At 44.0% G+C, this 60,948-nt stretch overlaps 1 protein-coding gene across 1 annotated transcript; it reads right to left on the minus strand.

Moving 5' to 3' along the window:
- Positions 1–17,640: 17,640 nt before the first annotated feature.
- On the minus strand, positions 17,641–60,652 carry ABCB7 (ATP binding cassette subfamily B member 7). Its single transcript, XM_074147437.1, has 16 exons — positions 60,398–60,652; positions 53,892–53,969; positions 52,250–52,336; positions 46,670–46,789; positions 37,238–37,370; positions 36,540–36,808; positions 35,597–35,685; positions 35,426–35,513; positions 34,127–34,301; positions 32,578–32,735; positions 31,862–32,025; positions 31,560–31,689; positions 30,880–31,051; positions 27,603–27,706; positions 25,079–25,186; positions 17,641–22,297 (listed from the first exon to the last, which is right to left on the minus strand). The coding sequence occupies exons 1-16, from the start codon at positions 60,650–60,652 to the stop codon at positions 22,079–22,081; spliced, it is 2,349 nt and encodes a 782-aa protein (XP_074003538.1). The 3' UTR covers positions 17,641–22,078.
- Between the last annotated feature and the right edge of the window lie 296 nt (positions 60,653–60,948).

The raw sequence follows: 60,948 nt of genomic DNA on the forward strand, positions 1-60,948 counted from the left end.
AATAAATAAATAAAATTAAATAAATAAATAAATAATAAAGCATTGGTGCATAGCAGATTTATTCACTGAACAGGTTGATTTATTTAACAGACTTGACATACATCAAAACCTACTATGGGCTTACATAATTGTTATCCATTTAGCAGGTCTGCTTCTTTTGTCAAGTATTTGTTTTTTTTTTAAAAAGTGATCCACTAAAGACTGCTGCCTTATGCACGGCTCACATACCTTAACAAACAGAGTCTTGCACGGGGTATTAGCTGAAGTGACTTTAAATTGCATCCTACCTGCTTGAGCGCTGCCGTTATTTTATTATTATTATTATTATTATTATTTATTTTTTTTGTTAGTTTCTGTATTCTTCCCTCACCTAAACTAAAATAAAACCCCACCGAAGCCAGAGCGTGTGTACGGGCAGAGAGAGGATTCACTTTCCGGCAGACTCTTTGCTGTGGGCACAGTGGTTACCGCATTACCACGCCGCTCCGGCGAGAACAGCAGGTACCTCCAGCGCCGAGAAGGCACGGCTGAGTACCAGGATGTTGATGGTTGCACAGAGGTTTCGGGGAGGGGGGGGGAAAAAAAAGGAAAAAAAAGCAAAAAAAAAAAAAAAGCAAAAAAAAAAAAAAGCAAAAAAAAAAAAAAAAAAAAGAAAAACCTCAGGGAAGATTTCCCAACCACGCAGCCCTTTTTTTTTTTTGTTTTCCGGCGAGGGGCTCACCCAAGCTCCCCAGGCTGGCATCGCTCCCCCCCCCCGCGACACCCATCCGCCCCGTTCCCCACATACGCACCCATCCGAGCGGGAAGCATCGCCCGGAGATACGGCCCAACCTGGGCTTCCATCGCCGGTCCCGTTTACGCCTTGTTTGGGTTCATCTATCATCAACCCTACGGCTCGCCAGCGAACCGACGGGGTCGGTTGCGGAGAGGAAGATTCGGTGGGGTGTCCCCCACCCCACACACAGCCACAGACACCCCGTCTCCCCGCTTCGGCATCACCCAGGCAGGGCACATCTTACACTTAGTAAGCAAAACACATTGCCACCATCGCCGCCGCCGTGGCAGGGGCGCACCGGCGGTGCGGGAACCGGGGAGAGACCGGAATAAAAAAAAAAAAAAAAAAAAAAAAAAAAAATTAAAAAAATAAAATAAATAAATAAATAAAAAAACCCGCACGAACCCAATTCTCCGCCGCTCGCTAGACAGATGGTTAATTATATTCACAGCCGCATTTTTCGCTGGGATAGAGTTTCAGACAATGAGCCAGTTTTATTTGATTAGCCAGTTTGCCAGTTTAATACGCGGAATGACAGTTACTTCCAGGGCTGGGGGATTTTTTTATATTTTTTCTTTTAAAAAAAAAAAAACCATCCCCTCCCCCCCCCCCCCTTTATTTTTTTTTTGTTGTTGTTCTGGCCGAGGCTGAAGTAAGTGCACCCCCCCCCTCCCCGGTAAATAGACCCCGCCGGGGCCCGAGGGGAGGCGGAGGCGGCACCGGGGGGGGAGGAACGGAGGGAGGGACGCGCTCCCCCCGGGGCCCGGTGGGGCGGCGGCACCTGCCCGGGGTGGGGGGGGGCACAAACGGGGAAGGGGGGGGGGGAGGCGCCAACTTGCCGCCCCCCCCCCATATCACACACACACACACACACACACACACACACACACGCCCGCGCCGCTCCTTCCGCCACCGCGCAACTTCCCCGCAGGCCTCCGCACCGCCATCAGCATCCCCCCACCACCCCCCCCCAACCTCCCCTCACCCCGGCCTCCTCCCCGCGGTGTGAGGAGGGAGGGAAGGGGGGGGGGGCTTGGTGATGGTGGATGTGAAGCAGCGGCGGCGCCGCCACCACCACCACCACCACCACCACCACCACCGCCGCGGCGGGACTCACCTCAGCGCCGGGAGGGCGGCGGTGGAGGCTGCGGGGCCGGCGGGTTTTTCCCCCCCCCCCACCCCCCCGCCCGCCTCAGCGGTGGCGGCGGCGGCGGCTGCGGCGCTCAGCGCTGCTCCATGCGCCCGGGGCCCCGGCGCGCGCAGGTGGACGCGCCCGCCCCGCGCGCGCCGGCCCCCGCCCCCCGCGCGCCGGCCCCCGCCCCCCGCGCGCCGGCCCCCGCGCCCCTCCCCCCCACCCCCCCCCCCCCTTCTTTCCTCAGCCGCCGCCGCCGCCGCCGCAGGGCCCGTGGCGGAGCCAGCGCTCCCGGCCCCTCCGCCTTCACGGCCGGGCACACCCCCCCACCCCACCCCCCGCCTCACAGCCCGCCCGCCCCGGCCCCGCGATCCCCGCTGAGGGGGCGGCGGCGGCTCCCGCCTCGCCCCTCCGCCGCCGCCGCCTCCTCCTCCTCCGCCTCTCCCTCGCCGCCGCCTCCCCCACCCCGGCCGCCCGTGCCCGTTCAGGAGGTGCCGGGCAGCGCCGCTGCCATTGTTCCCTCAGCCGCGGGACCGGCGCCCGTTATTCCCCACTCTCCATCCATTCCCCCCCCCCCCCCGCTCCGTTCTCCCCGGCTGGGCGGGAGCGCGCGCCGCGCCGCCACCGGGCATAAAGGGCGCGTGGCCGCGGGGCCCGGGCCCCGGCGGGGCGGAGCGGGGCGGGGCGGCCTCGCCTCACCTCGCCTCAGCGGCCGGCTGGGCCCCGGGCAGGTACCACCGCCTCCGGGAGGGGCAGGACGGGGCAGCGGGACCCCTCTGGGCCTGCCCGCCCCGGCCGTGAGGGACAGCGGCTCCCCGGAGGCGGGGGGAGGGAACGGGGACAGCGCACCGGCGGTGCCGGTTATCAGGGTACGTGAGGGGAGGGAAGATGGTAGGCGCTTCGCCCGCAGCCCGTTCGGTGCCGGGAAGGGGAGGGAAGGCCCGTAGCGGCAGGTAGTTTACAATGGAAGCGGCTGCAGGGGCCGGGCCCCGGCGGCGCCGTCGGGATGGCAACACCGGGCCCCGGTACCGCTTCCTCAGACCACGGCCCGGAACCCCGCCGGGCCCGTCTAATTCCCTAAAGCGATAAATTCTCCAATAGATGCCAGAAGTGAACGGAGGAGAGGGGTGGGAAATCAGGGCAAGGGGCTTGCAACAGCTCTTGGGATTTATTTTCATTACCATGTTATTAATAAGGCTTCTACAACTGCTCTATGTTCCGTGAAAGGAGGCGGCTGGCCCAGCTCAAGATTGCTCAGGACTCGCTGAGGTTCCAGGCACCTGAAGGGGATGGCAGGGACTCGCCCGACACTGGCTTCTGCGGAACAGGAGGGTGAGAGAAACAGATAAGGCAGGAGCCTGCGAGCTTTGTAACGTACACCCGTTCTCACAGGACCCCCACAACCGCTTTTAGTATTGCAGCCCTATTTCTCTGTGACATCTGCAGCGCTGCTGGCCTCCCACGTGCACCATGGCCAGAGTTACTGCACCAGGGACTGGAGAAAAGTTTTGTTATTATTTCTCCTGAATCAACAGAATTGTTTAGCAAACAGAAAGCAAACCAGACATGAGTATTTTAACTGCAATTGAAGGAATGCAAGATGAGTATTAGCCTTCTGGTTTAATTTAATTCACTGTAATATTTAACAGAGGCTCCTATTCTTCAGTTACCACTTGAGCTCACACAAAATTCTGCTGCCTTTTCATCCTAGACAACACAACGCATACGGTCAAAAAAGTCGATTAGGTAATACTGTGACTAAAATTTTAAAATATCCATCACTTTAGTCCTTGTTCTCACGGCACCGGAGAGCCCCATGTGTATATGCAGTAATAAAACATGAGTAGCATATCGCAACATATGTAATGCGCTCTGAATTCAGAACACTTTACGCATCAACTTTCAGTACTGCAAAGTAAGCAACTAATCTCATTTGTTCTTCGTTAACGGCGGTACCCAGGGTTTGCTATACGTGCAAATAAACGATTCATTCCCACTGCAGCAGGGCACATCCTTGAAGTTTTATTACCCCCCCCCGATATAGAAACTGAGGCGAGCAGTAAGCGATTTGACTAAGGCCACAGAGCCAGTGACTGGCATGGCGGTAGCACCTCCCAGTCCTGTCCCCGGTTACGGTTTTCCTCTCCAGCGTCACCGTGTTGCTGTGGAAATCGCACAGTTCCATCCCTATAGCTGTGCACGTTTGCAATCTCTAATTAATATACTGCATTTAATGTTGTACCACCCCTCCGTTATTTTCTTGACAGAAAGATTCATGTAATATGAGTGATTAATCAGGGTCAGGTGAGACGGTGACAGCGCACCTGGCACTGCTCAGCAAAATAAACACACTTTTGGATGGTGTTCATCAACCGCTTCCAAAGTTTCATGAGGTTTTGCCCTTGGTCACTCTGCCACCAGCACAGGCTTCAAACGTGCCACCGAAGGCACACGAGGGACACTGGTGGCTCCTCTGCAGGAAATGTGTGACTGGAAGCACTGGGGCACTGACACCAAGTTTTTCATACGCACCTGACTCCTTCTGAGGTCTTTGGAGAGGAGACAGCAGCGTCCTGCGTGAAGGGAGGGCGTCGACTGCACCGATCAGCAGATTCTAATATAATCACATGGATGAGATTAGACGTAAGCGTGGGGAGAGCCGTGGCGGAGATGAAAAGATACATTCAATTAAATAAGCATCGCACCTTGATCCAGTTTGGGAGACGACAACCCAGGTGTTTATTTAAATGCTGACTTCTAGAGAGAACACAAACATAAGGCTCAAAGATTATCCTTGTAGCTGTGATACAATATAATGCCTTTACTTTCACTTATCCACACGCTACTCATTTAAGGCACTTCAATTACAGAACTACCACGATACTAATCGATCAGCAGCATAAAATTCTGCACAGCATCTCGGGCAATCTTAAAAATTAACAGTCTGTGCACTGTGATCTTTTTATGTACTGCCACAAACAGATGTAAGGAGCGCGCTGACATGATGGAAGTGCTCTACCTGCCTTGGATGGGTATTAATTTTCCAGACTGTCAAATAAAGAGACTCACAGGTGCGAGAACAAGGTGCTAAGAAAAACTGGTTTTGGCAGGAAGAGATCAACAAAAACCCTGGGCGAGGAGCGATTGCAATGCCAGCCAGCACCTCGCTCTGCCCTGCCGCGCACCCTCGCTGCTCTCCTGACCTCCCCAATACAGTGCAGCTGCAACGCGCATCGTAATCATTCGCTACAACCTGTAAGACGGAGCAGATCAGACATTTACATCTGTCCCATCCTCCCAGCTGTCTTCACACAAAATCCGTGTGCCCAGACACACAGAAACGCCAGGAGCCTGCGCTTGCTTGTCTGTCGAGGAAGCGGGAGTCAGAGGCTAAAATAGCAGAACCCGAATTATGGCAAGAGGGCGATGCCACGGTGGTTTCCAGTTCTCCAAACGCCTATTTCCTGATCATTCCGCCTTTTCCTGACATCCACTTTTCCCAACGCCTGGGAGCCTCTTACCCAATAAGAGTTAAATCCTTCCTGATTAATTTCTGCCGTACACAGGCCCTCAGCTAAACAGTGCCAGAGGGAAAGGCAGAGGTTCACAGGAGGATGCTGGTTTGCCCGTGGCACAAGTACAACACGAATGTGGTTTCCAAAGATCTCAAATCCTATGCTCTTGGGTAGGCCTGGAAAACCACGGTTCCAGCAGAAAGCTGCCCACATGTTCTGGATCTTAACCATCCAGAGCAAAAGGTAGCAGGATAACAGGAGACAGCACCCTCCCCATCGTGTCCTACCACAAAGAGCTGGAGAGAATTTCTGCCCCTACTCCGTCAGACTGTCAGGACCAACTTCTGAACAAGAAGGGTGTAATGCAGACCCCCAGCAGAATAGGAGGCACCCCATGTGGAACAGGGGAGATGTGATTCAGGTGGGTGAGGGACTCACCCTATCTCCTCCCTCCTTCCCACGTCCTGACGTGCGATTCAAAACTGACTGTGTGCTGTGGGAAATAATGCTGAGCCTGCAAACAGTGATTCATTCTTACTGAGGCTGAAGCAATTCCTGACGAAGAAACAAAGCTGGAATCATGAACTGCCACACACCGAATTTCTCCCTTCCTGTCTGTCACACCTGGCAAGCCTTAGAGCTTTGTCAAAAAACCATCAAAACCCTACCTGAAACAGTTGCTCATTATGAATCCTACTGGCTGCAGAAAGACTCCTTCAACGCTCCCATCTTTTTGCATCCTCCTTGCAGCATGCTGTCTAAGGGGAGCTGGAGAAACAGGACTGCTCTTTAGCCCAGACCTTTACTTTCCCTGACGGGTGACGTTCCAGAAACGCTCGGTAGAAACTCAAGGCTGTTAGTGACCTCCCTGGGCAGGACAAACGTCCCGTGTGCCTGGCAGAGCTAGAGAAGGAAGGTGAGGAGGTTCCCAGATTAGCTTTCCAGGCTTCTCCATTCCTTGGTATGTTCCTTGCTCCACCAGTCGGGTCAACCTCTTCCACCCAAAAAATCCAGCCCTCCCTTGCAACTCCTGCACAAGGCTAAAAAACCTCCTTATTCAAGCCAGAAGGTTCCAGCAGGTCAATAGCCTCTAAGGCTCCCATGGCCCAATGCAACATTAAACCTGGGCTGCTCGTGGGCCCTGACCCCCCACGTTAGTCCATATCTATTTCTCCATTTCCCCCCACCCTCCTCCCAACGTTTCAACTTCAAATTGCAAATCGTTTCAATTGTGCATTTGTCTTACCATGTTTCCACGGCCAAACACCTCATTATTGGTGGCTTCTGAACAGGAGGAAATAAAAGCTTACATTTGTGCCTTGGCCAAGACGAATGCTCTGCGGACAGAAGGCTCTGTGTTCTCTCGTTTCCTTGGCAGGACTAACAACCTTGGCCACTTTAGGGGAGGCTATTGGATTAGCAGGGGGGAGGGGGGAAAAAGGAAAAAAAAAAAAAAAAAAAAAAGAAAAGAAGAAAAACAACCAGAAACAAGAGAAAAAGCTCAAGAATGGTCTGGTGTATTTGCAGTAAGCCAGAGCACAGGTTAGAACAAAACCTGGAGAAGGCAAAAGGATCAGGATGTGTCCAAGTAGAAAGCTGAGATGAAGGCAAGAGGGACAATAAGCTGAAGGACAGCTTCTGAGACAACACAACCAATGGCAGCAGCAGAGCAGTTGACCCCTTTGGCTCTCGATAGCCCCCAGGCTGAAACTCCCAATGCTGTAACACTGTCAGGATCCCAGAGACCCTTCTGCACCCCAACCTCCTTTTGTCCACTGAGGAGACACAACCAGATGGATGAATATGAAATGGAACAGATGGATGGTGTTCTCTAGATGGTGCTGACTCCCTTGGTTGAAGGCTCCTGCGTTTCCGCACAGAATTTTCAGCCCCACGCAGCCTGTGCACACCTCAGTCACTGCTCAGGCGTTGATCCTTGGTCTGGCACACACATGGAAAAAGTCACATGCGCTGTGGATCCATTATAGACTTGATCTACTCACAGGCAGTAAATCTCATGACCCAGATGATGTTGGGTGCCTCTGCTCTGTGCACTGGACTAATGAACTGCAGAGACACAGTAGATGTTTCTGGCTATCCCATAGTCCAAACCCAGCTGCTGCTTTGGCCAAGCTGCCATCTAAAACTCCGGGATGAAGATGGCAGAGTCGGGAGAGCTGGTGAGGACTCTTGGTTAACAGGTGGAAACTCACGCTTTATTTAGCGTTGCCATCTTTCATGTCATGCCGCTGTCTCTGTTTGGGGCAGGCTGCACGAAAACAGAAGAAAGTCGAGTCCTGTTCATTGCTGATGGAGTTGTTCCTTGTAGTGTTCTCATAAGCTATTTCATTTCTTTAGGAAATATTAAGCTCCGTGTGCCTGGAGGCACTTTACGCTCTTCTTTCAAGTCTAGAGGATGCTCCAGGAGTGAACAGAGGTTACAGGGAGCAGAGCTGATGAAAACGGTTGGTTTTAATGCAGACAGGGCAGTGATGTAACGTGGCCACATGGGTCTCACCATCCTAATTGCTGCTTGGCCAATCTTCAAAAATAAATCCAACCTTAAGAGAAATACATAAATTCATCTTCCCAGCAAGAGCGTTCTCCAAAATGAATGCTCGTGACAATACTCACTTCCTTTGAACCTAAACATCCTGGAACTATTTTCCTGAAGCACTGAGAGCTCAGGAAGTTCCATGAGTTCGCCTGCAATTCACCTCCTCTTCAGCCTACAGCATCACTACACTTTAGCTCTCACCTCATTTAAGCCTCATCTAATTATGCAACTTAACTACAGCGAGCACAACAGTTTTGCTGAATATGCAACAGCCTCGTCATCCTATGTTGATGTGGGGAAACAGAAGGAAAAGGCTGTTTTGTTTAAAGTTCAAGCATTTCTATGGGCTTTGACTGATGTGGAAAAGCCAGAGCCCTCTCTGGTATGTCTGAAGTCAAATTCCTTTCTGTGGTCTGTCTTGGAGGTGCCCACATCTACCTGAACAGAAAGGTATAAATCTTGGCGGTTTTCCTACCCATTGTTCTTCGGGGCCGTAGTTCATTAACCACAAGAAATGCATTTTCATTAACATGCATTAACCAACGACTTCCCTATTACCACTGCTGTCTCCAATCAAAGAATCATTTATGGAAAACAAGGGCAGAGGGAACAACATGCTTTGGCAGCTTTAAGATTATACGCCCAAAGCTTTATACCCTCTGTCTTATATTTTTACGTTAAAGTATCATGAGATATTACCATATTTTTCATTATTATTTGTGGCACTAAATACTGCAGCACACTGTGCCAGATGGCTAATATTCAGAATAAAAATAATGCAAAGCCAATCTTAGAAAGACTCAATGAGAATGTAACAGCATGTATTCATCCTACTTTCCTAATGCACATAGTTAAAATATTAGCAGACTTAAAATCTGGTTTTCCAATTTAGAAGAACAGCACATTATAGAATTATATGCATGCATATATACGTGTATTTAAATATGTATATACAAAAATTTCAAATTCTTTCAATTTTAATTGCACGTTTCAAGGGTCTTAACATAATACATGGGTACATGATCTTTAACTCTTCAGAAGGTTATTTTGACCAGTAAAGAAAAGGAAATGGTTTCAAAATGCATAGGAACATAAGCAAAAACCTTTTCCCAGAAATTGTTATTGGTACAAAATACTTTTTTTTTTTTTTTAATATATAAACAGCTTGAGTCCTAAACTTAACCAGATGGAAACGTGCCTACAAAGAGTTGGATCTAATTCAGAAGAGACTGACAGCCAACAGATGAGCCAATTTAGACCATCCTATGCCAAAAATGGTCAATCATGTTATCTTATGTGTGACTCTACTCTGGCAGATGCCAACTCTATCCAAACAACTTCAAGCATCTTTTTGGAAGACAGGACTATTTTACACACTCTTTAAAAAAATCATAATAATGCTTGATTTTTCTGGAAACATTCCACCTAGTTTCAGCATTTTCACAAGAGATTTTTATCAATTTATTTTAAGGTTAAATCTTTTTTTTTAATAGCCTCCTAACAGAATAAATGCTTTCCGATCCAACAAAGACTGATTAAAAAAAATACTAAATTGCAGTTCAGTGACAGTCCCCCATTTATTTAAATATTAATAAAAGGAAAGCTTTACACCTGTGCAAACCAATTTAGCTTCTTTCTTAAGGCAAAAATGCTTACTTTGAAAACCACAAAGAAACACGGCAGTAAGTACAGATTAAATGTACTTCCTGCAATGCCTCATCACCTTTCCCCAAAATTAAGACTAAAGTTAAAATTAAAGGACGTTTTTATGGTAAGTGATTATAAGCAAAGCGTTTTTTTAATTTGTAATTTATAATCTCTCAGTGAATTTTTTTTTTTTTTTTTTTTTTTTTTTTTTACCTTCTAGAAGACACACTGACAGATACGCTGTTAATCTGCCTCAAACTGTCACAGGAAAGGACCTCCTCCCCTCCAGGGAACACCATGCTGGTAGGCTTACTTTTTTTTCCTTCTTGCCACTAATCTGAATAAGAATAGCCAAAAAGGGGAAAAACACTTATTCAGTTATTAGTTCATCCTAACAGCATAGGACCATTCAATTCACTCGCCAATGCACCACGTAACCTGTATTTAAACCCCGTATCTCCTGTCAGCTTGGTCTCTGTTTAAACTCAGCCTGAATTTTAGCTTCACGCTAAAGCCCTAGGAGGTCCCAGGTGATGAGATTTCTCTGTTAGACTGAAAGCTGCAGAAACCAGTGTAAACACTTGGTAGATCATCATCTTTCACAGGACACCTTGAAAGGCCACATTTAAAAAGATCAACGTCTTCCAATCTATTGTTTCCAGAGAGAATGCTGCAAGCTTTTCTTCCAAAGAAGAGGGCAGCAGTTCTGCTAGATAGCCTGTAGTTTGGGTGTCTTCTTGACAATCGCACACAAAGTTGCAATTTCATTTTCCATTTGTATAGGAGGTAATTGCACTGCCAGCGTGAAGCGACCTTACCTCACACAGCACAGGGGAGCCAGGCAATTATCCATAGGACTTTCAGCAAGGTCTCAATTTCCAACCTTTTTATAGTGTCTTTTGTGATGACAGTCTCAAGATTTTGAGACTGTCCCCACTCCCAATTAATCTAGACTGAAGTCTAGCCATTCGGAAGGTTTTAGAGATCTTCCTTATAGGACAAATAGATATTCCCAGTTGTGCCATCATTTCCTTACAGTGTTCCTGCTTCTCTGGAAAAAGATGGTGTCAAGATGTGTGTGACCAGAGAGCCTGACTGCAGATGTAGATGTGGCACTTGAGGCAACTCTCCCAGAAAGGGTCAGCCACATCGAAAAGATTCATATATGCACTCCCCGGGCGTACAACATCCAGGTTTTGGCTAATGAAAACACCAGGGTTTAGATGACCACATCTTGCTCACATCAAACTCTTCCCTGACTAGTCCTAGCTAGTTTGTAGATTGTATTGTTCTTGTACTTTGGCAGCACATTGGACTCCACTCTAGAACCATTCTAAGATGTTTCAGCTAATCCTTGCAGAGCTGGAGTAGCTTTGATACTTTCAGAAGCAGACCACATCAAAAGGTGCAATACAGTGTCATAAAATGGTTTGGGTTGGAAGGGACCTTAAAGATCATCCAGTTCCAACCCCCCTGCCCTGGGCAGGGACACCTCCCACCACACCAGGTTGCTCAAACCCCCGTCCTTGAACACCTCCAGGGATGGGGCAGCCACAGCTCCTCTGGGTAATCTGGGCCAGTGTCTCACTACCTTCACCACATTCTTTCTAATATCTAATCTAAATTTACCTTCTTTCAGTTTGAAGCCATTACCCCATATCCTATCACTACATGCCCTTGTAAAAAGTCCCTCCCCATCTTTCCTGTAGCCCCTTTAGTTACTGGAAGGGGCTCTAAGGTCTCCCTGGAGCCTTCTCGTCTCCAGGCTGAGCAGCCCCAACTCTCTCAGCCATATGCTGCAGACCGATCCACGAAGATCACTTTCCAGTCTGCACTGGGGATCAGCTTTGAGGTGACTCGTCAGTAGGATCAGAGATATTCTGTCCCAGTCTGACCCAAGGCCAGTGAGAAAGCGTGGAACCCTTGGAAAGAACCACAAGCTGCTGGAGAAGCTCTTGGAGAGAATCATAGAGTGGTTTGGATTGGAAAGGACCTTAAAAATCATCTTGTTCCAACCCCTTTTTGGAAAGCTAAATTTTATCACTTAGGTGGGTTTGGGGATTTTAAATAATTAGTTCATTTCCTCTGTTTATGAATAGCTAGTCATTGGGTAAAGAAACATATTAGTCAGCCACAACCAGGCCCTCACAGCTCTTCAGTTCTAGATAAACATCTGGCTGAACAGCACGAGGCAGCTTAGACAGTGCCAAGGGCTTCCCTTCACATATTTGTTACCATACTCATAGCTTTGCCCACCTCTCTTGTACAATCTGGGAGTCAAAAACTGCGTTGGCAATAGTTGGGTGATTCAACAAGTACATTTTTTTTTTTTCTCTATGGCCATGTTCTTTTTTGCACTTATTTTAAAGAGCACAGGTGGGGTCTAGGTGGCTGCGTTGCCATGACCTGGTAAATCAATGTCTTCTTCAGTTTCTGTGTGACGTTTCTAACAGGTCTTAAAGCAGGTTCAGTGATGAGAACTTTAGGACAAGTGCCTATTAAAACAAGTAGATGTCGCCTACAAAATGTATCATAGAGGAAACTGTTCCACTGCGAAAAACAGAATCACAGAATGATACGGGGTTGGAAGGGACCTCTGGAGATCATCTAGTCCAACCCCCTGCCAGAGCAGGTCCACCCAGAGCAGGTTGCACAGGAACGTGTCCAGGCGGGTTCTGCACATCTCCAGAGACAGAGCCTCCACCACCTCTCTAGGCAGCCTGTTCCAGGGCTCTGCCACCCTCAAAGTGAAGAAGTTCCTCCTCATGTTTAGATGGAACTTCTTATGTTCACGTTTGTGCCCATTTGAACCATATACTTCAGTCACGGGACACCACAAACTAATCTAGCAAGGGATCTCGTCCTGTAGACAGACACAGCTCTTCTACTTGATTGGTCACGCTCATGCACCTTGCGCGTTGAAGGCCTTCTATGCTTAGATGACACCCGTGCACCTTTGAGTTTACAGCTCTTCTAACACTGCCCATTTCATTTTAAATGGTCGTGGAGTTGCTTTGAACCATAAAGCCATTAGTCTGTGTTCACTTCCCATGTAGACAGCACTGGTCACGTCAAAGCACTCAACAGCAAGGACTTCACGAGGTTCCTCTCACCTTCTGTTCTGTTCCCTGCAAAGTTCAAAGGTTAACTATTTCCACTTCATTATCTCCTGCAGTCAGAAAGAAATCTGTTGAGTAACTTCTTTTTAACCTGCCTCAAGCGTTAAGAATGTGTTGTGGTCATTTATATAGAAATTCACCTGAATGGCGACTTGGGTCCTTGAGGAACACTTTTGGCTCCCACTTGGGAACACAACCACTCCATTTCCATGAAATACCACTCGCGTCTCGCTACAGTCAATAGGAATAAAAACAAGTGTGTTTAACAGATGTCACAGTTTCCAGATTGTCACAGCTTTCCAACGTTTTCTAGTTGATGGTTATTACAAGATTCCCGTAAGTCACCAGCAAGCAATGCAGCCTCTTCCTCTGCTCTTCACGTCCCGACTGATGACGTGAGCTGTCAGACTGTAAACTCAGAGTTGTCAAATAGCTATAATTTGCAGATTTAGGAAAAGAGCTTAACATTCCTTTGAGCAAAGTACTTAAGAGATGTATTCAGTGGAATTTACAGTCTGTGAAAGTCTGTACAGTTTTCTGTTGGAACAGGATCTCCATAGGAGAGCTCAAATGTCAGTAAAGCAGCTTGGGTCTAAATCAGAGACTGCCATTAGACATGAGCTTATATTCCCACTGAACGAATTTCCACAGAGACTTTAATATCCGAGTCTAAAAACATCGCCATTTGCAGCGTTTGCTTTTCTAGACACCTACTAGAATCACTTGGACGTTTATTTGCTAGAACTTGACTCCTTTCCGATAGACTAAATAACAGCTAGAAAGTTTGGAGCCTTAAATTAAAATAAAACAAAACCCACAAAAATAATAAACACAAAACACTTTTTGGCAGCTTCTGGAATGGATTGTACATTGAAGAGTAGTTTTCTGTATTTCCCTTTTGTTTTCACAAGTGTTATTTGCATTTTGGTTGCTGCCAATTACTCTTATGCTATTTATATCAGCTAATCTTTTCAGAATTGCAGTCCACCTTCAGTTGGCCCCTGTTCCTCCTCTCATTACCTGTGGGCTCTGTGTTTATCTGCAGCACATACGTACGCGCTCAGGGCTCGATGGGGTGACATGACGGCTTTATGGGTATGAATTGGGGGCTGGGAGCATTACCCACTTGTGAATTACATACACATCTCCTGCAAGAAGATGTGAAGTGTTTTAAACGCGCCACTCCGGTGCATTGTCCAACTTAAGGTCATTCATTTATTTTTACCCTAGAAACTTAGGGAGCGCTCTTTGCTCAGGCAAATGACATTTTCAGTAACATCCATTAAAGTCACTCTATGGTCACATCACACCCCACAGAAGGGTCATTGATTCCCTCCGCACCCTCAAAGACAAACTTCAGGTATTCCACGATACAATTTTTCAGGTTACTAATCCTTCCGAATTCCTCCCACTCTCCACTTTAAACAATTCTCAGATACGTGCACGCACTTTATACATGCACAGAAGTCTGGATTCAACCATTAAAAAGTCTAAAATCTGCCAAAAATCTTTCTCTCGTTAGTGCTGTGGGGTATTTGTGACACCTGCACAGTTGGTGGCAGAGCTAGCCAAGGCACTGGACATTCACCTGCTTCAGACACAAGCTCCCCCACGTTACTGGTAATGTATTAGTGCTTGCAAAAGTAGCAACTCCAGCCTAAAATACTTTTGCCTTGTGCTCTTCCCTCTCCCTTGTATCCCGCTGAATATCCCAGATTACTTAATCCCATAACAAGTAACAATACCAACAAGTGATGTCACTCATTACCTTTTATAAATACTGCAAACATTATTTTTCCCCAGAAAACACTCCCTGGTTTAAACTGTAAATAAGCCCAATCTTTTATCTGTGTTCGTCAAAAGCCAGGAAGTTTTTCAAAGCACTGAAGAAATAAAGATTTTTACACCCCTGTGTGAAAACAGATGAATGTGTAGTTCCATTTTTGAAAGCCGCAGAGCCCATTTCATAATCCAGGCATCAACTGTACTTGACACGTTCACTCCCGATTACAGACCGGCCTTCATATTCCATTTTCCCTAACTAGCATAAAATGGAAACTTTTCATCTTTTCAACCTCCAATTTTCTAAATATTTGTGGGTGTATGCACAAGGCCAGTAAAATCTTCAGGGGACATTTGCAGAGCACTTGACAACGCATTCAAAGGAGGCAGCACAAGCTGATGGACCCCGTTTCAACCTGTTTCCTCCTCTCCATAATGGAGGGGAAAAAACCTCCCTCCTTTTCCCTCTCTCCTCTCCACGATAAGGTTTTTAGCTTTGCAAGACACATTTTAAGTTGGTGTGACACAAGTACTTTACTCGAGAATTTTATAAAGGGCTACGAAGCCCTGAAAACTGGAAATGAAATGTGGGGGAGCTGAAATGTCACATTAGCCTTTCAACTTTGGGGACGCTATTTTAAATTCTGTCCTAAGGCACCTGTAAAAATGCATTTTTCCTTTTTTTTCTCCAAATTAACAAATCCACTGTGCAACTTAGAACAACCGACACTTCTCATCTGAGAGAGATCCTGCATCGAAACCCCATGGTGACTGTGGTCATGACGACACTGCAGCAGCAGGAAACCTGCACAGCACCTCTGTGAATTCATAGATTTAATTACACACACAACCCGTACTGCACCAGCCCTACTTTCACTAGTGCCCAGTGACTCAAAAGAAAGTTAATCATAATTTACTCTCGTGGGACATGCCTTAAAGGCGACTTAGGAAGCACCTGTTAGCCCAGCAGGCAGCTCGCCAGTATAACCAGTGATACTTCATGGGGATGCCCCATCCCTGGAGGTGTTCCAGGCCAGGTTGGATGGGGCTTTGAACAACCTGGTCTGGTGGGAGGTGTCCCTGCCCGGGGCAGGGGGTGGCACTGGATGTTCTTAAAGGTCTTTTCCAACCCAGACTATTCTATGACTCTATAGAGGATCCTATGGGGCTGACCAAATGTCCATCTAGATGAGCACTTTGAGATGGACACCACATCAGGTTTTTATGGTCTTTTCTTCAGCATCCACAGGACACCAGAATATTTAGCCCTCGTATATACAGCAATGCTTCTCGGCCTTTGGCCAGTGCTTCACAGGGCCAGCTGAAGCCTGGCTAGAGAACATTTCCAGAAGAATATCTCTTACTTCAGGTGCCACCGAGAGGCTCTGGCAGCGACCTGGTGCGACACAGGAGGCAGCTGGGGACCAGCACAACCTTTGCCTCTGCAGGACTGACCTCGTACAGTTTCTGGTGGTTTTCCAGGCCGCATAAAGCTCACGTCTGTTCCCTGAGTTTAGTCACAACATCTGCAGAAACTAATCAAAAGTTACATTAACAGGAGTTTAAAAGATATTTTTCAGGGACTAACCATTTCAGGATTTTCTTAAATTGGATTTATACACAAAAGCCAAGAAGTAGCTGAACTCGAGCATCCTGTAGAACAGATATTCTAAGGTATCTACAATTTACCTCCCTCACCATTCCACTGATAAGACCACTATAAATCACAGCACTGTCACATCACAACACTTTTTTAATAATATAATTATTTTTTTAAAAAAATGCCCCGGCTCCTTCCAAGCAAACAGGCAGATTCTCCAGCGTGCAGTTCAGCAAGTGTCCAGTTGCCATCGACTCTCCCGTCCCGTGCCCAGGCTGAAACCGTAAATTCCCCACCGGCACCAGGACTAAAGGTAGGAAGAGTGTTTTGATGCTCAACTAACCAAAATCAACATAATTGGAAGTTTTTCCCTGGGAAGCAGCAGATAATCGATAGAATACTAAATTATCACTTCTGCAACCATTGTTTGAACACAGATGGGATGTTAAATGAGCATGGTAACCTCAAAATGATTCCTAATTTATGTGAAGATTAGAAAATGCTGGATTTGTAATTACTGTTTTCCTTGATGCACACATGCAACTCAAATTAGCACTAATAGAAGTTATATGTATACATGAAGAAAAAAAAAACCAACATACTCCCATTACAGCTCTTTCCCCTTAAAAATTAATGACTTTTTTTTGTCAGTAAGCCTTTATGGAGTACTCCTGCACAGTACCATTACAAGATTTAAAGATATAGTAAATGAACGTTTGGGAAGAGCAGCTGGAAGTTCACCCCGTCATGTCTGGATGAGCCCAGCCTGTGCCAGGGTCCCACCTCCCTCTGTCCGTAGTGTCCTGTGCCAGAGCGTGCAGACAGCGGTGACAATTGCTGTGGGACAGTGACAGCAGGACCAGTGGCTGTTGGAGCTCAGATCAATATGGTGCAAGTGCATCAGAACTATCAAAATTACGTGTAAATAAATAAAAACCCCATTTCCTGCTTTCTTATTTGATAGTGAGAAACTGGAGTTAGAGCTGCACAAAGAGAAATCCAGGCAGTAGTTACATGCGGTGTCATCTCAAGGGCTCAAGCAAATTGTTAAAACAGATCTTCTATTGTTCACAAGAGTTTACGTTTACAAAAATACAGTATTTTATAGTAAGAAACAGCCAAGCTTTTAACAAGAATTTTTACTCTCATCAGCACGATGCATTCAACCAGTGCTCTTCCCATGTTTGTGCAGCTCCATACGCTGCAAGCTGGGGGGATATAAGGAGCAGAACTGGGGGGGCATTGTATCAACTGATCCTTCCCATCCATCACCGGGAATTTGGGTGCCTCACGCTAACGCACCCCCCCCAATTCGTTACCACCTTGGCATTACCAAGCGCTGCGAAGAGTTGCTTTTACCCAAAAGGTCAGTTCAAAGCTTCCGAGTGGAAGGGCCCTACTCCCATCGCTGTTATTAAAATCACCGCTATTCCTAATTCCACAGCAGCGAGGGAGCGTTTCCTCTGGAAACGGCTGCAAAGCTGGAAGAGCCATTCTGACAGGACACCCATTTCTATTCACAAAGATAAATCCTTTATTTAGTAATAATTATCTATACACAGCTGAACAACGGGAGGCAGGGTGAGAAGTCTTCCAGCAGAATGTTTACACAATATGATCTGAAACTAGCTTTTTGTTGCTGCTGTTCTTGAATATCTACCATCCGACTGTACAATGTACATTTTACATTTTCGTTCTGAAAAGAAATTTGAAGATAATTTAAAATCTCAATGTTAAGAGATTTGGGTAACTCCTAATCCACAGGACAGAACTGCTGAGAGCAAACAGAGGGACCAGCTGCAAGTGGCGAGTTATGAATTTCCATTTGTAAAAAGCAAAACAACCTCCCCAGCAACCACTAAGTTTTCCAACTTGGGGGTTGGAATAGCCAAAATTTTGTGTCGCGTCTTCACATCCTGGGCCTAATAAGCTTTTACATGGGAATTAAAATTAAATTCTCTAAGTTCACAGTTAATAGATGGCTATACGCTGCAAGAAGCCGCCTATTTTTAAGTCCGTTTTTCACACACATTTCCTTTAAAAACAGAGACTGAAAAGGGAGGGGGGGAATTAAATGGCTTTTTCCACTCTAAAACTGCAGACAGGGATCTGATAATGGTAGTAGATGACTTGAATTTTGAAAAACAACCAGCTAAAAGTCCAGAATACGAAAAGCTGCTGTTTAGAAAAGTGATGTTCCGGATTACTGATGAGCAGAATCACCGAGATCCACAGAGTCTGTCAAAGAGCTCCAAAATAAATCCATTTTCCGTAAGGAACTGTGAGGCTCGTTAGAGAGATGCCACAGGCTCTGCCGTACGAGTCGGGGCACTGCAGCGGGAGCCTCTCCGAAGCCCAGACCCTCCTGTGCTTCAAACGGTGACATTTGGAGTCATAGTATAGGAATAAAAATTAAAGTGAAAAAAATTGAGAGAGCACAAGTTTTACTTTCTAGCAGCCAAGAGAACCACCAAATACTGCAAGGAGCGCAGAGAGCATCCAGGCAAAGCCACAAACAAGCCAGGGATGTTTATCCAGCAGCTCCGTGACACGGAGAGCTTTCAGTCACCTCCAGAAACTCGCCGCAATTCTTTAAAACAAATATTCTGCCGTGGGATCGGCCTCCTCTTTTAGGAGACGCTGCTGTCAGGAGTCGCCTCCCGTCAGCCAGTTTGCTGCAGGTTGGACGAAGCTGCAGCCGATGGCCGAGACAGGAAACGCAGGTTTAAACAAACGTTGATATTTCTGGTATTTACCATCTGAAAACGGTCCCGGTTCCAAACCTGTAACGCCCGAGGCTCTCGGAGTGCTCCCAAACTCCATCCCCGGTGGAAGAGCCGTTCTGGCTTCGCACAATCACTTTTTCATCTGAAAACTCTTCACTAAGAGTGAAATTCGGCATTAAAATGGCTTTTGGTTTCAGAGGATGGAAAGCTCTGCGGACGGTTACTAGGAGCCCTAACCCTGCCCCAGGGACAACTGTTCACCGAGAAAAACCCTTCTCCTCATCGCTCAGAGCGGCGACATTTCTAACACTTGTGCCAAAGGAAAAAAAATAAAAATCTTGAGGATTGAAATATCCCTCTTTCCAGCCTTTGGACGTGACCCGCCGCATGCAACAGGGGACTAATTATTTAATTCCAAACCCCAGCTCTCGCGGGGCGGGGAGGGACTGGGCAGGGACTGGGCAGGGACGAGGCATTGTTTGGGGTTTTTATTAACCACGATCCAGGAAAGGGAAATGCCTCGTAAAAAGAGTTTTTAATAAACCTTTGCTAAAGTGTTTCTGGCAGTTCAGAGATAACGACACCTTTAGAGTCAACCTTTCTGCTGTCAGAAACTAAAAAAGGAGACAATTAGTGAAAATAAAAGGAAGATTGTAAGCTGGAAGAATTCTGAACCGCCGCTACGTTAACGAGCCTTCACTTCTGCACCCCAAGGATGAAAAGAAAAGTCCTTGCATTCGGGAGACTTTTAAAATAATTTCGAACTGGAGATTGATGCCATGTTGGGGTTTTTTTTCACCCATCATTTAAAAAAAAAAAAAAAAAAAAGAGAAAAGGAGTGACAAGCAGAAAAGACAGCAAAGGTTTCACTCCTTTATATAAAGGTATAACACAAAAAAATAAACACTATTTGCAACTAAATTTCCAGAAGCACCAAACTCTGGGCACTAGCAAAGTGCCCACACTGAGAAATCTTGCATCTAATTTACAAACGTAATTATATCAGTGTATAATTATACTGGTATGATTCCCCAGGAAAAAAATAAAACAACCAACCTATTTTTTTAGCATCCAAGGGAAAGATTTTTATTTTTAAATTCAACATGAAGAATTAGACCAGAATGACTAGTGATGAGTAGATCCGGTAGATCTGCCTGAAGAGATAAGGGATGAAAATTCAACCCTGTCGTGGTGGGATGACCCCAACTGGGCGCCTGGTGCCCACCAAAGCTGCTCCATCACCCGCTCCTCGGCTGGACAGGGGGGAAATACAAGGAAAGGCTCCAGGGCGGAGATAAGGACGGGGAGATCACTCAGCGATTGCCATCACGGGCAAAACAGACTCGACTTGGGGAAATTAATTTATTGCCAATCAAAAGTCAGAGTAGGGTAATGAGACCTTAAAACACCTTCTCCCCACCCCTCCCCTTCTTCCTCGGCTCAACTTCCCATTTCTCCACCTCCTCGCCCCGACAGCGCAGGAGGATAGGGAATGGGGGCTGTGGTCAGTTCATCACACCTTGTCTCTGCTGCTCCTTCCTCCTCCACACTCCTCCCCGGTTCCAGCGTGGGGTCCCCTCCCATGGGAGGCATCCCTCCAGGAACTTCTCCAACGTGGGTCATTCCTGTGGACTGCTGTTCTTCAGGAACTGCTCCAGCGTGAGGTCCCTTCCACGGGGTGCAGTCCTTCAGGAACAGACTGGACACCCCACGGGGTGACAGGTCCTGCCAGTCAATCTGCTCCAGTGTGGGCTCCTCTCTCCATGGGGCCACAGGTCCTGCCAGGAGCCTGCTCCAGCATGGGCTCTTTAGGGGGTCCATCAGGCATCCCCCTGCTCCAGCATGGGGTCCTCCCTGGGCTGCAGGTGGATCTCCGCTCCCCTGGGGACCTCCACGGGCTGCAAGTTCATCTCCGCTCCAGCTCCTGGAGTACCTCCTTCCCCTCCTTCTTCACTGTCCTTGGTGTCTGCAGTTGTTCCTCCCACATTCTCACTCCTCTTTCCCGGCTGCTGTCACCCAGCAGTTTTTCCCTCCCCTTCTTAAAAATGTCACCCCGGAGGCGCTACCACCATCACTGATGGGCTCAGCCTCGGCCAGCAGCGGGTCTGTCTTGGAGCTGGCTGACATTGGCTCCACCAGACCTGGGGGAAGCTTCCGACATCTTCTCACAGAAGTCACCCCTGCAGCCCCCCCGCTACCAACACCTGGCCACGCAAACCCAACGCACCTGAAACGTCCTGCAAATCCCAAAGACTGAGGTTTCTTGACACTGAAGAAGTTTTGACTATTGAAACGAGGAGATTTTTACAGCAACGCTTCCAACAGTATCCAGGTCATTTTCTCATACATTAATGACATAAGAGAAATTTATGGAAGTCTTTATTGAATCTTAATTGCTCCCTAAGACCATGAGTGACGTAGAAGTGACTGCATTCTGCTCTGACTACTAGAGCAGCTGCTGGGGATACAGAATCCTCAGCTCACATTTTGTTTTCGTTTAAGGGAAACTTGCGATTCTTCGTATTTACATACAACACTGTATGTTTTTCTGTGAAGTCACACAATATTTTGTCAATTCCAGATTTCTGCAAGCTCTTAAAAATACTGTCAAGTTTTCTTTTAGAATAATACCAATACATTTCCTGAGAGCCCAGTACGGAAGGTGTTTCTGAAGGGAGAGACGGATAATTCCAATATTTAGTTTGCTACAAGAAGCCTCTAATGTTCTGTTGAGGCTTTTCTTATTCTTTACAAGGAAGAACATTTTAAACCAGAACAGCGCTGAAGAGTTTAAATTGCATCTTCCTCACTAGCAAATGAGTCCAAATTAGCCCAATTACAATTAAAACATGACATATTTATCAATCATTAATGATGAGAAATAATGTAAATCAAGGACAAATCTGTTTACAATTTAATAATCCACCTCAAGTGACTACCGGGAGAACTTACCAATGCCTAAAAACTGCCATAAATTATACTCTTAGTCGAGAAGTTTAAAGTTTTTTGAAAAAGCCCAGCTCTTGCAGATGCCACTGAATAATAGAGATTTCTAAAGATGTAAAAATAGAACTCCTTTGGTTGAAATTACGTCCCTCTGAGAAACTGTAAAACCCCGAAACTGCAAAACCCAGGAAGTTTTTGAACGCTAAGAAACAAGAGCCGCCCGTCATTGGCATCTTGTGCATTTTTCACCTGTGAGAGAAGATTAATCCAGGCTCACGATCAGCATGAACAGTTCCCACAGCCCTTCACGCTATTGATAACCTCCTCTTCTAGTTTCTTCCTCTCCTCCTCTTTGGAGATCCGTTTATTCCTCTCCTCCCAATTGGGATTGTTGTGACTGTTCAGTACTTTGCTGCTCTGCGTGTGCCACATTTCGGAATAGAGGTTGTTAGGACTTGCCAGGAGCTCTGCGTGTCTCCCGCGCTCCACGACCCTACCCTGTAAAGGAAGGGGAATAAGTCAGGAATCAATATTACCGGATCTTTAGGAATATAAATACCGCCAACATACGTGCTGCGGTTTTACAGCACAGATTGCAGCCATTCTGAGCGAGAAGGAGCTTGGGACAGCAACGAGAGAATGAATTATGTGATGCGCTGATTTGTGTCCCACCGCAAGCTGAAACCAAGGAGCCTTGTTCTTCTCAGTCTCGCATCAATGGGAACGTCGATGCCTTTTGTCCACGGGGACAAAATTTACAGCCCACAAACATGGAAAATTTTATTACATAAACTGGAAGAGTTATTTAAAATAAACACAGACCTCTGTACGAGGAGCAAGGTGTTAAACTACTAGTGCAAAAGTCCCATGAACGTACCAAAACAAACATGTATTTGTCTTTGCGTGACAACAACCACACACTAAGAAGCTAAAAGGAAAGAGCACACACAGAGAGGGATTTGTACTAGAGCAAAAAGTGTTTAAAAATCAAATCCTAAAAACAATTAGTGTAAATTGTGCTTTTAGATGGGTGCTCAGTAACTTGTGTCACTGCCATTGCCGTCATGAAAATGGAGCGAGCTCAGTTCCTCTGCGCTATTCTCCAGAGCAGAGAGGATTTATTGACTCTCGGTGCGGAAAGGGGAAGGAGGAGCTGGAGAGAACTCCTCAAGCCCCACAGACGGTGAAACGCCACCACCCTCCAAAACCAGACTCATCTTCTCACCTCGAGATACACATTTACATTCACTGACTTCAAATTAAAATAATGTATTCCTTCTCCAGCTATTCTTTCTTTTGGGAAAAGTCAGCATTAGACGGACAACTACATGGATTTCATATTAGTTCTAAATTCTGATCTACAATTAAATCTACCTCCTCGTGACGGCGGCTGACGAACATGCTGGGAAAAAAAATTAGGTCTCGTCACTTCTATTACCAGTCGTGCTGGTGGAATCCGAACAAATACACACTTGACCAACATCACTGCAGAATTTATCTAAAAACTTCAAGTGGTTAATTTAGAGAGTTCACTGTAGGTAGAGACTAAGCTTTTGAATTATGGCCTTTTTAAAAAAAAAAAAAAAAAAAGTAACTCTTGAACAATCATCAAAAAAATCTAAGTTCTCTGTTCAGCTTCATGGCATCCAGATCAGTATCATTAATACGATGGGGTTTTTTACTCACTCAAGAATTATTCTGATTTTACTTAGGCAAAAGCGCTGAAATTGTGATGCCGCATTTCCATTGCTGAGCAAAACCAGTCACCGCCATCCCGTCCCATCCCCGCGACTCAGCCTTAGTTACCCTGTTGCTCTCCCGGAGCTCAGCAATCAAAGGGGGACGACGAGAGGCAATTTTCTGCCGAGCGAAAGGCAGCGACGCCTCCCGGGGCAACCGGGCACCCACGGCGCTGCCCCAACTCATTCACAATCCCCGTTACACCCCCCTCGTCGAGGGAAGCGAGCGCCCGAGCTGTTTTACAGCTTTAGGTTGTGCTTTTATTTTTAATGTAACAGTTACGCTGTAACACAAAACACGCTCTCAAGTAAGCTGTGAAAACTTGCATCGAAAACAAAAAGTCGCAGATTGCCTTTATCACGTTAAAACACATTTGCAAGATGTTTTAACATGCACTTACATAAAGGATACACCTTAGCAAATGATTTTTTTCCAGCAAAAGCTGACAAAACAAGCAGATCTAAACCAAATAAAATCTCCACAGAGCACTACGAGCGATTTATTCCACCACTTCGATCTGAGATTCATGTGCAGCTGAGATTGATATAGCAAAGGTGGATGTCACCGTTTCGTAAGATTTTGTTCTAATTCCCCATGAAATCATTTAAGGTACTGTAGGAATAATTTATGTTCTTTTAGAGAGGCGTATTTTAGTCACTAAATACACCTGTGATCACAAGCGTATAAATAGCGAGTGAAAAAGCGAATGCAGAGATAAGTTTAACATCTATTATCAGCAGATTAGAGCACTGCAGTTTCAGCATTATCAGTTAAAAGAGTAACTATGAAGTTATAATAAGGACATTTGTTGATTTTAAATCTATAGCCAGATCTGGCTAATAGGGAAGAAAGTGGACTTAGGCCAGACTGAAGATGAGGTAGGAGCCAAAGAGTGATATTAGTAAATCAAATGTTGAAACTTTTCTTCTTTTTCCTACGAGAAGCATAAAGAACAGGAACAATCACGCTTTTCTACAAGTACAGTAAAGAACGGCGTTCAGATTTATAACGTAATTATATTGAACGATCCTACAGCAGTTTTATCTGCACAGAAACAGAACACGCTGCCCTCTCTCCTGTTGAAAGGAAGAAACCAACGGACGTGTGCGAAAACCAGACACTCGGTAACGAGAATGAAGCATAAATTGGGGGAACACACTAGGAAACCTAAATCTGACAGAAGCATGTAATAAACCAGACTAAAAACATGCAATATTAAACCAGTCGCAGGGCATCAAGTGAAATTTGTCATAATCCCTAAAAAGAACATGTAATTAAATGAACTATGCAAATGAAGTAAAAATATAACATAAAGGAGAGTCACGCATGCAGGTTTCTGCAACTGATAAACTGTTAGTTGCGAAGAACAGAAATATATAAAATATATGCTTGGGTTAGAGTTTTCTAACGTGGTTCATTTCCGAAGGAAGAGCTCTCAGTAGCTCCTGGGAGTACAATATTTCAAAAGGAACACGGCGACTCTTTAAACCAAGCGCTGACATTCTGTGAAAATGACGCATCGCGGGGCGATGACCTCACCTGATCCAGCACGATGATCTCATCGGCGTCCACTACCGTTGACAAGCGGTGAGCGATGAAAACCGACGTGCGGTGTTTCACCATGTCCCTCATGGCGCTGAGAATGTTCTGCGAGATTAAAACAGAGAGGAAAACTCTTACACGCTGCTGGGTGGTACGAAGAGAAATAAAATCCTGCCTGGAAATATGCAAATTACCGTAAATAAGTTTTGAGAAACATTTCCAGAACTGCTACAGCTGCACAATTACACAGCTACAAGTATCTACAGAAGAGCCAGAAGAATCCCAAGCATGAAATATCTGTGGCTCTGAAACGGTCCTCAAACTGCAAAAAAACCCCCCCTTTATTCATAGACCGCCACAGATATCCCAAGGGATAAAGGACAAAGTGTAACGATTTCAGGAAACACTTCCCCGTGCAGCCGTTCTACAAAACACCACAAACAGCGGTAAAGGCACGTCAAAATAATAAATCACGGTAATATTTTCCAGTCAATGAAAGTTAAAGAAAAAAATATCATGCCAGCGTGGAACATGAAGTTAAAGCGATCCTGGGAATTTTCTATCTATATCTATCCGCAGCTTTCCTTGTGAGCAGCCTTCCACCTTCCCAAACCACATCCAGATGCCGGCAACGCTAATTGGGAATTTGTGCTCTCACTACACTAAGTAGTGAGGGCAAAAATTATTATTCTTTTCCTTTATTTTCTTGAAAAACGTTTGCCTCAGTCAGAAACCATTCCAATCACCAGAGAGATCGCTGTGGAAAGGACTTGTTTTCATTTGCTGGCTGTGAAGCGCAGTTCTGCTGTGAAACTTTCAGCTTCGCTTACGATTCTGGCCAAAAATCAGCAAAACAATAGAAAAGGAATCCGAGTAGTAGCATCGTGTGTGTCACCAACATTTCTGGTCCGAGGGGGAAGCTGCACTAGATTTAAGCGCTGTACTATAGAGGTGTAGAGTTTGTACGCCGAGTTCTTAATCATAGAATCATAGAATGGTTAGAGTTGGAAAGGACCTTAAAGATCATCTAGTTCCAACCCCCCTGCCATGGGCAGGGACACCTCCACTAGAGCAGGTTGCTCAAAGCCCCATCCAGCCTGGCCTTGAACACTTCCAGGGATGGGGCAGCCACAACTTCCCTGGGCAACCTGTTCCAGTGCCTCACCATCCTCACTGTAAAGAATTTCTTCCTTATATCTAATCTAAATCTCTTCTCTTCCAATTTAAAACCATTGCCCCTTGTCCTGTCACCACTCTTCCTGACAAAGAGTCCCTCTTCAGCTCTTCTGTAGGCTCCCTTCAGGTATTGATAGGCTGTTATAAGGTCTCCCCGGAGCCTTCTCTTCTCCAGGCTGAACAACCCCAGCTCTCTCAGTCTGTCTTCATAGGAGAGGTGCTCCATCCCTCTGATCATCCTCGTGGCCCTCCGCTGGACCCGTTCCAACAGGTCCATGTCCTTTCTGTGTTGAGGACTCCAAAGCTGGACACAGTACTCCAGGAGGGGTCTCACGAGCGCAGAGTAGAGGGGCAGAATCACCTCACGAGACCTGCTGGCCACACTTCTCCTGATGCAGCCCAGGACACGGTTGGCTCTCTGGGCTGCCAGTGCACACTGCCTGCTCATGTTGAGCTTCTCATCCATAAGCACTCCCAAGTCCTTCTCCTCGGGGCTGCTGTCCAGCCATTCTCCACCCAACTTGTATTTGTGCCTGGGGTTGCCACGTCCCAGGTGCAGGACCCTGCACTTGGCTTGGTTGAACTTCATGCAATTTGCACGAGCCCACCTCTCCAGCCTGTAGCTGGAAAGTAATTTAGTGATTACAGGTCAATAAATTCGCCCAATAATCTGCATAAGCGAACATAAACACGGCTGTAGCCGTAGTTTTTGGTGCCATTAGTTTGTGAAATCACTGCTGGGGCTGAGAGTTCTGTGTTTAAGCAAAGCTGGAGCGGCGAAGCCTGACGCAGTCGCCGTGGTCGCGTCGCAGCATCTGTGGCACGAGGCTCTGGCGTGTCACAGCCCTTCCTGGGAAAGGAATGCTAATTAATAGCAGCACTGCGGGTTACACCTACCCCATTTGCATCTCAGAAAGGTGCTCCACAACAATGAAGAGGTCTTCTGTTCTGCGTTACGTCACAATTATTTATAAGACATTTTTAATGAATGCTAGGTGGCACCTAAACAGCTTTTAAAGCGGATGGGAAAGCTTCACACTTCAGGAGGCATTTGTAACTGCTTCAAGGGATGAACGTTTAATGGGGAAAGGGACCTCAAAATACAGCCAGAGACAGAGGGGATATTCTTCACTGTGTCTCAAGGTAAACAGAGACTGAGCATCTCTGCACTGGCCTCCAGGAAAAGGGCTTAGACACAGGATCTTTTAACAATAATAGTAGGAAAATACCCAATAGCCACCTGGCAAAGAGAACAGAATCCTTTCTGATAGGAAAAGAACAAGGAAAAAGCATCAGAATCAGACATTACACCATGTAAGTTTTACATTTTTTAATCCCAATTTACCTCTTCTGTAATTGAATCTAAAGATGACGTGGCTTCATCATAGAGAAAAATAGGTGGCTCCTTTAGCATTGCTCTAGCGATTGCAACTCTCTGCTTTTCTCCTCCTAAATAGGAGGGGAAAGGGGGGGAAAAAAAAAAAAGATTAAGTTAAATCATGATATTCTCAATTCAACAGCAGACAGGACTGGTTTGGGGGTTGATTCTTTTTTTTTTAAAATATACATCATAGTTGCTACCGCTAAAGGTCTGTACATGTGGCGTAAGATATCACACAAGTTCCTGCTCCCTGGTAAATCCCGAGTGATTCAGGATTGCTTAATCCCTTTAGAAAAGGAGAGAGTAGTATTTTGTATCTGGTACATGGCAAGAGCAGGTAACGGAGGACGATGTGCAGTAACTCACTCCGTTCACCATTTACCTCATTTACCCTGAACGGTAAATTCACACATGTCCATCCTGCTCTCCCTCCCAAACACACGACGCTCTGTCCATCCTGTATTTGATCCCATGCATCATGCACACATATTTTTCTTTCAGGTCTCTCCTTGAAATTCATCTAAACTTTCCACTCCAGACTTAGCGTCCACACCCAACAGCTTAAACCAGCAGATTTCAGTAAAGAACACAATTAATGCGGTATTTCATTCTGCAGTCTACTGCCTGATGGTTTCTGACGTGACCGACTTTCAGACTCGTTTCCTTCCTTCACAATTCTTCCAGCCAACATCTACTCCAGAATAACTTCGGACAACTTTTCCAGACAGGAAAACAGGTGCGTTTCCAAACTTAAAATCTGCTAAACATTTGGTGTGCGACGCAAACATTTCACATTCGTGCACGTGTCCTCCTTTGTTTTATTAGAGACTTCAAAACTCTCCATTTAATACCGTTACGTTCTTGTTAACGTTCCGTCCCTATCAGTAGGGAACGTGCTTTAATAAACCATTTAAAAGGCTGATAATAACGCTGCAGTTCAAATTTTAAACTGTCTTTGGCAGAACTCAGTAGCAATTAGAATTGTACAATTTCCTCAGTCTATTTTAATTTACTCTCTCTCCTTTAAAACGTGTTCAAAACTCACAGCTTGACAATATCCGGGTTTGAAAGACACACTACAATAACAAAATCCAAGGTCTTTTCCTTACATTTGTAACGTATCGACTCGTTCCGTGTTCATTCATACTCGGGACCGCAGCACGTTAAGCGTTTGGGTCATGAAAGCTCTGTCTATTACACATCTATCACAGAACACTGAAATGGATTCTGCTTGAAAAAGCCAAACTGGCTTGTTTTTCATTATCTACTCTTGATGAATCAATCACCGAGAGCGGTAAGGACTGCACTAAATGCTGACTTCACCAGTTAAATTGATGAAGTTCTCATAGAATCACAGAATTGTCTGGGCTGGAAGGGACCTTTAAGCTCATCTAGTCCAACCATCAACCTAGCTCTGATAAAACCCATCACTAAACCATGTCTCATTGCAATTAAGACTTGCTAATGCCCAATTTCCTACCACCCCGGCAAAGGAAACCACCCCAGGGGAGAGAAACTCAGACCCTGAGGCCTGTTATCCTGCTGCTGCCCTGCCGTTGGGGAGGTCTGTTTGGATTAAGGTTCTTGCCAATTATTAAAAAATAAAATTCCACTAGTTTTAAAGCATCAAGGCAGCACTTTTACCGTGTCGTTTTCCAATGTCACTCCTCAAAGTAGTAAATTGTTCACTTACCAGAAGGAATCCATAACATACCCAATTTTTGCATACAGGGAGAATCCAATTTACTTACATTTTTTAAACTAATCATTTGTTGCACTGAACAGGTTTCATTCTTCACAGAACCAGGGCCCACACCGCTGGCCCCACACGTCACTGCCACCAGTCACACGTGCGGGACCCACGTTAATTGTCATCTCACTGAGACACCCACCATGTCACTGGTCCCAAACCCCTCCTTTTTTCCCCCCATCACATTATCTAAAATGCCTGGATTTCAAAGAGGACCACTTAAAGTCACAGAGCTTTCACTCCCCCTATTTCTCATACAATATATTATCTAAAAAAAAGAGAAAACAAGTCAGGACTTTGTGTTTTTCTTAGACTAGAAGTATAAGAAGCCTCACTCAACTTAAAAAAAAAATAATTAAACCGATTCAGAAATTAATCTAATAAATACCTTTATTACAATTTAGGGAGGCATTTTACTACTCAGAAAACTACAGAGATTCAAAGTAGCAGATGCCGTATTTGTACAGAGCCACTGAAGGAACTCGAAGATATGCATTTGTCATCTCCAATCCATTAAACAGCTAAACCATTTCCGGTCGTGACAACTCTCGTTATCAAGGACAATATTGGTCTCACAGAAGCACCCGGGACACAGCGGACACGGTACCTCCACATTCCAACCTAGAACAACAAACTGGCGCCTGCAAGCAAGAAGCCCACGGAATCGAATCCTCCAGGAGCTGAGCACACAAGTGCATTTAAGATCAATCCCATGCGCAATCTGAGGAAGCCCGAGGTGAGCAGACGTTTCTGAGAGCGTTACCCCAACGCTACTGGAGCTTCCTTATTGCTCCTGTTTGCCAATACTCCTCTAACTTGTAGAAAACTGGAAACTGAAGCTGCTACTTCAATGGCAGATGCCCACTGAGCGCTCTTCTATCACCTCAGAAATGCAGTGTCTTTCTCCTGAGAAGTATTTTCCATACTTTTTTCTTTAAAACCAAGCAAAACAGAAAAAGGACCCACTTCCCTTTCTAAACACCGCTTTTGTTCAAGCACTGTTAGATGGGTGCTTCTGACCATCGTAGTGGTAGCACAAAGTGAAGGATGGGGTAAAGGCACATCCCATTTTCAGAAAGGCTCCGCTAAAGGAGTCTCGAGGTCAGAAGGAAACTCCAACACGCTCACATACACTTCTCTGATTTAGAATGGGACATAGAACCATTTACATTGGAAAATACCCTTAAGATCATCAAGTCCAACCATTAACCTCAAACTGCCAAGGCCACCACTAACCCATGTCCCTCAGCACCACATCTGCCCGGCTTTTAAATACCTCCAGGGATGGGGACTCCACCACTGCCCTGGGCAGCCTCTTCCAAGGCTTGGCAAGCCTTTCCGATGAAGAAATTCCTCCCAGTATCCAATATAGACCTCAACATACGGCTACAGCTTTCAGGAACCTGATCTTGTGAAAGCAAATCTGACTGAGGAATAAACCACGCCCTGAACTTTGAGGGACACAAAGACCTCGTGCACTGAAGAACCCACCTGAGAGCTTGAGTCCTCGCTCACCAACCTGAGTGTTGTACCCATTTGGCATTCGGAGAATGGCGTCGTGGATCCCCGCCAGCTTCGCTACGGCGTACACCTGCTCTGGCGTTGCACCAATATTGCCATAGAGCAGGTTGTAATAGATGGTATTATGGAAGAGAACAGCGTCCTGTGTTTACGGAAAGAGTATTTTAAACAAGAAACCATGAAAAATAGTTTTAAAACTGTCCCTAGTCCATGGAAGAAATCAATACAGAGTAGGTTATATTTCTCTACAAAATATTTGGGGAAATGTCTTTTCCCAAAAATGGGATTAGTGCATTTTGTATCCTAAACACATCTGTCGTGCATACTTTTACCACTTTGCTAACTCATTCTGGGTGATAATCAACTATAAAGCTAAATCACTTAGAGCTGGAGGCAGTTTCTCCTGAAGAGGCTTAAACACAGTTCAGAAATTGGATCTATGTGATGATGCACATAAAGACCGAACATTTCCTGGGGGAAAAAAAACCACCCCAAAACCTGCACAGTGACTTTCAAAGGAACTAGGCGACACCACTGTGTTAGGATCAGCCTTTGTTGAACCACGGTGTTGGAATATTGATTGTTGGAATATTGATTGGAATATTGATTGTTACGATGGACTGTCTGGGGAGAATGAAACCTGGCAATACCTGAGGTACGACTCCTATCGCCTTCCTCAGACTTTCCAAACTGACGTCTTGTATGTTCTGTCCAGCAACATAAATATTTCCTTTCTGAGGTTCATAGAAACGAAATAATAATCTCACAATTGTGCTTTTCCTGAAATTGAAAAGAATTTAAGTTAATGTTACATTCCTGGGTTGGCATCTACAATCTCCAAACAGAACTGATGTCACAAACAAAAATTATAAAAAGCGAAAAACAAGAACAAAATGCATTTAAGAAATAAAATTCTGCATCATTGATTGGCGTATTTAGTCCATTTACCCACCCTGACCCACTACCTCCTACAATGGCCACTTTCTTTCCTGCAGGGACTTCAAAAGACACTCCAGCAAGGACTTTCTGCCCCTCCAGGTATTCAAAATGCACATTATCAAAGGCGATGGCAGCGGTCTGGGGCGTGATCTGCAGGGGTGGAGCCAGCTCTTTGTCCTATTAAAAGAAGAGTGTCACCTTACGCGCTGCCCACAAAGTATCTCAAGCGGTTCAAGAAGCCCAACAGTCCATTTCCCAACTCAGAAAAAGGCAAACAGACACTCCCAGCTTGGATATGTCAAAAATAACTATCATCTACCACGCAAGTGAAATTGGTTTGTTCCTCCTTTTGCCCAAAGGAGGTAAAAAAAACTCTGCTGCAAACACTCTGCTTCACAACTTCTTTTGCAGTAATAAATTCTGCATCGTTAATTACAAGTAAAAATTCAAGCACAAGGCACGAATACTTAAATAAAAAAAAAAAAAAAATCTCAGTACAAACACAGCTTCCGTGAAGCAACTTTTGCTGTCACTAAAAGGTTCTGCAAGAAAAAAAGCAGCTGCTTTTGCAGTAACTGCACTTAAAGAGGAGGCAGAACAGAACACACAACAGTTTTCTCGATTAGAAATTAAACCTGGCAGGTAACAAAACGGGGTGAAACAACGGCATTGCCAGAAAACAGCCCTAGTAAATACCCAGGTACTTTAGGCAAATAAACTGCTACTTACTTTAATTTTGGTATCTACACTGAGAAGCGTAAACAAGGTGTTCATATCTATAAGCGCTTGTCTCGTCTCTCTGTACACTGTTCCCAGGAAGTTTAGGGGAAGAGAAAGCTGGAACAACAATCCGTTCACCATTACTAGATCTCCAACAGAAAGGCTGCCTTGAGACAAAAGGAGAGAATAAGGAGACTTGAAGGGTTGTCTTGTTAGGAAAGCACCAAAAGATTTTAAAAAAATAACCCAAGTCAATCAAGTCTAATTTGTTTTATCCCATTTCTAAAGCCAGATGTTTAAATAGTAAACAAAATTAAACAAAACGCACTCCCAGAAGTTCAGATTTTATATAGGAAAGTGCCTGAAATGAATGACAATGTTTGTATGGATTTCACTTAAGAAATGTTCACTTAACAGATATAATAGCACCTGGAAAGTAAGACAGGCAGCATATCAGGAAATTCATGGAAAACATCAGATTATAAAGTTACAAATTTCACAGAAAGAAACCTAAAGGGGCCTAAATAAGTTAGAATTGGAGGAATTAATATATGAAAGCAAGGATCAGGAAAGACAATCGTAAGTACAACTGTAGACAAATCTAAATGACAGGAATTGTCTCGGTTGAGAGGGGAATTTCACACACTGCACATCAGAGCTGCCAGACCATACGGTGAGAACCTCGGGGCAGCTTCACATCAAACACACTGCTCAAGGGAACGCTCAGGATGACACAGTAGGTAAAGGTAAGCGCTGGGTCACTTCAGCTGAAACAGGTCCAGAAAGATGATTTAAAGTTGTATTTCTACCATCCTGCTAAAAGGCTAATTTTTATTTAAATTTCTTTATTATTTTTTAAAAATTTTCTTAAGGAGAGCCATAAACTGCACCCACTGACTTATCCATTCACCGTGTAACCATAAGCACCACTATTTTTACTCTAAAACCACCTTAATTTAGCTGAGCCTCACTCCAATACTGCATTCCTAGCTTGGACTGTGTCTTCCCAACGACCAGGCTTTACTCTGCATAGTAAATTAGACAAATATAGATGAAAAACTCTATGGAAACAATTATTTTAATAATGTGCCCTTATTAATCTAAGGAGAGTGAAGAGCACTGGTAATAAAACTACTGGAGACGGCACACAGGTGTGTACTCATTGGGGAAAAGCTTGAAATCTTGCCAACAGGGGAAGGAAGAAAGGTAAAGAGAAAGGATCTTTGCAGAAGGTCGACAGAAGTATCTCTATTTATGTAAGCGTCTTTCACAATCCTTCAACGGAAACTTCCTTAAGTTACATTTTCTTACGATCTTTCTCTAACTGCTAAACTTTTAAAAATGATTCTAATAAAACCACACTAGTAAGTTTTATATATATGTATGTATAATGGAATTAATAATACTCCAAGAAGCAGAAATACCCAAAACTCTCAAGCAAAAACTCTCAGAATGAACTACTATCCCATCAAGCATAAGTTAATTAAAATGAACACCTCAATTATGGATGAATTCGGGTAAAGGAGAGTAATTTTTAGCTTACAGACAGACGACTTACCTGCAACAATGCCCTGGCTGGCAAGCACCATGATGGCCGTTAAGCCAATGCTAAATATAGCACTCTGCCCAAAGTTGAGGAGAGCTAAGGTAGAGGTAGTCTTCAGGGAGGCATTTTCGTATTTCCTCAAGAATTCATCATACCGTTGGGCTTCGTATTTTTCATTATTGAAATACTGTGGTACACACAAAAATAACACATCACACTCTCAAACAACACGGACTCTGTTTAACTAGTTACAAAATTCAGTATAACCATCCTGCGTGCACAGACACACACAAAACCCCACTTCAACACTTCTCACAGTTAAAAAAAGACGATAAAAGATTAGTGTGTGAAGACAAGAACCATGAGCAAACCCCAGCAGGTTCTATACTGGGAAACAAGACATTATGGAGATCCCACCACACTACTACTGACACTGGGTGTCCGTCTTGCAGAACTTCTACCCCATTAACGTCAAACCCAAACACCAGCTGAAACTAGAAACTAAAAGAAGAAGTTACTGTCCACTATGTACTGGAACATCCTTGTTACTGGGATGATGGGAAATTCTCTAGAACACAACCTCCCACACCGTGTCTACTTCTGGCTCCTTCTTCACAGATGACTTCACCACTTACCTTTCCCTTTCTAGCTCTCCAATTACAGGAAGCATAAAATAAGCAGGAGCCTGGACAACATCAAAGCTGTCCATGGGATTTTTTTAAGAGTAGTTTTAGAACAACCAACAGAGACCTGTTCTTTCATGCAAACATGGCATGGAGTGTCACAAACCGCAACAGGTAACGAAAACAAGAGGAGACAGTATGCTGCAGGCCAATGTTCAGAAGACGATTTTGCAAACGTGAAAAGATGCCTCTTAGAATCACAGAGTTGTTCAAGTTGGAAGGGACCTTAAAGATCATCCAGTGCCACCCCCTGCCCTGGGCAGGGACACCTCCCACCAGACCAGGTTGCTCCAAGCCCCATCCAACCTGGCCTTGAACCCCTCCAGGGATGGGGCAGCCACGAGACTTCTTCAAGACTTTAAGTCTGAATTTTGCAGAAACTGATGGTCAAAGTGATTCAGCCATGAAAGAAACTTCTCATTCCATTAGTAAATAGATTTTTTTCAAGCCCCACTAACAACTTTCGTGCTGCTCTGTCAATATCACAGACTACTCTCCAAATGAATAATGTTTTTGAAATACGCTGTTGCTCCAAACAGGCAGCCCCGTAAAAGATGAATCTTACGACTCGCTTTCCCCGGGCTGACAGAAGCCAGACAAAGAGCCCAGTAGTAAAGACTGGTCTTACCTTCACAGTCTCATAATTCAGTAGGGAGTCAATCGCGGCGTTACCCGCGTCGTTATCTGCTTTGTTCATTTCTATCCGGAACTTAGTCCTGGAAAACAAAGGTTTAATACAGTCAAGGGCTCGGGCTGAGGCAGCTCCAAGCACCGCCATGAACCCGAGGGGCTGCCTTACCTCCACTGCGTAATCCCTATCGTGAACGCCGCATAGGCTCCCAGCGTCCCCAGAGTTACCAAAGCAAACTCCGCACCACATTTGTAGTACTAGAATATTGAAAAGAGACGAAAAAAAAACAGTCGTAATTTTCAAAACTTCACTGTTGTCTCAAAATTGATAGCTTTGCCCCAGACAAGAACTCGGAAGGTCCCTCCCACCACGCTCCCTGCTCTGAGCAGCTGGACTAAATACAGGCCTAAACTCAAAAGGAAAAGGATTGTTACATCCAAGTTTGATTAAGTCCTTCTAAAAAGAAGGGTAATAAACAAAACAAGGTTCTTGCTTTTAATTTAGTCTAAGCTACACAATCGAGATTTAGATTTTAGGATATAAATATCCAAAGACCCTGATTTCAAAGACGTTAAGTGTGATTTATAAAAGAAAAGTTTAAAATTGAGCTTATTAAGCTTAAAATCTACAAGATGGAGGCACCTATTTTCCAAAAGATAATTTTCACTTCTAAGTTCTGGGTAAGAAAAAGACCGTTATTCAGAAGAGACAATAATCACTCCCTCCTCTGTCCTCAACACATTAAAGACACAACATTTCTGGATGTTTATATTCTGCTTCCCCAGTATTTACCCAAATCTATTTCACACTTGTGTGCACAGTTTACTTTTCCGATTTCATTTTTTCAACAATTCTGAAGAAAAACATTAAAAACTATCCACGTAAATATCACAGGCTGACAACTGGTGCTAAATGTGAAAATAATTTCAAATAAGCCGATTTCAAGTAACTAATATTTGAAAATTATGGATGGACTGTTCTCCTTTACAGTAGTTGCTTTCACAACCCCCTTGTAAGTTCAATTATTAATACTCAGCAGACTTTATTAAAAGATAATCAATGTATTATTCCTAAAGGAGACAATTCCAACTCCGGAATAAACCCCACTTACCAGAATTCCGCTGACCAGCGCCACTTCAAACATGGTGGGTCCCAGATTAAACACTAAAGCGCTGAGAACAAAACTAATGCCTCTTGTTCCTCTGTCGATGGTTTTTGAGAGAGCTCCCGTTTGCCTGCTCAGATGGAACGCCAAATCCAGGTTATGAAGATGCAGGAAAACATTCTTCGCTATCCTTCTGATTGAATTTTGAGCTACTTTCCCAAATACCGCATTTCTTGCCTCGTTAAATAACGCTGCCCCGGCTCTTGAGACACCATCTAAAAAAAGAGATGAAAAAGTTTACAAAATGAAAATAATTTTATTTCCAACTTCCCTTCATGCATGAAATTACTTTAGATTTATTCGTTATATATTTTCAACGTTTTTAGTTCAAAGGTAATTTATACTTAATTAGTCCACAACTTTATGCTATTTTTCACTTACAAACCATCGTGTGCGCACCGGAAATCAGCTTCTGTTGCAGCTCGTTAGAAGAAAGGGTAGGATTTACAATCCAGAATCGTTTCTATGAGCATTATTTCATTTTTTTAATTGGAATATCAGAAGCGAGGTCACAGAACATTGAAAGAACATCGTAGGAGCCATCAACACGATGAAATACCCGCCTGAGATGTTTAGCTCTCCTACCATCCCGCTCTCACCGAAGAACGTTAACACTTGCCAAGAAATTTGGGAATATCACTTACAGCCAATGAGAACAGCCGTTGCCACCGTGGCCACCGTATTTGGTGCAGCGCTGAGGTTGAGGACGTTCCCAGACACCTGGTTGAGGTTGTCTACAGCGTATTTAAACATGAAGGGAACCAATATATTCATGGCCTGAAAGCATAAGAACACCAATTACTCCATATGCATTAAAAAAAAAATATATACGTAGCACGACTATTTTTTCTGAAATTGCTCTACTGTTACGTCCAGTTCCGAACCACTCACTGTGGGCGAGATGGCTCTCGTGATTTCAAGCACCATATTCTCCACACTATCAAGTCTTTACTCCTGGGACTGCACGGTTAGTTTGTCTCTCTCGCAGGCTCCTTCTAGATATCAATTTCTATCCTAAATAAACTGCACTTGAACCGAGGCTGAGCACTCGGTACAGCAACGGCAAGACCAGGAAATAAATCAAGCAGCAGATGCTGCAGGATGCACGCTCCCAACGCTACTGAATTATGGCGTCAGCACAGGTCGCGTTTGCTCTCTGTGATACAATATTCAGTATGAAGAACCACTTCTACAAAAGAAAAACCTCACCCATGTATTGCTAACACGGTTTCATCGAGATGTATCAAACCAAAGCTCTAGTGAAGTCAAAGAAAAGAAGTTAGCCTATCCTTTGGCTCTTCCGTTAATACTACCTTAATATTTAAATGATGTTTTCCATTCGTAACATCACTATAAACATTAACTTAATATCTACATTAACCCAGTGCTGGGCACCAGAACCCAAATGTGTCCCCTCCAACAGTGGCGTCTCCTCCACCAAAAAGTGAGACAGCGAGATATGGAAACAGACCAACTTTAGGATTTTTCAATTTGCACAATTGTAGCATGAGAAAACACCAAAAATCTTAAAGAACACATAAAATTCTTAAGTCTTTTTAGTGTTCCGTTGTTACATCGCTCGTACCAAGAAGAAAAAAAATTTACTGTCAAACTTTGTATAACTACTAGAATTCATTATTTCAAACTGGTTCTAACTGTGAAAATTCGAACCCAAGGTATACAACTTTTTTACCAGTTGAACGAGTACGTTAAAACCTACAATCTTATAATCACAGCTGATGTTAAAATACTTGGCAGTGACTTTGCTTAAAGTTGGGTGGATTGGGGTTTTTTTCCGATATCTGTCATCTACCCACAATTTTTTTCCAAATTATTTTACATAAGAAGCAAAAACCCAAACCAGATTGAGGAAGATATCTCAGCTCTCTCCACCAAATGCTTTGTATACCCACCTCCATCTCAGTTGTACTCAGGGATGTCTGTCAGAGCTGAAAGCCCAGGGAAAAAACCCTAAATTAACTGGAGAAAACTAGGTTTCAAGGGAAGAGAGTGGTAAAGTCTTTCACAACTTCAAGCTGGAAAAACAGCCTTTTAGTAATTATAACCACCAGCCCAGTAGCAAATATCCCCAGTGTTACAAATTACTGTAAGCAGTGGAAGATGGGTGGTGCTTCACCAAGGGGGGAAAGCAGAGTTTTGAAAATACTTTTTTTAACTATAGGGTTAAAGAAAAAAATTTAAGTTATTTTTTTTTATTCAAATCTGTTTTTTTTTTTTTTAAACACTGTTTTAGGCAAAAGTTTTAAATGCAAATAAGGAAGGAATCTGTTTTCTCCTCTTCCCTCCTGGGTTTCCTCTATGAAATACACTAAGCAGGAAAAAAAAAAAGGGGGAGAGAAAAATCCCAACTACCAACTTCTGAACACAGCACAATCCAGACAACTCCTGAGGAGACAGATGAGATCCGAGAGCATCTGGGCGAGATTATTACTGGGTAGTTTGGGACTGGAAAAAGAAAATGGCTGAAAGATCATGTCCTACTGGAAATACATTCTTCTGAAATTTATCCAGTGCAAGTCTGAGTCACTGAGCTACGGCTCCCCTTTTCACAGATGGGAACTGGGGAAATCTCCATTTAAAAAAAAAATAAATAAAATAAAAAAAGAGGTGAGGTAGCATTATCTGCAGAAAGCCACCAGATACCATCAAAGCAGCGGTACACAATAATGTCTGACACCTTCAATTGGAACAGCAGACGAACAGGTTCCTGCCATCACATGCTTCGACCTCAAGCATAAAGCCCCACAAAGAACTGGGGCTGCATTAAGAGAGATTCCGAATCTTTACAATACCGACATCCAAATCCCTGCCTGCCTTCCCCGGTATAATCAAAAACCCCCACTTTCCCTCCAGAGTTACTGAAACTCAATTTTTGGGTGGTATTTTGTTCTTAATAAAGACAAATATACCACCGTGTGCGTTACACTGGTGACCAACACGACAGAGCGGAGGTTTTCCTGGGAGAGAGTACTCAGTAGAAAAATCAGAGTATTGTAATGCAGATTGTCTTGATTTGCTGCAGAATCTCACAAATCCCTCTGCAGGGATTTTACTCTTCAGCAGACTGCGTTACACTACAGGTAGTTTAGAAATAGAACTACAGATATATTTTAAAGTCCATTTAAAGAAAAAAAGAGATGTATTCTTTAAAGTGCAGTTCTCCACTCGCAATTAATTTAACCGGTAACAGCCTACAATTTTGCAGAAATGTCTTCTCTTACATCAATATAATTCTACCCAATAGAGTTTTAAATGAAATTTAAAGCCTGGTCTCAGGTTATAGTTATTCTGACTCCTGGAGGGTGAAGCCTGAATAAGAACAAGGCAGCTTGGTATCGCATTTCATTAGCAATCAAGACAGTCTGCTTTTCAGTAATTTAATAATAAAAAAAAAAAAAGTTAATTTTACAAAGTTTATAGCAAGAGAGATGAGAGGCTGTTCCTACTCTATTTGTTAAGTCAATGGGATCACGTTCACATTAACGGCAACAAAAGGTCAGTCTTCTCCATAAACTCACAGCATCTCTTCTGTAGCCCAGACTTGCTGGCACAGAACAAAAAACTTTAATCACGTGGAGGTACATTATGAAAAGCACAGAATCACAGAATGCTATGGGGTTGGAAGGGACCTCTGGAGATCATCACCTGCCAGAGCAGGTCCACCCAGAGCAGGTTGCACAGGAACGTGTCCAGGCAGGTTTTGAATGTCTCCAGAGATGGAGACTCCACCACCGCTCTGGGCAGCCTCTGCCAGGGCTCTGCCACCCTCACAGGAAAGAAGTTCCTCCTCATGTTCAGATGGAACTTCCCATGTTCCAGTTTGTGCCCATTTCCTCTTGTCCTGTCACTGGGCACCACTGAAAAAAGACTGGCCCCATCCTCTTGACACCCACCCTTTAAGTATTTATAGGTGTTGATCAGATCCCCCCTCAGTCTTCTCTTCTCCAGACTAAAAAGACCCAAGTCCCTCAGCCTCTCCTCATCAGAGAGATGCTCCAGGCCCCTCATCATCTTTGTAGCCCCCTGCTGTACCCTCTCCAGCAGTTCCCTGTCCTTCTTGAACTGGGGAGCCCAGAACTGCACACAGTGCTCCAGATGGGGCCTCCCCAGGGCAGAGCAGAGGGGAAGGATGACCTCTCTCAACCTGCTGGTCACACTCTTCCTGATGCACCCCAGGATGCCATTGGCCTTCTTGGCCACAAGGGCACATTGTCGGCTCATGGTCATCCTGTTGTCCACCAGGACTCCTAGGTCTTTCTCCTCAGAGCTGCTCTCCAGCAGGTCAGCCCCCAGCCTGTCCTGGTGCAGGGGGTTATTCCTCCCCAGGTGCAGAACCCTACACTTGCCCTTGTTGAAGCAACCACGCAAACAACTGTCTTAGCCATACATGTATATAGGTTTCCCTCCCCTTCCTAATGCCTGAAAGCTTAATAACAAATCCCATTAAAAAGGCCCTTTTAATATAATTTTATACGTTTTCTATTTATAGTTTTGAATGAATAGCCTATCCTTGCCTGAATTTATTGGAAAGCAAATAGAGGACCCATGAAATCATCCCAACTCAATTGCCCGCATTTAACAGCGCGTTACGCTGTAATGCATCACGCTTAAATGAGCTTAAACATTTTTTTTTTTAAGCGACTGCACTGTTTTAAGCTGACAATGCATCATCCTCTCTATTCCCTCGTGGGACTACACCACTTTTAAGGCAAACAGTCTTATCTTTCCTTTTGCTCTTCCCGGTATTTCTTCGTTAATAAGGATGATGAATTAGTGACAGACTGAGCCTCAGCAAGATAGAACTGGTGCACAGTGAACTCTTCTTTTGCCAATAATTCAATGAGAAACGTTGACATGAAGAGGACTGAATTTCTCTCTGGACCAGTGTAAACGTACAATCCAACAGCTCCATTTGTGGAAATATAAACAGAAAACTCCACCCCTCGCAAGGGTAAAGCTGCTAAAGAAGCTACAAAATGTGGTCTAAACGAGGGAAGAAGCGTCTGGCTTCACACCTTTGAATTTAGTGATGTCCCGAAACGTACTTTCTCCACTAAGAGAAAAAAAAATTAAAAATTTAAAAACACTTTTCTCCTGAAACTTCTCAAAAAACAAAGGTTTGTTGCAATTCTCTAACTCCATCTGACCTCACAAAAAGGGCTCCAACACCAAGATCATACAGACTTGTGTCTTGCCTCCTTTGCCAAACAACTTCTCTCCTGAAACTCAGGGAATTAGCAGTCAGCAGAAACGCAGATCGTCTGAGAGATTTCTCTGGCTCATGAATAACACACGCCTGGGCTGTGACCAAGAGGCCAAAAAGCATTAGGGGCTGCCAGAGGTGACAAGAGAGTTTGTCATATTCGTGTGTTTAATCCAGCTTCTCAGAAGAAGAAAAAGGGACAGAAGAAAAAGAAAGATAAAGAAGCATTGACTACACACCCCCCAGTAAAGACGACAAAAAACGGGAGAGGTAACATGGAAAATAAAAAAACTAGGATGTAGAACATGAGCAGGATAATCTACGTGTCTGAAAACACGTAATGCCTCGTGTACTCCTCTCACCTGTCTCCCTGTTGCATCTTTCAGATCGTGCACATCTAGATGGGTTATAAATATTTAAGATAAAAATTTAAAGTGTGTCATAATACAAATCTTCCAAGGGAAAAAAACCAGACCTTACTAGCCCAAGAGCAGACTCCATCCTGTCAGCTCCCAGTCATAAAAAGCCACCCAAACAGCTCACTTTGAAGGCTAACAATGCTACCAGCCGTTATGTGGAGACAAAAAGGAACAAAAAAATCACAATCATTTGTTCAATGACAGGCAACTGGGCCCCACAAAAGGAGCAGAGACAGATTGTAACTGCAGGCTCTTCAGTAGCTGCACACGAACTGGCTTTTGTTTCAAAACTGAATTTTACTGAACCAGAAGATTTAAAGAGAAATTATTTCTCAAGCAGCAGGACAAGGAGGTGCGATCTCTGGCTTTGGTGTGTTTTGCGGATAAGTAAGACAAATCAAACCGGGTGTGAACTCCTGATTTTTTTCCTGTGGCTGAGGATTTCACAACCTACCTCTCCTCCGTGATTCCGCTGGAGTTTTCTTAGAATAAGATTGAAGCCACCCTGTTAAACTCAGAAGAAATTGGCCAAAAAGCTTACGGTATTTCTTATCAGGGAAGGTGAGGAGCAGCAGGTGTCATGATCCTACAGTTCCCTATGGAAAACCCCCAAGAACCAGCAGCCTTTAGACAAAATCCGTAATAAGGATGTAAATCCTTCAGATGCAGACAAAGTCGTAGTGAACAAAGACGTTGGGCCAGGACTGCAGTGAAGAGGGAGATAACACTGACACTCCTGTGCTGACACAACTCTGCAGCAGAGAAACTTCCACAAGCTGCTTGTGTGGTCTATCAAGTAAATTGTAATTAACTCCACAAGCAATCAGAACAAAGGGCTCCCCGATGGGATAACGAGGGAACTGCATAGGATTATACATGGTCCAGGCAAGCTACAGGTAAACTAATTGGGATTTCATTTTCTGTAGGAAGAAGGTGACCTTTAGTTTGCTCTGGAAGAAAAGCAGATGTTCAGGGCTCAGAGATGTGACAGAGCTACCACAGCTCTCTAACAAACTACTCGTGGCAGCTCTGCCACAACAACTTACATGCACACTTAGCACTTGCAAAGTATGAATCATAGAATCATAGAATCATAGAATCATAGAATGGCTAGAGTTGGAAAGGACCTTAAAGATCATCTAGTTCCAACCCCCCTGCCATGGGCAGGGACACCTCTCACTAGAGCAGGTTGCTTAAAGCCCCATCCAGCCTGGCCTTGAACACTTCCAGGGATGGGGCATCCACAACTTCCCTGGGCAACCTGTTCCAGTGCCTCACCACCCTCACTGTAAAGAATTTCTTCCTGATATCTAATCTAAATCTCTTCTCTTCCAATTTAAAACCATTGCCCCTTGTCCTGTCACCACTCTTCCTGACAAAGAGTCCCTCTTCAGCTCTTCTGTAGGCTCCCTTCAGGTATTGATAGGCTGTTATAAGGTCTCCCCGGAGCCTTCTCTTCTCCAGGCTGAACAACCCCAGCTCTCTCAGTCTGTCTTCATAGGAGAGGTGCTCCATCCCTCTGATCATCCTCGTGGCCCTCCGCTGGACCCGTTCCAACAGGTCCATGTCCTTTCTGTGTTGAGGACTCCAAAGCTGGACACAGTACTCCAGGAGGGGTCTCACGAGCGCAGAGTAGAGGGGCAGAATCACCTCGCGAGACCTGCTGGCCACACTTCTCCTGATGCAGCCCAGGACACGGTTGGCTCTCTGGGCTGCCAGTGCACACTGCCTGCTCATGTTGAGCTTCTCATCCATAAGCACTCCCAAGTCCTTCTCCTCGGGGCTGCTCTCCAGCCATTCTCCACCCAACTTGTATAAGCAAGCAATGAATGCTTAAATGAAGCAATTTAAGAAAATTTACCCCGCAAAGGAAGAGTGGCCACGGCTGAGGTGATGAGGGGTAACTTGTTAAATCACAGCTACTCGAAAATGTTTGAGTTCTAACACAGCTTTGTTATGACAGAAAAGGACAAAGAACATTAGCAAAGGACAGCTAGAAGACATCAGTGAGGTTTTTCACCCCAGTCAGTTATAACCTACACTGTCGAGAGCTCGCTGGGTGCTGTCCCAGGGAAACCCTCGTTTGCCAAAACAAACGTTCTCACAAAACGCTTCCCCTTTAACAGGCATCTCCTAAAACCTGGGCAAAGCTCAACCAGTTTTCTGCTCGGCTTCTGGGAATCTGCTCCGGACATCAGGGCTTCCAGGCTGCCCCGTACAGAATCCGAAGCAGGAAATTTAAGAGAACACTTAAGAGAGATCCAAACATCCAGTTACATCCCTGAAGAGCAATTAAGTGTCTGACTTTCTGACAGGGGGAAACATCTCTCTCCCCGACTAGAAATATAATAGCTCTGTATTATACCAAATTCAGTGCTATTTGCAGGCATCCCGGCCATCGATTTTGTTTTCATTCCACCCCAGAAAGCTGCTTGAAACATGAACAGGCTTCCTAAAAGCAAGGTACAATGCTGCCACATGCAGGATTAGATTCTGGATTTGCTTTCTCCAGCATATTCATATAATCCTACAAATTAGACAAGTGGGGGGAAAAGCAGAAGACAAAAAGAAAAAAATACTTCAAACTTGCCTTCAGATTATTATCCACGTTACTAGTAGCAGGCTTTAAAAAGAGAGTGAGTTAGAAGATTTTTCATATCTATCTGGTAAATGGGATATTCTGAAATAGACAGCACAAAACCTGAACAAACCAAGCATATAATCATTTAAATATTATTGTGAGGGCAACTGCACAATATACACACAGCAAAACGCTCCCAGCATCTGCATTCTGAGCAGATAGTTTCCCAGATAGTTTTAAAGTGTAACGGAAAGCATTGCTGTGTGTTTTGCACAGGCATAAAAACCATCGGAAGGGTTGAAGTTTACTTGCACAGACATGTCATATCCTGCATGTCATCACTGCATTATCAGCAACGTCCGGAACAGCAGCACAAACCCAAATATCTGTTGCAGATGGAATCAGCACCTCATAGGCTGCTCGGGAGGAAGAGCTGTGGACCAGAAGACTGGCTGTTCCCCTTCAGCTCCAATAAACGAGCACATTTCTCTTCCAACTTCTCTTCCTTCATCACCTACATAGCTGAAATTTGTTTCTTCTCTCTTTTCATAAGATGGCAGTGGTGCTGAATGCTAATTAAGGGCTAAAACTCACTACTAACTAGTACCTACTTTAGCTTATCCCAGCAAGACACTAGGATTAGCTTTATGCTCGGTAAAAATAGCCACACTCAGAAGGACCTCGGTAGAGCTGAATGTCTCAATGAAACATACAAAACTTACTCCCAATATTTTGCCGTCTTTTTCCTTACCAAAAAAATTTTCGCACAAAGTTAACATTTGTTCTTCTGAACCATTTCTACAAAGTTTGCACAAAATTTGAATTATATCCTCCATTAACCTCTGCAAAGCTTTTGCATGCCTATCTCTTTCTAAGAACAAATAAACACTAATTTTGTTGCAGGCAAGAGCATGAGAGCCTTTCACACAACGAGTGAGGGTAAGAGCAACTCTTTTTCATAATTAAGACTACAAGAAAAATCACTTGAATGAAAGCATGGTTCGATATTAAAAATAAGTTATACAGCTTCTTTCTCATCAGCACACCAGAGGAGTCCTTGAAACAACAGAAATTCCACTGTCATCTCAGAGAGGAAGATGAAGGAAAGACTGGAGCTCAAATCCCCTTTTCCATGGCACAGCAAGAGCTGCGAGTGGACACCACCCCACTGCTCAAGTTCAGAGTCGGGAACGGGCACGGAGCCTTGAAGAAATCCCGTTTGACAGATACAGATCTCTTCTCGTGTGACGCGGTAAGTAACCTTCAACTCCCATTTCCCATAACTTATGGTGTAAATGATTAATTGGCAAATGGAAAATCCTGGACTAAACTAATGCGAGCAATGGAAATAAAAATTCTGATCATCGTCATCATTTCCCCAACCATCCCCCACATCTCACATCCCATTAAAAAAAACCCAAGCTATTATTTTCTAATACTCTCTTTTCCTTATACAGGAAACAGACATCTTAAGATTATAAAAGCCCTTAAATAATAAAAAAGGAAATCGTTCCTTGTACAAACTTGAGATGAATAGCAGTACAATGAAGGGTTTGGGTCGGTCTCTTCTCCCAAGTCACAGGCAATAGGACAAGAGGAAATGGCCCCAAGTTGCACCAGGGGAGGTTCAGATTGGATATCAGGAAACATTTTTACACGGAAAGGGTTATCAAGCCTTGGAATGGGCTGCCCAGGGCAGTGCTGAGGCACCATCCCTGGAGGTATTTAAAAGCCGGGTTGACATAGTGCTTAGTGACGGTTTTTATCAGAGTTAGGCTGATGGTTGGGCTAGATTATCTGAAAGGTGCCTGCCAACCCAGACAATTCTATGATTCTAAGTATCTGTTCTTACCTTTGCACTTGCCAAGAAGCCCAGAGATATGGCTACTCTGGCTCGCAGGTCTGGTCTGTCTTTGGGCCACACGTACGACAACATTGCCCTGATAATCTTCTTGGCATCAATCTCTTTCAGCTGTTGGAAAGAATAAACAAAAGCAATTATAAAGAGACTCCAGGAAGCAAAATAACAGTATAAATAAGAATGAATTTTATACATTTGGATCACTTCTGTATTTTATTTGATAGGCAACAGACACTTCACAAGATTTCAGACTTGGACTATGTCTTAAAATTTCAGTTGTAAGTTTTTAGGTTTACATCCATGACAAGCTCTTAAAACAGATGAATTGTTCTTAATTCACACGTCCTCAAGAGTGCAAGTACAGCTGGCTGTAAATGGAGTACAGAGAAAGCCACAATTCACTATACTTGAAATACTTCACAGAACAAATAAACTGACCCTTCTTTTTTTTTAATCTTCTCAAGATTTCTGTACAAAATGCAAGAGCTTGGTATTTCTTCTTTGGAAGCTGTTTTGACAAAGCATAGAAACAACAGGAGGCAAAATGCAAACAACAATAAAAAAAAAATCTAGTAACAAAAAACTAAGTCAAGAAGGAAGTCTGAAATGTCTGCAATAAATGGAAGTAGTTCGGAGAACATTCAGTGAGTCACAACAGAACACGGTATTAAAAAAATATCCCTAGCATTATAGCAACTCAAATCTCTGATACTGAACACTCATGCTGATATATAAAATGAATATGAATTTCAGCTCATGTGTTTTGGTTTCATTACTACAAATTTAAGCATTTCCAACAATCACTTTCACAGTTTTTGGTCATCTTACAACCTTTGCAGAGAAGAGAGAAATACTCTTGTTCTGCCCGTGTCTTCTAGGGCCTGTTTTCAGAAACCCAAAGGGTCATCCTTCAACGGGTGCCCGATGAAGCTACGGCAACCAACAAGAAAACTGTTCTGGTGGCCTTAACTCAGCTTCTGGTGCCCCCTGAAGTCAGGCAGTGAGGCTTCACAAGGCAGATGTACCTGGCCACATGTCATTCATTACATCAATTTTTAAGGAATTCTTCAAATGGGTTCTCCTCCAAACCTCAGATTTTGCTCTAAACAAGACCACAATTCAGTAAAGTCTTCTTGAGAAATGTTAGCTTTTTTTGGTTTAGGGTTTGGAGAGATTTTGTTTTGGGATTTTTGTTGTTGGTTTTGGTTGTTGTATTTTTTACAGAAATATAGGTTGTTTCACAGATGGAGAGATGTCTGTATCACATTTGAGATATATTCCACTAAACTCCCAAGCCAGATATATCATCTGAAGCCTAAATGATGCTTCCCAACGGAGAATAACAGCACATGCAGTAACATACAGGACAAGTATCAACAACTCTTTTTTCCATGTTGGCTGCCCTGGGGTTAACTTGAAAGACAGGGAGGTTATCTAAATCGAAAAGAAAAGCAGCAAGTAGCACCTAATCTCTCCATTTCAGGCAACAGTTTGTTATCAGGGAGGGGGGGGGGGGGGGGAGACAAAAAGTTAGTCCACACCTGTTAAAGATGACTTTTCATTATATAAGTCAGTAGAAAGGGGGAGTTAGTTTAATGATGTATTTTAAAGTTTCTCTCACTAGATTGTGTGCTTTAAATGCTCCCTCCTTGACTTTGAGGATAAAACAAATTTGAAAAGAAATTCTCTGTTAAGGTCCAGTGTGAATGAGGAAGAAAGGAGAGTTCTGCTAAAAGGGAAGATCGCTGAGGCAACCAGGGAAGCCAATCCTATAAATATAAGCTTTTAAAAGCACCAGAAAATTCATCTCAGTGTTTCTAGTCAGAGCTTCAAAGGAAACCAAAGGGGAAGAGATATTGCATTTTGTCAACAATTGCAAATGGGCTGGAGCATTACACAGTATAAGCACATTTCAAACGACTTTTAAAAAATGGATATATGGAAGATTTGTAAGCGAAGAGAGGATGCAAAACTGTTCCTGTTGTGTCCTACCCATTCAGGAGACGGAGGTACCTGCTGCACAATATACACGAATCTTTCCATTTAAGCCAAGGATATGCATAAATAGCAGTTCAAACACTTAGAAAGTATCTTTGATCACCACTTACAGGTTAAAAGGAAGTTAAAAAAAATGGTATCACATTAACACAAACGATACGAGTGCAACCAGAGCAGTTCTAATTATCCGTTGCTATTGGCTAGTTCGACATCGCACAGAAAAGCTATTAAAAAGAGCAAAATACATTGGCTGCAAACAAGGAATCTATTTCCATTTCTTCATGGCTCTGAACGGCGACAGAAGTAAACCCGTTCAGAAAAAAAAAAAAAAAACAAAAAACCAAAACTCAGGAGGCAGCCAGTCGTTTGCCAAAGGCCTTGCAAAGGAACAAGAAGAAATATCAAAGGAGATTCAAAATGCACACACATTACATCAAAGTTTACCATGAAATAAATGTTACTGTTGTATAGAAACGCGAGTTGAAAATGGTTTAAGTATGCAAGTGGCAACATTAAGAATTAAAATGAGCAATCTGTTTAATGGACTCAGGCCCTTTTTTTGATTCTCTGTAGCATATAAAAAGGTTAAGAGATGCACTTATTTTACCTCCTTTTAAGTGGCAGTAATGTTTTAGATTTTCTTCCATGGCTTATTTCTACAGGAATGGAAGGAATGGAAGGCAAAGTATTATGAATCTAATATAGCAGGAAGCAAAAAAGAAAAGCCTTTTCTCCTTTTTGAATGCAGCATGTTTTTAAAATACACTACTGAATAGCAAAGACCTTTTGGGAAAGGAATGAGCACCAACCATCTTCCTGTCCGTCGTGTGTGTCCCCCCCCCCCTCCAGGTTCTGGACCTTTTAAAACACCTAAAAGGGGGAAAAAAGAAAGCCAACATTCCTCTTCACAATCTCCAAGATTATTGAATATTGCAAAGCATTCCCCGGGCTGACCCCGTGACTTTATGGATAATGCCTATGCCAGGATGATGAGCTACCAGAAGCACGATGGAAGAAAATGGTAGTTTGACTTGTGTTTCAGCTGTATCACCCTCTTTATTGCACTAGCACCAGTTGTCTCACATCTGCACGGGGTTATTCTTCAAACCACCAACAGCTCCTTTCCCCCCCTGCTCCCTCCTCTCCTTGCAGCGCTCAGTTGTACAGTCCCAGCCCATTTCTCTGGAGCTCATGAAACACCTTGATGAACTGATTCAGTTTATGAAACCAGCAGAAAACTCTTCCATGTTGGTTGCAGGGTTTCATCTCAGTAGAGTCAGATAAACCCACAAATTAAGAGGGATGAGAAAAAGCATAGCTGAGAACAGAACTTACTTTTCTTTTTCATAGCAGGAGGCATTTAGATTGTTTAAGACCATGATATGCAGCTTGCTGTGAGTGAAGCAGCAGGAGTCGTTTGGGAAGGGAAAGGGTGTTCCCACCATTTGGACAAGCCATTTTTCAGCTAGATCCCTCCACACCAGCTCACTATCTGACTCCACAGTGACTTAAAACCATAGAATGGCTTGGGTTGGAAGGGACCTTAAAGATCATCCACTTCCAACCCCCTGCCCTGGGCAGGGACACCTCCCACCACACCAGGTTGCTCCAAGCCCCATCCAACCTGGCCTTGAACCCCTCCAGGGATGGGGCAGCCACAGCTTCTCTGGGCAACCTGGGCCAGGGTCTCACCACCCTCAAAGTGAAGAATTTCTTCCTAACATCTAATCTAAACCCTAATATCTAATCTTACGGAGCAAAACACCAAAGCAAGGAAGGTGGCACAATTCTTTTTTCAGCTGCCTTATCAGCTTAAATAAAAGTCAAACTTGGGCCTGAATTTTCCTTCCAAACGTCGGCAAAACAGCACTTAAGTCTTCTGCCTTCGTAACATCTGTCCCTCCACAGAAGGCAAGCAATGACTTGCAAACTAAACAGCAACCGAGTGAAATGGTGGCAAGGGAAGGCTGATTATCAGGGCTCCATTGTGACTATCAATCCTGCCATAAGGAAGTAACGCATGTCTGCTTAGCAACGGGTCAGGCACCACGGGTTTTATTCCCATCTATTCCATGTACGCCTACCAAACCAACTACAGAGAATAACACATATCAAAAAAAAAAAATATAAATCAAAGGTAGTAAAGAACAGTAACTTTTCAGTTTCAGCATTCAGGACATTAGCTGCAAGTAAAATTTATTTTGTAACAAACCAGTGGTGTAAGCTTCCCTCCTAGTTACTGTGAGACAAAGGTAACGTGCCCTTCACACTCTGTGTTTATCCTTAGTTCTGTGTCTCCTGAAGCTGCTATAAAAGGGACAATTTAAAATGTCAGTCCCAAAGTCAGTTTCCAGGACGAACAGGCTGGTTTGTCAAAAAAAATTTGGAAGAGAGAAAGGTGTAGTAAAGCCGACGTACATCACCTGCAGCCTTCCTAAAAGCATAATCCTAGGGGCAAAAAAATTCTCATGTGGTAAACTGGGTACCAGTGCTTTTACGTACAGAATACAAGTGTGTGTACACACAAGTGCAAGAACCGCACTTGTAACATCTCATTTCCTTCCCTTCATTTTTGCTGAGAACCTCTTGGCTTTCGCACACCATGTTACTCTGTTTTTTCCACTCTTCAGACGTTTCACCTCATCTACAGCTGGTTCTTGCTGCTTTCTCCCAGATGATCCTTAATGGCTGATATTTGTATAATTAGACAAGAGCCTTAACTAACAATGTTCTTTATTAACTACATTATGGTCTTCACTAGTTTTAGGAAGACCCCACCCAAGTTAGAACAAGTTACAATCATCCCAGAGAATCATTCTGCAAACCCACAAAGCATCAGAAGTAGGTTGGCTCAGGAAGTGAGAAAATGAAACTTACAGAAACTCAAGGGCTTTGGTTTTGCGATTTTAATCATGCAAAGTTTATATTGCACTGTTTTAACCAAAAGCTTGCCTCGTTTTCTAACTGTAATCATTTGGGCTAATAAAAGATACTGCTTCTCCTTACATACCTATCGTAATTATTTAAACATACGCTTCCTGGGTATAAATACAGTCAAAATATATCAGCTGCATTAACATTAAATTCAAGTAAAAATACTCGCAGCTTAATTACTCTCCTCCCCCCGCCCGCTTCAAGTGCAATTTTAGCAACTGATGCGCTAATTTGTATCCAGAAGCTGATTTCTGCTGTCCTGAATGTCAAGTCACAGGGAAATATCAGTCACAAACAAGAACAACAAACCACGATCAATTACAACGGAACATACTTTCCATGAAAAACACCTAACATAGCGCAGGCCAATTTCAAAGGACTGTGTGACACTACGATTGTATTTTTAATAGAACAACTGAAGTACTTCAACACAGTTATTACAAATATTTGGTGATTTAAGAGCTACTAAGCCTACATTGACAATTAGAGAGTATCTCCTCCACTACAGTATTCACAGATCTACCAATACAGTTCTTCACAAGTTGTTGCTTGTGGTCTTCAGCTATTTTTTTGAGGGCTGGGGAGAAGCTGATCACATTTTGTTATTTAAAAAGCAATACTAATTAAGTAATTTTTTACCCCTTCCTTCGGATCTGTGTGAAGCCCTCCACCTGCATGACCATGCCAACACATTCTCTTTTCCATCAGTCGCCACCTCGGGAGGATCTGCGTGAAAATGAAAAGTCAATTTGCAAGAACCTCAGGAAACACGCATGTAAAAAGCCAACAGAAGGAAAAAATACTGCTCTGTTTTCCCTCCCTCATCCTCCAACTGTATCAGCTTGCTTTAATAAAAGGTATCACTTCTCTCTAAAAACCTTGCTTTGCTTAAGGAAACAGTAGTAAGAAAGGGACTATAAATCTAACAGTGTAGTAAAGAGCATGTTCCAAGTGGCCAGGAGGTAAAGATAACGGAGCCTTAAATATTTCAGTTAAAAGGACACCTAAAAAGCGGACTAAAGAACATAAAAAAGAAATCGAAGTTTTGGAGGATAACCATAATCAGACACATTTATATATAAAGTGGAACACACTTAAGCAACAATACTCTTTCTACGCACGTAAAGAGTAACTTTACTTGGGGGCAAAATAACTAGATAAATCTGCTTCAAACTCCTCTTTCCCATGAGGAGGAAAACAACCAACTGGTGCGAGTTAGGAAAAGAACCTGCTTTTTAAAAAACATACGCTCCCTTCTCTTAACATGTGGCCAAGATTCCCCACTAAATAAATACGGAGAAAATGTCTCAATTCATTAATGCAAATAGATGTACTAAAAAATAGCAGCTCACTACTACTAGGTGTTTCTGCAGTTGAGTTTCAGAGTGCCTGCCACAAACAACAGACATGTTAAAGCTTTAAAAAAAAAAAAAAGAGTCTGCATTTTGTTTAAAATACTCGCTACTTGTTGACAATTTATGGGTTCGAGCTATGTAAAAGCTCCTTAGGAATCTCATTTTGTGTATGTGGTTTGACAGCAGACCTAAGGGTTTCACAAATCAGAATTTCACTTTTCATATTTTAAAGAAAAACATTATAAAACCTGATCTAAGTAGATTCCGTGCTTTGAAGTCCCAATGACTCTCAAAAGATTTTAGCTGCTTAAGTCCGTTCTATGAGTTATAATAAAAAAAACCCTGAAAAACAAGATAAATAAATCTCCTAGCTTCATTCAAACAAAGTGTGTTACTTAGAAATGTGTCATAATTATTCCATGAACAGAAAAAAATGCATCTTCCTTATGTTTTCATCGGCGCTAAGGCAAGCAGACCTCACAGGAATAAGAGCCTGACATCCTGGCACTCGGAATGATGAGAATACGTTTCCACCGTTTCTTGATATTCCACAATTTTGAAGAACTAAAGCATCACATACTGAAGGAAAACTCCAACTTTGTACGCATTGGTATTTTCTATGCCTGAAAACATGAATCTAAGTATCAACACAGAAAACCGACATTTTTAAGAGCTATTTTTTTTAAGTTACTGTATTATCATTAGTTTCTAGAGATTCAAAAAGAATTCTTGAGGAAAGTGCAAGTCTGGAGCTTTTAAGCAAAGTTATCTCCTTTTCTAGAGGCAGAAACATAACTTGCTGCACTTTAAAACCATAAATAGTTAAATAAGAAAAAAAAAAAACCCAGCAAACTAAACTGAAAGATGCTCCAAGGACTTGAGTTTCCTCTGAGCTGCAGGTAGGAAGAAAAACAATTTATACCTACCTCTGAAGCCTCTAATAACGGCCTGGAATAATCTCCTCCCAGAACGTGCCATGATCTTTGCTTGCAGATTGGTGGGATCTACAGAATAAAGAGGGAGGGGAAAAAGGAGTGAAAATGGAGTCAAGCAGAACATAAACTTCACATTCAGAGAATATTGATCGAGTTTATGTAAACAACTATGACATGAAAACAAGGCAGATGGCTTTGTTTTTTAACAACTGACCACAGAAAAAGAAAACTGGTGGGGAGCAGCTGTAAAATTAATTACATCCAACCATTAAAAACGCTCAGTGACAATGAACTTTTCCCTGCCCCGAATCCCCACTCCCATCAGACTTAGTTTCTTTTGTACCATGAAAGCCCAAAGTTTTCCCCTTCCTTTCATTTTAATTTTCTCCCAGGTCGTCTTCTGACTTCTTTCAAATATTCTTTTGTTCTGTGTTTTGTTATGAATCGTTATTCTTACGTTTATAGGTCCTGCCATTCCCAATTTCTCTCAGCTCAGCTCATGCCAGGCTTGTAGCCATAGACCACAAGGCTAATCAAAGCTACAGCTCTTGACTGGGAAGCGCCGGGAACATCGGAAATTAGAGCATGGCTGACTGCAAGTTTTAGGTAGGCAGGACACGACATACCCAATATTCAAATATCATCAATGCGTCTTTAACAGATACACTGCCGGCACCGACCGTATCATGCTTTGTGTGTTACACTGAAAACAATTAATTTTCCATAGGAGTTTCGAAGGATCGTTTATTTTCCCAAGAGGGACCAGCTGGCAGCGCCTTCCCAGTGGCAAAACAGGGACCTCTCTTCTGGTTTAGCAACGATGGTGCCACATCATCTTTGACACATTCACTATTAAATCTTTTACTGCCCTTTTGCAATATTAACCATACAGCTCGCACTATATAAAAATCACTCCCACCCAGCAAAATAGCGAAGGAACGGCTCGTCAGCCCAAGGCAAAGGACAAATGTCAAAAAAGGGAAAAAATAAATAAATAAATGAACTTGCATCATAAAAAAAAAAAGGTATTTTTAACCTTGACAAGCAGCGGCACCATTACATATTTTATATCTTGCCTTAAATATTCCTTTGCTTTTGTCTTAAGACACATTCCATAAGTTATAATATAATCAGTCATTTTTAAGCAAATGAAGATCACTCCCCCAGAAGTCACCACGTGGGACCTGCTTATTTCAAACTTTTCCGTTTTATGACATTACATACAGAGAAAAGGTAAACGTTAGAATTGTACATTTTGCACTTGGAGCTCACTGGCCTGGGTGATCTGTCCTGATGCTTCCAAGACCTCAGATAAATGAAGGAGCTGCATTTATAAAGCACTTAAGTGCAGATACACGAATAACTTTGTAGTTTCATGTCAGCACTGAGGATTCCATCTAAACTAAAATGCTCTCCATATGAACAGCAACAGTTTCATCACCAGAAAACTTAACAGAAAAAGAGGACTTCAAAACGCCCCAGCACATCCCAAGTTACTGCAAATTACTGTCATCCTTACAGAGGCACGGTTATTTTGGATAACAGTTCCCACCAACATGCAAGAGGAGAGGTAAGCACCTCTCAGCAGTAACCACCACCGTGGCATCCAGGGAGAAGAATGCCAGGCACCAATATAGGTTAGGGGTGGGCCTGCTGGAAAGCACTTCTGAGGAGAAGGATCTGGGGGTCCTGGTAGATAGTAAATTATCCATGAGCCAGCAACGTGCCCTTGTGGCCAAGGGGGCCAATGGAACCCTGGGCTGCAAGTGTGGCCAGTAGGTCGAGGAAGGTCATTCTCCGCCTCTACTCCGCACTGGTGAGGCCACAACTGGAATACTGTGTCCCGTTCTGGGCTCCCCAGTTCAAGAGAGACAGGGAACTACTGGAGAGAGTCCAGCGTAGGGCAACAAAGATGATGGAGGGATTGGAGCATCTCCCTGATGAGGAAAGGCTCAAAGAGCTGGGGCTCTTTAGCCTGGAGAAGAGAAGCCTGAGGGGAGACCTCATCAATGCTTATAAGTATCTGAAGGGTGGGTTGAAGGAGGATGGAGCTGGACTCTTTTCAGTGGTTCCCAGTGACAGGATGAGGGGCAACGGGCACAAGCTGGAACATGGGAAGTTCCATTCAAATCTGAGGAGATACTTCTTTCCGGTGAGGGTGCCAGAGCCCTGGAACAGGCTGCCCAGGGAGGTCGTGGAGTCCCCTTCTCTGGAGATCTTCAAGACCCGCCTGGATGCAGCCCTGAGTGATGTGCTCTGGGCAACCCTGCTTTGGCAGGGGAGTTGGACTGGATGATCTCTAGAGGTGACTTCTAACTCCAACAATTCTGTGATTCCATGATCTGGAAGTACCTGGAATCCAACACCAAATTAAGTGGTAGAACCCATACAGAAGGCAACGGTGCTCTCCAGTTCAAAGGCAGCTACAGCAATACAACCTCACCTGCTTCACCAGCCAGAGGCCATTCAGCAGCATGGATTAAACTGATCGAACTACAACAATTTAGAATTTATAGCAGAGACACCATCCGGGGTGAGAGGCCTAATACCAACAAGTCCCACATCCACACCAACAACTCTTTCCCAAGAGATTTAAGACTACAAAGGAAAGGCAAACTCGAGCCTTATTGGAACAGATCCAAGTAGCAGGTTATTGCTTTAAAAGAGCAGGAGCGAGTCCTGCTTATTTGTGAACTTAAGAAATTATGCAGGGAGCTTTAATTCTGGCACTTCCTAACTTTTGAATGCCTGACTCTGCACCATCATGTTCTTTTAATGCATTTTTGGATATGATTCTACACCCTGTAAAGGACGAAACAGATGTCTAGTACTGATTGCACATAAAAGTCATCCTGCTGAAGTGTCGCGACTGCTGGTAGTAGCTTGAATACAATAAATGCAAACAAACAACAGGGATTAAACACATTTGCACAAGGTCAAACCCACAGTTAGAAGCTTCTCTCTGGAGTATGGTACGTGCTGTTCCAGATGCACTGCACCAACCGAAGGGAGATGGGGTTTTTAAACTAACCGTAACAGAAAAGACAACTGAAGGCAAGATTCAAGTCCCACTGTTAATTCTGCTGAGTTTGCAAAGCAAGAAAAGAAAATATGAATAGGAAAGAGCAGAGGAAGATGAGAGAAAAGGTGAGAATATTCTGCTACAAATATAAACTAAACATCACCAACGTGAAGAATAAGAACTTAACTGGAGTTGTGTTTAACAATGGCCAATGCACAATTGCTCTGTACACACACCCAGAGCAAAAGAAACCAAGAAGGTTCACAAAAAGACACTTTAAGGAGTTTCCCTCAATAACATCCTACTAATACACATTCAGCTTGTCTTGGCAAAACAAACAAACAAACAAACAAAAAACCCCCAAACCCCCCACCAGCGTAATTTTACAGAATGGACCAGGCTTCAGGTGAAAAAAAAAAAAAAAAATTAACAAAAATACCTGACACTTCTCTTACTACCACTGCCAGAGCAAGGGATATTATTAAATAATGCAGAAGAACACGCTCTTTATCACCTGTCATGCAGCAACTGGAAGCGCAAGATAATGCAAGGGTGGGGGGAAAAAAAAGTCTCTCCTATTTTGTTTACTGTTACACTTAAAATAATTTACAAACCCCTGCTTTCTACAACTGCCAAAGTCCTCTCTTAAAGAGACCCCTCACTGTATTTCTTCTTCTTATAAAGATTCCTAGTAAAATCATTACCCTTAGTTAAAGGCTGTTGGACCTTTCCAGTAAAATGCTATTTTCCTTCCATTTAAATTTTAGATCAAAAAGTATTTGCCATTGGTTTTCCCGCATCCAAAATAAATCATTCTATAAAAAAAACTCTGAGCTTCCTAGAAAAAAAAAAAAAAATACAGTCTTTGTTTAGTTATTTTGAAAAGTTCCTCAAGCCACATCCAACACGTCCAGTCTGTCTGTTACCACTCAGCAGTAAATTCAGAACGGGGGCTTTCACACGATGAACCCTGTCGACTCCAACCGTGGGAGGGTGACCCGAAGGAGCTACATTTAAGGAAATACAATATCAAGAAATGGAGTCTGATCACAGTTCCACAATATTTATGACACCTGTTTTTCCCCCTCCATAAATTCAGCTATTTTCCTTTCCAGGATACAAATTATTACTCAGAAAAGCCAAGACTCTAATATATAAACTACTGAAAAATGTAAGTGTGAGGGAAGAAAGAGGTGGATCGGTAATGCAAGAGCACCCAAACAACTCTGTGTTTGAATCTCATTGTACTAAGTGCCACAGAAAATACATATATTGTATTATAACGCAATTAAGCTTACAATTCATTATGAGCTCAAAAATAGCTTACAAGCGAGGTGCACCCTCCCAGGAAGGCCCTTACTATTTAGGAACACTTTGGAGAAGACACACCGTTAAAACCAATTCTTCTATTTTTTAATATATAAAAAAAGCTTTCAGAATAAGCCTATTTAAAAATTTTACAGTCCTCATTAGTGCATAAACACAGCAAAATAACTAAATAACGGAAACTAGAATGGGATGCACATAGTCGCTCCCAGAAGGTTTTTTTTAAATAATGAATTACCTAATTTATAAAAACCAATGGCTAATCATTCTGAGATACAACCTGCTGAAGTGCCTGGCCAACTTCTGACAGTCACTTCTTTTTCTGAATTTTTCTTAACTAGCTGAAAAATGAGAAGAAGAAAAAAAAAAAAAAGGAAATTGAAATCACAAGACAGTGCATTTTCCTCTGTCAGCCCATTTAATGAAATGTTAAAAAAAAAAATCAACTAGTCCCAAAATTTTGAAGGGCATTAAAACCAAAAACTCCCGAACACTAAATTTGAGCCTCCTGCTAGATAAATAACCAAATAAATTTGCACAACACACTTGGATAAACTGTGTTGCCTATTTGTCATAAAGTGGCACAGAGCTTTTATTTAACCAAATGTAAGATCTTGCTTGTGCGTTTAACGAGTTCTAATTTTCATCCAAATAGCGCTTGAGGCAGAAGTGAAATAAAAATCACCAGACTGTAAAGAAATGTATAACTGACCACTCTGTAAGACAGAAATGCCTTCAAACTAAAAGGCTAAAGAGCTGAACACGTGTATGTACCAGACACAGCCTTAGCTTTCTAGTTCAGAAAATCTAGTGCAAATCAACATTTAGCAACAGGTGGCAATTAGAACTTATCAGCAAGGACTGGCATTTCTCACATGAAAATAAAAACATTCAAAAGGCAAACAGGGTTAAAATTAGTATTTCTACACATCACCACGATAACACCCTTGTTTAAGCACTAACATCTGAAATAAGTTTCCAGGAACAGCAGATAATACCGAGTACCCAGATATATTTTAACATATCTAAATATACGGGGAAAATATCTGGTCTGCATCAACTTCAACTCTCAGCTTCTGGTCTTGCACAAGTTTCAAAAGTAAACCCCCCCAAAATTTACTGCATCAGTCCTGCTCATCTCATCTACCCAGTAACTGGAACTTGACAGAATGACAGAATTCTGCCTGTCAGGGACAACTGATCAAGGCAGGTGACAATGAAAAGCTAGTCATAAACACATAAACAGCACTGCTCTGGGAAGAAAAAAAGAAAAAAAAAAAAAAAAAGAGAATGAAAGCTGCTATTTCTGTTTGATAATAACCCATCTGAGAGTCTTTGTAAAGTTCATAGAATCATTCAGGTTGGAAAAGACCCTTGGGATCATCGGGTCCAACCATCTCCCCTACTCTACAAAGTTCTCCCCTACACCATATCCCCTAACACCACATCTAAACGACTCTTAACCTCCTAAGTTCATTAAGTTATTATTAATGAACTCATCAAGTTCATTCATTCAATCTTTTGAGACACGCTTCCTTCACTCACTTTGAAAAACGCATATGAATTATGGATAGCTGGACTCGTTCAGTTCGAGACATGTACTCAATTCACTTGTAAAAACGACAAAAAAAATCATCCAGAGGAACACGTCACAGCCTTCCAGTGCTGACAGAAAGAACCTCAGTTCCGATTTCATTTCCCCACTTAATGGCAAAATTAGCTGGCAGAGTAAGTTATTATCTATACGGCTGGTTTTTAGCGCTTGCCCACAGAGGATGAAACGCTCGGACGCGGGGTAGGGACACTGCGGTCACCTAAACGCCACCGCAAGGCAGGGAGAGCCTCGGCCCGAGGTTGCCCGGGCCCAAACTTGCCCCGAGACCACCAGCCACCACCAGGCCGCTCTCCCCACCCGCTGCACAGGGGCCACCAGGCCACGCTCACCCCTGGGCGAGGGGCTCCCCGGGGCCCATGCGGCCCCCCCGGCCCCTCCGCCGGGCCCCGAGCGCTGACAACCAGGCAAAGCAAGGCAAGGCAAGGCCGAAACCGGCCGCCCTGGCCGAGCCGGCGGGGGCAGCCCCGCGGGACCCGGCGCCCCCTCCTCAGCCCCTGACCGACCTCCCTCCCTCAGCCGGCGCCCCTCACGCACCTGAGCGCTCCCCGAGGCCGCGCGGGGCCGCGGCCGCCCGCTCCACGCAAGCCAGCTCTGAGCGCAGGCGGCGGCCGCCGGAGGCCGCAGCAGGGCGAGGGCCAGCAGCCGCCGCTTGCGGGAGGCAGCCGCCGCCAGGCTCCGCGGAGCCCCCAGCGGCGCCATCTTGGCAGGGCCGCAGCGCAGAGGATTGTGGGAGAGCGGCGGGGCGGGGTCCCGCTGCCGGCCGGAGGAGAAGGCGGGGCGCGTCGCCATGGCGGCCTTCTCCGCAGGCAGGCGGGCTCCGGTGTGGCTGTCAGGCGAGAAGAGAGGCCCGGTCTGGCACACGTTCCCCCCGGGCAGGTCTCCGAGAGCCCGCAGAGCAGCCGCCCCGGCGGCCGGGGGGGAGCGGCCGAGGCGCAGGGAGGTGTGAGGGGAAGGGGTGACCCGAACATGGCGGGGCACCGCCTCACGCAGAGCCGGCTCTGGGCGCCGCGGCCGTCCCGGGGCTAAGCGGGAGCTGCCTCAGAGGACTCCGTCGGCTAACACAGCTCGGCCCTGGCTCCCTTGAG

Source organism: Numenius arquata, chromosome 5 (assembly GCF_964106895.1).
Source record: "Numenius arquata chromosome 5, bNumArq3.hap1.1, whole genome shotgun sequence".
NCBI lineage: Eukaryota > Metazoa > Chordata > Aves > Charadriiformes > Scolopacidae > Numenius > Numenius arquata.

Coding starts and splice junctions, on each gene's coding strand:
- ABCB7 (XM_074147437.1), bottom strand. CDS start 60,652: ATGGCGACGCGCCCCGCCTTCTCCTCCGGCCGGCAGCGGGACCCCGCC. Junction 35,686..36,539: donor CGCTGGTCAGCGGAATTCTG/GTAAGTGGGGTT, acceptor TCAATATTCTAG/TACTACAAATGTGGTGCGGA. Junction 27,707..30,879: donor GCGAGGACTCAAGCTCTCAG/GTGGGTTCTTCA, acceptor CCTCCTATTTAG/GAGGAGAAAAGCAGAGAGTT.